Genomic DNA, 72,089 nt, shown 5'->3' with positions numbered 1-72,089 from the left:
TATAAAAATCTAGAAAACTACAATAAGACTAATAAATTAAAAATTACATAAAAACTTAATAAGTTAATTAAAAACTCATGAACTAAGCAACAATTAGCATGTAAAACATGGTAAAATAACTCTATTTTGTAGAGTTATCAATAAGGTGTAATCTACTACTACGGTACCCCTAGGACGGCCCATATCATGGCGTAATACTAGTTGATCTACACACTAGAGTTGGGTTATATTATGGTCCGAGTCGTCTTGGTGGCGGTGTACGAGCTGGTTTGGGTTAAACCTAACAAGCCTAAGGTCTGCGGCAGCCCTATCTAGGTCCCTAAAAGGGTATGGGTTACCTTGGCCGGAGGGGCCGGCTGCTGCCCCTGATTGAGCCCGTTCCACATCGGGGCCCCGAGCAGCCTTAGGAGCTCGCCTTTTCCGCACGAGCGGGGCTTCATTTTCTTCGTCCTGCTCATCGTCGTCACCTACTATGGCGTCTCCCTCGGGGATAGGCGCCAGCTCGCGAGCTATTAGGTAGTTAGCCCGCATCCTCCTCAAGGCTAGGGTCTGGCTCGTAGAAATTAACTTACACGCCAACATCGTCTCATCAGACACGAGCTGGCAGTAGTCCTTCTCACTAGGCGAAAGCCCCGTCAAAGTGTCGTATTGACCCCCGAGGGTCACTGATTTGGCCATCCTCGCAAAAATGGTTGCACGGTGACGCTCCAATCAGTATACACGCGAAAAGACAAATAATAATAATAATATAATGATATCGCGAACTGAGAATGGAAAGGAGACTTATGAGGATGGTTGAAATAATGGTGTTCGCAGTTGCGAAACCCATTCGACATAAAGAACTAGTCTTTGAAGTTGTTGGGATGGCTGGGCAGTTTGATGACTGCAGGTGAGTTCGGGAAGCGGGTCAGGTAGTAGAACTCGTCACCTCGTCCCCGTTGATCCGGGCTGGCCTTGAGGCAAAAGAAGTAGAGGATGTCTGCAGGGGTGGGGACCTCTCACATCTGCTTCAGGAAAATATACCTCAGCCCGGCCAGCAGATGATACGAATTCGGAGGAAGTTGGAATGGTGCTAACTTCACATAGTTGAGGAAGTCAGCAAAATACTGGTCGAGGGGGGGGGGGGGGGGGGGCGAAGGCCCCGGCCCTCAAGTGCTTGTCACTCCAGGCCACGAATTCTTCCTCGAGGGGTGCACAGCTCCTCTCCCCCTCAAAGGGAGGTCGGGCGATAAGAGTGCCAGTCCCAATCTCGATGTTATGGGACATCATAATCTTATTGACCCTCCCTTGGGTCGTGATCTTCGAGACTATCCTCTCCGCCTCAAAGTAAGCGTCAGGTCCCACCTCGATCTCCCTCTCCACCGTGGGACCGAAATGAGGGATGGGGGATTCAACCGTGACCTCCTTTCCCCTGCTGGATTGCTGGGACGACGAGCTGGCCGTGCTTTTCTTGGACACATTCTTTTTGGGCCCCATCTGATCGCCTAGCGAACAAGAACGAGAAAAAAAAACTTATTAGGCGACCTGAAAGCTAAGAAAGGACAAGTAGCGTGAGAAGAATGGTTTTTCATGCACGAGCTAAGGTAATCTCAGCCTGTGAGGAGTGACGCCACGCGCTGCCATAGCCATGCGCTCAAGTTTCCAACGGATCCCTTGTAACGCCCTGGGTAGCCAAGACCGCTACATTGTGTGTTTATAAAGGTGTGAGATTTGCTAATCAAGTCATTTATTCAAAGTGTGTCATTAGCTAAAGTGTTCTAGAGTTCAAAGACATTTTGGGCCTCAAAAGAAACATTTTATAAATTACAAACAATTTACAGAAGGGATCCCCAAAAAAATACAATGTTTAAAAGCTGGTTTACAAAATCCAACAGTTAAGAGTAAACATTAGCCATACTAAGGAAAAATACAAGGTTTTGGTCCTCTTGTCCCTGTAATCTCCTCAACCGTGGTGGCTGAGCGGCCTGACATGTACATTCACCCTGCAAAGCTCTCCAATCAGGGTTGATCAATCTTGCCCTTTCCTTTACCTGCACCACGCAGCACCTGTGAGCCAAGGCCCAGCAAGAAAACATCATATACAACACAATCAATGACAACAGTCAGTTAATTCATTAAGCATGTACTCTCATCCAATAATCCACATTAGTACCACTAAGCATATTTTTAGAATCATGGATGAAATCAAACACTTATAACATTCATATCGCATAATAGTCAATACAATATTCAATTCACACACCAACTAGGGCCGACACCTTAGGCCTCACCATCTGTTTAACCCACTGACTCCGGCCCGCTTAAACTGAGCTGAGTGCATAATAAGCTGTCCTCGGATACCAGTGTCTGAGCCGCGCCATTTGCGCAAGTTAATCGTGGCACGCTTACCGTTGGTTCACTAATTAGCTTGCATGGCATAATACCATCTATTCAAGCATACACAATAGGGAACCCTTAGTCACATCATATATGTTCAACCAGGTGCAGTTTTCTTACCTTTGGATTCTAGATGAACCAGTTACGGCCGATACTCCTTGAGCGCGATCTGATCCCCGAGCCCTAGCTTAGTACCTAGTCACAACCATGATGAAGGATACCATTAACAATCTTAAATGAGTTTCTAAACCAAATTCTAGTCCCCGGAACATTGAACTTCACCAATTATGGTAAAAGATTCAATCCCGAGCACCCTAGGTTAAATTCCCAAGCCTAAAATCTCAAAATCCCTTAAGGGCCCCGGCATAAACCATCCATGCCGCGGCATGGCCCCAAACAGAGCCCTCCTAAGGCACAAAAACAGGTAAGGGCCGCGGCCCTACATGGACCATGTCGCGGCCGACCCCCCTTCCTCAGCACATCTCAGCTTCCAAGGGCCGCGGCTCACCAAGAGCTATGCCGCGGCCCGACCCTTCGAACCCAGAAAAACCCACCATTTTCAACCTCTAAACCTCACTTTAGGCCATCCCAAAGCTCCCAACTCATAACCAATTAATAACAACATCACTAGAATGATTTAAACAACACAATTCCACCAAAAATCCAGCCTAACACTCACCAAGATCCCAATTCCAATTTCTGAGATTTCAAACCTAAAAACTCAAGACCAACCATGGAAATACTAAAATTCAACCATCAAACTTTGAATTGAAACTTACCTCAGCTGTAGAATCGTTCCTCCAAGAATCCCCTGACCTATCTTCAAAGTTTCAAGCCTCAAACTCCACCTTGAATATCAAAATCACAACTATTAAAATCTCAACCATTTTTCTTAAAGTTCCTAACCACAGAACGAAAATCAATGCTTACCTTGGCTCTAATTCAGTCCTTGATTGGTTTTTGAGTTAATCATCTAGCTTATCCCCTTCAATTCCCAGAAATTCTGCTGGTTTCTCTTGAAATTTCAGAGTTGTTCTTCTTCCTTAAGAGAGAGAGGAGAGAAAAGTCGGTTTAATTTTTGTGTCTAGTATTTTCTAAGTCTTTCCAAGCATATCCTTAGGTGATTAAACTAATCCCAAAGCTCGGGGTACCAGAAATGTCCCCGAGGGAAAAAATAGTAAAATTCCCCTGTATTCTCGCTTAAACATCATATCCTCAAATATATCTCCAATTATTTATTTTCATAACCCGATAGTCTAATTCACTACCCGAAACCTATAATACCCCTGACTTGTCCAAAGTCAATTATAATGCCCCGTTGTGACTTTTCCCGCTGTCTAGCCCTAGGATCGCCTCGAGTCACCGGCTGCAGATTTATCCACGTAATAATGTGGTTCTCACATATATCTCATATACATATATCATATCATCATATAATAGCATCAATTATCATATGCATACTATTAATCATATAATTACACATTTAAATCAACAAAATTCATTCCAATCCCAATTATGCCTTCCTGTCACACTAATCAAGGCCCTTAAGCCTTATTAGTGATTTTGGGTCGTTACAACTATCCCCTCCTACTGAGAATTTCGTCCTCGAAATTTACCTGAATAGCTCGGGATACTGATCCCGCATTGTTGTTTCTAACTCCCAGGTCGCTTCCTCGACCTTGCTATTCATCCACAACACTTTCACTAATGGAATCGTCTTATTCCGTAAGACTTTGTCCTTCCGATCCAAAATTTGAACTGGTCACTCCTCATAGGACAAGTCTGTCTGCAACTCCAAATCCTCATACCTCAACACATGTGTCGCATCAGAAACATAATTCCGCAACATGGAGAGATGGAACACATTATGAACCCCTGATAGCGACGGTGGCAAGGCCAGCCTATAAGCCACCTGTCCAATCCTCTGTAGGATCTCAAAAGGTCCAAAAAACCGAGGGCTCAACTTGCCCTTCACCCTAAACCTCCTCACCCCTCTCAGTGGTGAAACTCGCAGAAACACGTGGTCCCTAATCTGGAACTCCATGTTCCTATGCTTAGGATCAGCGTAGCTTTTCTGTCTACTCTGTGAAGCAAGCATTCTTGCTCGAATCTTTTCAATAGCCTCATTGGTCTTCTGAACCATGTCTGGCCCCAAATACCTTCTCTCACCCATCTCATCCCAGTGAATGGGCGATCTGCACTTCCTTCCATATAACATCTCATAAGGAGCCACTCCAATCGTGGACTGATAACTGTTATTATATGACAATTCAATCAATGGTAAATACTTACTCCAAGACCCCTCGAAATCAATCACACACGCCCTAAGCATGTCTTCTAACACCTAAATCGTCCTCTCAGACTGTCCATCAGTCTGAGGATGAAAAGTTGTGCTAAACTTCAGCTGAGTCCCCATAGTTCTCTACAAAGCTCCCCAAAACTTGGAGGTAAAGATAGGGTCTCAATCAGATACAATAGACTTTGGAACCCCATGGAGACGAACTATCTCCCTCACATACAGTTCTGCATACTGCTCCACTGTATAGGTCGACCTCACTGGTAGAAAATGGGCTGACTTGGTGTATCTATCCACTATCACCCACACCGAGTCATGAAGTCCAACTGTCCTGGGTAATCCTCCAACGAAATCCATCGTAATGTCCTCCCACTTCCACTCTGGGATACCCAAAGGCTGAAGCAAACCCGCTGGTCACTGATGCTCAGCCTTAACCTGCAGACATGTCAAACATCTAGCCACATACTCTACCACATATCTCTTCATCCCGGGCCACCAATATAACGCCCGTAGATCCTGATACATCTTCGTGGTACCCGGATGAAGCGAGTATGGCGTAGTGTGAGACTCATCCAGTATCTCTCGTCTGATCCCCTCATCAGCTGGAACACAAATCCGCCCCTGATATCGAAGCAAACCTGTCTCCGAAACAGAATAATCCTTAGCTGTCCCCGTTAAGATCTGCTGTCTAGTGTCCTGCAACTGCACATTTGCCAACTGACCTTCCTTGACCCGCTCTAACAGGTTCGACTGCAAAGTAATATTGGCTAACTGGCCTACCACCAGTTCTATCTTTGCCCTGACCATCTCATCAGCTAACTCTCTTGAGATCTGGGTGGAACTATACAACTGTCCTGAGCCCCTCCAGCTCAACGCATCTGCCACCACGTTGGCTTTCCCAGGATGGTAAAGGATGTCACAGTCATAATCCTTAACCAACTCCAACCAATGTCTCTGCCTCATATTAGAACCTTCTGGGTAAAGAAATATTTCAGACTCTTATGGTTAGTATATATTTTGCACTTCTCGCCATACAGATAATGACGCCACACCTTCAACGCGAATACCACTGCCGCTAATTCCAAATCATGAGTCGGATACCGCTGCTCATACTCCTTCAACTACCGAGATGCATAGGCTATAACCTTCTTATTCTGCATCAACACGCAGCCTAAACCCATCCTCGATGCATCACAATAGACCACAAAATTTCCTTCCTCCGAAGGAAGACTCAACACAGGTGCGGAAATAAGCCGTCGCTTCAACTCTTGAAAACTGTTTTCACACTTCTCAGTCCAAACAAACTTCTGATTCTTTCTCGTCAACTCTGTCATTGGTGAAGAAATCTTCGAGAACCCTTCTACGAACCGTCTGTAATAACCTGCCAACCCAAGGAAATTCCGCACCTCTGAGGCATTCCTTGGCCTCGGCCAATCCCTTACTGCTTCAACCTTGGACGGATCCACCTTAATCCCTTCTACCCCAACTATGTGTCCAAGGAAAGTCACCTCTGGCAACCAAAACTCACACTTCTTAAACTTGGCGTACAACTGATGCTCCCTTAACCTCTGTAGAACCTGTCGGAGATGCTGCTCATGCTCTGCCTCTGAACTGGAGTATACCAAAATGCCGTCGATGAAGACAATGACGAACTAATCCAAGAAGTCCTTGAACACCATGTTCATCAGATCCATAAAAGCTGCTGGGGCATTGGTCAGACCAAAAGACATGACCAAGAACTCATAATTCCCATACCGTATCCGGAAGGCCGTCTTCGGTATGTCCTCATCTTTGATCCTCAGCTGGTGATAACCAGATCGAAGATCAATCTTTGAGAACACTGTCTTTCCCTGCAGCTGATCGAACAAGTCATCAATCCTTGGTTAAAGGATACTTATTCTTGATAGTCAACTTGTTCAATTCTCTATAATCTATACACATCCTCAAAGTCCCATCATTCTTCTTAACAAACAACACTAGAGCGCCCCATGGAGAATATCTAGGCCTGATGAATCCCAAATCTAGAAGTTCTTGCAACTGTATCATCAATTCCTTCAACTCTGCTAGTGCCATCCTATATGGTGTCCTTGATACTGGTTCTTTCCCCGGTGCTAACTCAATCTCAAACTAAATCTCCCTGCGCGGCGGCAACCCTGGAAAATCCTCAGGAAATACATCTAAAAACTCACACACCAACCTGGTCTCTCCCGGCCCTGCCGGCATAACTCTAGTAGTATCCACTACACTAGCCAGAAAACCTATGCATGCCCCCTGCAACAAGTCTCTGGCTCTCAATGCTGAAATCATGGGTACGCGGGGTCCAGACACCGCACCCACAAAGACAAAAGGGCCCTCGCCCTTAGGCTCAAAAGTCACCATCTTCTTCCTGCAGTCAATAGTAGCACCATAGCTGACCAACCAATCCAAATATATATACCTCTCGGTAGTGGGAAATCTAGGCATCGGCGACTTCTCGGCAGTGAGCAGTTGTGGCACTGCTCCGGCATAGCGGTGGTGGCGGGGGCAACACAATACAATGAGAGTTAGAGGGATTATACATAAAAATTTAAATGGATAAAAAAATTAGAGAGTTAGAGGGACAATACATGTGGTTGTAGCGGCTGCGACGTGGTGATGGATTATTTTCGAAGGCGGAGGTGCTTTTGAAAAAAAAATGGGTTTTGAAATTTTTTTGGAGAGTGGGAGTTTTTTTCTTCATATTTTTCAAGAAGAAATGAGTCAGATAGGGACGGGGGTGGGGAAAATGGGGTGGTTGGGGTCGAATGGGGGTCGGAGGTGGGGTTTCAGGTGGAAATCTCTCAGATTTGCAGAGAGAACCGAAGAGGAGAGAGATAGTGGCGCAGAAATGTGGAAGAAGAAAGGCTTCTGGAACATATATTGAGCCTTTTATTTGCGGAGAAAATTTTTGCCGCAAATTCCTTAGGACTTCACTACATATGTGGGGCTGTGATAAGTAATCAACAAAATGACATCATTCCACTAAAACCCTAATATTATTTGCGGCAAATTTTTTTGCTGCAAATACTACCCAATGCGCTGCAAATAATTTAGTGAAAAATAAAGTGGGAAATTTTCCCACCATTTTTTTCGTGAAAATTTAAGTGCAGAACTATTTGTGGAGAAAGTTTTGCAGCAAATACTCTCAAAATTGCCACAGAAACCCCTGCATAAAAAGTTGACTTTAGTGTTCAAAATGCACAAATCGATCTCGATCGCCGTCGGTCACCCATATATGGTATTCTAAGGCATCATTGAATGATTATGGACTATTCTAGGCCTAGTCAATGGTCGGATTGTTATTCGGGGTGTTCTAAGAATAATAATCACACTAATTAAGAGTGTTGTTGTTGTTGACTTTAGTGTTCAAAATGCACAAATCGGTCTCGTTCGCCGTCGATCTCACCTATATGTGGTATTTTAAGGAATCCTTGAGTGATTATGGACTATTCCAGACCTAATCAACGGTTAGGTCACTATGCAGGGTCTTCTAATAATAATAATCGCACTAATCAAGAATGTTATTGTTGACTTTAGTGTTGAAAATGCACGGATCGGTATCGATCGACGTCGATCTCATCCATTTCTACTAGTCTAATTACACATCCTTGAGTGATTATGGACTATTCCGGACCAAATCAACGATTGTATCACTATTCGGGGGTAAGAATACTAATTGCACTAATCAAGAGTGTTCTTGTTGACTTTAATGTTCAAAATGCACAAAACGGTCTCGATTGCCATCTATCTCACCCATATGTGGTAGTCTAAGGCATCCTTGAATGGTTACATATTATTTTGGACCTAATCAATGGTCAGTTAGCTATTCGAGGTGTTCTAAGAATAATAATCGCACTAATCAAGAGTGTTCTTGTTGACTTTAGTGTTGAAAATGCACAGATGATTACGGACTATTCTGGACCTAATCAACAGTTGGTTCGCTATTCGAGGTGTTCTAAGAATAATAATTACACTAATCAAGAGTGTTCTTGTTCACTTTAGTGTTGAAAATGCACAGATCGGTCTCGATTGCCGTCGATGTCACTTGTATGTGGTATTCTAAGGCATCCTTGAGTGATTTTGGACTATTCCAGACCTAATCAACGGTCGGATCGCTATTTGGGGTGTTCTAAGAATAATAATCGCATTAATCAAGATTGTTTTTGTTGACTTTAGTGTTCAAAATGCATAGATCATTCTCGATCATCGTTGATCTCACCTATATCTCGTATTCTAAGGCATCATTGTAGTAGGACTTCTACTATTTCCAATGACAACATAAAATTTACACCGTATATGGGTTTTTCCTAGTGTTTTATTGTTAAGTAGAGTTATGATTTTTTCAACCTATCTATCTATTCAACAAACAAATAACCCTTCTATTTATCTATCTATATGGTCTTAGACTACCAATAATGACTTTTGAGTGATTATAGACTATTCCAAACCTAATCAACGGTTAGATCGCTATGCGGGGTGTTTTAAGAATAATAATCGTACTAATCAAGAGTGTTCTTGTTGATTTTAGTGTTCAAAATGCAGTGATCGTTTTCGATCGTCGTCGATCTCAGCCATATGTTGTAGTCTAAGGCATCCTTGAGTGATTACAGACTATTCTGTACTTAATCAACGATTGAATATATCGATATTCGGGGTGTTCTAAGAATAATAATCGGTATTAATCAAGAGTGTTCTTGTTGGCTTTAGTGTTCAAATGCATGACTCGGTCTCCATTGTCGCCAATCAAATCCCATTTATTTATTTTTTCAAAAAAATTATTTTATTTGTTTACAAGAAAGGAAAAGAGAAAAATGAAAGAAATAAAAATTGAAAGAAAAGTTAAAAAATCCCCGCAAAAAAATATACTATTAACACTGAGGTTAATTATTTTCTAATACTAAAATAATTTTTTATGAAAAAAATTATTTTGTGAAAGAGTAAAACAAAAGTCATATTTTTCTTTAAAATTATTAACTTCTTGAAACAAATAAATTTAATAAATTTTATTTTGTAGTTAAATAATGGAAAATTATTTTTTGTAAAAAATTATTAAAAATTCAAAAGTATTTGCGGCGAACATGTTGCTGCAAATACTTATGATTTCGCCGCAAATAACCGCCACCATTTCCCTCCAAAGTGGTTGACCAATTTTTTGACCTCATAAGTGGCAACCAATTTCACCGTAACTAACCCTAAATTTTGCCACAAATAATGCAAATACCCCCACGAATGAATCATATTGGCGGGAGTTTTTCTTGCCAAATCTGAACCATTCTTGAGGCGATATACTTGTCGCAAATAGTTCCATACATCTATAAAAACATTTATGAAGATTATTAGCGGCGAAATTCCAGTTTTACCGCAAATAGTGCCATTAGTTGCAGCGAAAAAAGACCTTTTTTTTGTAGTGCTTATTTCCACTTTCTTATTTCAACTTTCTTCTTACCGTTTTCTAGGTTTTTCTTTTCCGACCACTTCGAAGGCTCAAGATTGGTATCATTGCGTCCAACTATTCAAGGTGGTCATTTTGATTTGTGGGAAGCATATATTTATTTCGCTGTTGCCGGAGATAATGACCAGAATACAAAGCAACCTTTTAGTTTCTTTTTTATACTTTTTTAACCAAAAAGTAACAAAATTTTAAACTTAAACAAAATTTAATATACCAAAAATTATATTCTTATTTTACTTGATATTCTAAACAACTTTAAATCTATTTTATAAACATTTAAAGTAAATTTTTTAAAATAGATTCTTTAGGATATTGTTTGGTAAATTTTAAATAGAACATAAAAAGACTCTTTTTGGTATCTCACTAAGTTTGTTGGTTGCTTTAAATTTGTGGCATACCCACAAATTTATTCATATATCAAAAGGTAACCAATTGATATCTTAAATGGTTTTAAAAGCAACGAAAATGTAACTTTAAAAAGTAACTATGCAGTATACGAAGTAATATCATTTTCTAATAAGCTATTCATGGTAACTTGTAATTATATGAGTAATTTTTATACTATATGATAACTAATTAGTTTCTAAAATAAACTTGAAGATAACGTAAAAGTATCTTAAATAATAAGACATGTAAATTACACGAGTGACTAAAAAAGTCTATTTAAAATTTTCATTTAAATGTTACTGTGTAGTATACTAGATTAATTTTTATTAATAAACTATATGGTAACTTATGATACTATATGACAACTCATTAGTTTCTGAAATAATCTCGAAGGTTACCAAAATATATCTTAAATAATAAGATACTATAATATAACATAAAAATAATTAATTGGTATATTAAGATGTCTAAAAATGAGTTTTGGAGGTAACCAAAATGTACTAAAATAATATGATCTAAAAATAAAGCTTTTTTTTTTAAAAAAAAAAAAAAAAAGTGACCAATTGGTATCTTATCGCTATCGTAAGCAACCAAAATGTAACTTTTTACAACCCAAAATAAATAAAAAAATTTCGGGAAGCGAGATTTCCCAAAATTTAAAAAAATCTGATGCTATGCTGATGTGGCACCAATATTTGTGTAAATAATTTGGCTGAATGTATTTTTGTAAATACTTTAGATTCTAGGTAAAATTCTCAAATAAATATGATTTCTATTCTAGTTATTTGGTTGAGAGGAATGAAATAAAATAAAATTATATATATTTTTTTATATTTCTAAAATTGTTAATATGAAGTTAATAAAATAAGGGTGCATTAGTAATTTAATATTATCTTCTATTTAAAAAAAATTCCCTCACCATTCTTCCCAATGGAGAGGGAAAAAATGGTGGGACCTGGCCACTTCAATTTTTTCTTCTCATACCAAACATACATTTTTTTTATTTCTCTCCACTGTGTTGTCCAAAATTTTCTTTCATCTCTTTCTCTCCCTATACAAAAATGCGGGGTTAGGACTCCTCGGGAGTTTCCGTATTTATTCAAAATGAGTAATAATATGTGCACTCAAAATATGCACCAAAACATTATACATAGTGAGGTAACACTATTTTTTTAAATAGCGGGTCCTAATTTAAATAAATGCATACGATTATTTGAAAAACTAGTACGTCGTTATGTGTAATGTTTATGTATATATTTTGAGTGCACATATCATTACTCTATTTCAAAATATATTTATCTTTTCTTTATTATTTTTATTTTATATATCTTTGATATAAAAAATGTGTAGATAACAGAAATTCTTGGTTTTAACGATTTCTTTTGTTAACTTTAACAGAATATTCTAAATATTTAGTAGAATATTCTAAATATTTAACGGAATGTACTTTTAAAATCAATTAAAAATATTTAACAATTATATTAATAAAATTAAAATATTATAAAATATATTTTTTTTGACAAAAAATATTATAAAGTATCATTAGATATTTATTAATTATATTAATATAAATTTAAATGTTATAAAATATCATTATTATAATAATATATAATACAAGACTAGATACTTAATAATTATATCAATATAAATTCAAATGTTATGAAATATTATTATTATAATATATAATCCTAATTTTTATAAAATTGTGCCAGAATAAATATTTAGTAATTATATTATTATAAATTTAAATATTATAAATATTATTATTATGATAATATTTAATAAAAAACTAAATATTTAATAATTATATTAATATAAATTCACATGTTGTAAAATATTATTATTACAATAATATAAATACATAATAAATATATTATATATACGTGTGTACAAATAGTATGATTGTATAACTAAAAAAATTAGAATAACATTTATCTTCTATCAAGAATAAAGAAGTATAATTGATGTGTGATTTGAATAATATCATGAATGTTTTGTACTTTAAATATGGTAGTTTGTGATTTAAAAGATTATCGTATTATTTAAAAAAAAACTCATAAAAAATATTTTGGTTTAATTTTTCTTATAATATGTTTATGTCATTCTTTTACATATAATATTTTTTATTTATTTAAAATTTATATGATAACCATAAAAAATTAATAAAAATAATTAATAAATTTTCTAAATAAAACTTTTCTCCATATTATTTACATTCAAGGTCTGTGAACATAATTGTCTGAAAAAATTGCATAGTTTTATTATGGTGTCTGAGATCGATTTTGGTAGAAACTTGCGGATACCCACAGGAAGTAATCATTTCATTATCACATGACAATCGTGTGAATCAACCCAATGATATTTGAGTCGTTATCAGTCACTTTCTTCTTCAAGTTCAAACAAAAACCATCTGGCAATTTAACACATTTTAGAAATTAAAGATATTATTGCCTATCTTCAGGAGTCAACACGTAAGGAGCATGTGGTTTCATTAAATTTTTATTCTAATCTTCATATATCCACAATGTGTCCTTAACTCCCATATTATTTAGATTATGTGTTGCATTAGTAGTGTCTTTGGACTTATTGTTATCCAAGACAGTACCAAGGACACTGTCACATACATTCTTCTCAACATGCATAACATCTATGTTGTGTTTTAACTCGTTTGTACTTCAGTAGTCAAGTTCATAAAATATGCTTTTTTTTTCCAGTTATTATCCTTCGCACCTCTTTTTTGTTTCAAACCTCCAAACTTCTCATGTTTCCTCGGGACTTGAGGTGGTAGGGCATTAAGTTGATCTAAGATATCCTAACAAGTAAACTTTCTTGGAGGACGTCTTCACTCAATTTTTCCATCGAATTGAGTATCCTTTCTCCACCGATGATTACTGGCCAAGAATCGTCTATGACCAACATAAGATGTCTTAGCAATCACACGGATAAAGGATGTGTCTTCGTTGCATGTAGGACATGTTATGATTGGTTAAATACAAATGATAAGTGTTAAAATACAAGCAAGGTATAAACACTTAGTAAAATTCACATAATGAAGATGTGAAATTTGATCTTCAATTGTAGGCACTTATAAAATGCAATTTTGGGGCCAAAGTGATGCTTGAGAGTATCTAAGAGTTCCCAAACAGTTTGGTAGCATTTAGAGCATTTTTAGAACATTTGGAAGTGTCCAAAATCAGAGAGGGTTGCGATACGTCATCACCCAAGTGGCGAGGCATCGCCTAATGCCTAAGGTTTCAAGAAACCCTAACATGTGATGCATTGCCTACTGCAGTATGTGAAATTACGTAAAATGCTCATAATGACGTGTTTTTCAAGTCTAATACTATTGGTTAGACCTGATGACAGTGCCTACTTTATATGAGGGTCAAAATAGTGTTTTGGAAGACTTGATCACTCTCTCCAATCTCTCTCTTCCAACTCTTTCTCTCTAGCTCTAAGAATCTCAAGTTTGTCTCCAAGAACTCTCAAAGAAAGTGCTTAACTTTGAGAGTTGAAGGCTTCTTCAATCTCAATCCTTATTTCCTCAAGAGAATGCCTTAAGCATCCATGGTGGCTAGGAAATAGAGTATTAGGACAGCGTTTTGCAACATGTATAAGCCTTGGTGTTGTGTTTTTGGTTTTCTCTAAGGATTTGCTCAAAGTGGTGGTTTTTGCCTAGGGTTTTGTAAGCTTCATCAAAGTTGAAAACCATTAATCTACTTGGGTTTGCAAGTTATTTCTCAATCTTTTTTAAGTCTCTGTCAATCCAATTTTTGTGTAGATCTAATTATTGAGGTGGTGTTATCTCACTCTCCCACAACATTCTAATACTCTATAATCTGAGATAGCATATCATGGATGAATCTAACTCTCTTTCGGCATTGAAATTCATTACTCAAGACTTTGTTAGGTTGGATAGGTTTGATGGGACTAACTTTGTTCATTGGCAAGGCAAAATTACATTCTTGCTCACCACTTTGAAAGTGTTCTATGTCTTAGATTAAGACCTAACAGCCTTGGAAGAGCCGAAGGAAAATGATACTCAAGAAGTTTTCAAAGAAAGGAAGAAGTGCGATGAAGATGGATTGATATGTAGGGGTCACATCCTCAATGCCCTCTCAGATAGGCTCTATGATCTCTACACCAACACCAAGACCACCAAGGAGATTTGGGAGGCCTTGGAAAAGAAGTACAAAGTGGAAGAAGAAGGTACTAAGAAATTCCTTATGACTCAATATATGGAATTAAAATTTCATAATGATAAACCTCTTCTCCCTCAAATTCAAGAGTTGCAAATTATTGTGAATAAATTGTCTATACTTAAGATTGTATTTTCGGAACAATTCCTTGTTGGTGCCATTATAGCCAAGTTACATCCTTCTTGGAGAGGCTATAGAAAGAAAATTCTCCATAGAAATGAAGAGATTTCTTTGGAGGAAATTCTCAAACACTTGCGAATTGAGGAGGAATATCATTCTAGAGAGATGAATGATGAGGAGTCCAATGGAGAGACCTCTAAGGCCAATGTAGTGGCTAACCCTCCTAACAAGGGCAAAGGAATTGGTAAGAACAAGGGCAAGGGCCAAAAATCTTTGAGGCCCAAGAAGAATGAGGGACAATTCAAAAGTTCCAAGGGACCTTGCTTTGTGTGTGGCAAGCATGATCACTTTGCTAGAGATTGTAGGTTCAAGAGGAGCCAAAACAATGAGGAAAGAGTCAATTCAACCCAATAGGAGCTAGTGGAAACACTAAGCGAAGTGAATGCCATTCATGGAAATGTGAGTGGGTGGTGGTATGATACTTGTGCCACCATTCATGTTACCTATGATAGAAATCTATTCAAGACCTTTGAATCTTCAAAGGAAGGGCATGAGATCCAAATGGGCAATGAGAAAAGGTCCAAGGTTGAAGGAAATGGAACTATTGATTTGTTCTTCACATCCGACAAGAAGGTTCTGCTCACTAATGTCTTGTATGTACCAGAAATGAGTAGAAACCTTGTGGGTGGCAATTTACTTGGCAAACCAAGAATCAAGGTTGTGATAGATATGGCAAGCTCATTTTATCTAAATGCAATGTTTTTATGGGAAAGGGATATGCTTGTGATGACATGTTCAAACTTTGTACATCTATTGATCATGTCAACAAAAAAGTTTCTTCATTTTGTTATATGCTTGACTCAAATTCTATTACTTTGTGGCATATTAGACTTGCACATATATGATATAACACAATTAAAAGGGTTATCAAATGTGGATTAATTAGTTGTGATAATGTTGAGCATGAAAAATGTGAATTATGTGTTAAATCTAAAATGGCAAAGAAGCATTTTCCTAGTGTTGAAAGGAACTCTAAGTTGTTAGATTTGATACATAGTGATTTATGTGAACTTAATGAAATGTTAACTAGAGGAGGAAGTATATATTTATTAATTTCATTGATGATTTCTCTAGGTTCACATATGTATATTTACTAAAATATAAAGATGAAGCATCTGATGTATTTAAGGTGTATAAAGCAGAAGTTGAAAATCAACTTGAAAGGAAAATTAAAGTGCTTAGAAGTGATAGGGGTGGAGAATATTTTTCAAATGAATTTAACTTGTTTTGTGAAGAACATGGAATAATTCATGAATGTACAACCCCTTATACTCCCCAAAAAAATGGTATAGCAAAAAGAAAAAATAGAACATTTATTGAGATGATTAATGCTATGCTATTACACTCTTATTGAATTTTAGTTTGTAGGGTGAAGCCTTGCTATCCGCTTGTCATATTTTGAATCGTATTCCCATGAAGAAATATAATATATCTCCATACGAGTTATGGAAAGGAAAGAAACCAAACATTGGTTATCTTAAAGTGTGGGGGTGTCTTACTTATTGAAAGAACACTGATCTCGATATGACCAAGTTGGGTCCAAGGGCTATAAGATGTGCATTTGTAGGTTATGCCCAAAATAGAAAAGCTTATAGATTATTAGACTTGGAGTATAATGTAATAATTGAATCTAGAGAGGTTGAGTTTGTTGAGAACATGTCATGCGATGACAACAAACTAGAGAGCCTCAAGAGGAGACTCCTAGAATAATTGGTGAGCAACCTCAGTTGCCTAGAAGTAGCCAAAGGCTCAAAGATTTTGGATCAAGTGAGAAGTGTTCTCCAATAAAGACACTATACCTTGTTGAAGGGGATAATGAGGAAGTTACTTGGAAACATCCAATAGTACTTCAAATAGAAGATGATCCAAACACCTTCACAGAAGCAATGTCCTCAAGAGACTCTGACATTTGGAAGGAGGCAATTAATAATGAAATGGATCCAATTATGTCAAACCACACTTGAAAATTGGTTGACCTTCCAAAGGGGTCCAAACCAATTGGGTACAAATGGGTATTTAGAAAGAAATACCATATCGATGGCACCATACAAACCTTTAAAGCTAGGCTAGTAGCCAAATGATTCAAGCAAAGAGAGGGAATAGATTACTTTGACACATATGCACCAGTAGTAAGAACTACTTCTATAAGGTTGTTGTTTGCCTTATCATCTACATATAACCTTTATGTTCACCAAATAGATGTCAAAACAACATTTCTAAATGGGGATCTCGAGGAGGAGGTCTATATGGAACAACCGAAATGTTTTGTTCTTCAAGGAATGAACATAAAGTGTGAGACTTGTCAAATCATTATATGGTTTGAAACAAGCTTCAAAACAATGGCATGAGAAGTTTGATAAAGTCATTGTTTCTAATGGATTTAGACACAACAATGCGGACAAGTGCTTATACTATAAGACTTGTGGTGACTTAGTCATACTTGTGTATCTATATGTAGATGATATGTTAATTTTGAGTAATGACATGAAAGGAATAATAGAAACGAAGATGTTTATATCTTCTAACTTCAAAATAAAAGTCCTTGGAAATGTGGATAATATTATAGGTATCAAAATTAGAAGGAATAGTTAGGGGTTTTGTGTTTAGTCAAACCCACTATGTTGAGAAAGTGGTCAACAAATTCAGTCATCTAAAAATCAAAGAGGCGCATACACCATTTGATTCAAGCATGGAGTTTGAAAAGAGTGAAGGAAGAGCAATGGCTCAATTGGAATATGCAAGTGCAATAGGAAGCCTAATGCACACCGCTCATTGCACATGAGCGAATATTGTATATGCGGTTAGTAAACTTAGTAGGTTTACTAGCAATCCAAGTATCAAGCATTGGAAAGCTATTGAGAGAATTCTTATCTTAAGGGTACCAAAGAGTATAGTCTTCACTATACAAAATTTCCAAAGATACTTGAAGGATATTCCGATGCTAATTGGATATCGGAAGTTGGAGATAATCTCTCCACCACCGGTTGAGTGTTTACTCTTGGAGGAGGTGCAATCTCATAGGGCTCCAAGAAGCAAACTTGTATATCTCACTCAACCATGGAAGCAGAGTTTATAGCTTTAGCGACAACCGGCAAAGAGTCCGAGTGGCTTAGGAATCTCATGATGGATATTCCTTTAACCACATATATTGTATCAACAATTTCAATACATTGTGATAGCCAATCCGCACTTGCTAGATCATATAATAGTGTGTATAATGCAAAGTCTAGACACATTAGCCTAAGACATGAATATGCAAGACAATTAATTCAAGGTGGAATCATATCGATCTCATATGTTAAGACAAGTGAGAACTTAACGGATCCATTTTTAAAACTTCTTGTGAGAAGGTCAGTAAGTTTTACTTCAAAAGGGATAAGATTGAAACTCCTAGAATAATAGATTCACCAATGGTGGAAACCCAACTCTCAACTTGTACAAATGTAGGGAAGGAGTTTAATGGATAAGAACAAGTCCTTGATAAGTGAATAGTTTCAACACTAAAATTTATGATGAGTTCCATCCGAGATGGTTAGTGTTGGTTGCTATCGAGTTAGAGTTAAGCGTACAAAATATATGCTTATTCATAACTTTTTCAGTTTGATTTGGTAGTTTTTCTCAAGTGAAAGTTTGTATTTATCTGTTTGGTGAACTTGTGCAGTGTGTCGCTATAATTCTGATCAGTGCAAGAATTTGGATAAATATCTGTTTAATTAGTCGAATTTGGTTAATATTCAGAAATCTGGCACATGCGATATGTCGCCTGTCTTGGGCGATATATCGCCAATTGAGGAATATGGAATTTTGCTGAAGTAGTATCGACAACAGATATTATGCGTTTTCATTGAATATATTCGTCAAGCGATATATCGCAATATTGTAGGCGATATATCGGCACAAGGACATTTTTGGAATTTGATGGAATTTCGTAGGTTTTGTTTAGGTTGAAATAAAGGAAGATTGGATAGAGAGAGAAGGGAGTTATGGACGGCAGAGGAAAGAAACAAAGAAGAATTCATTAGTTTTATTTTCATTTCATTATGCTTTTGAATTTTAGATTATGTGATGATGTTTAATATTATGAACTAAATTATTATTTAGAGTATTTTAATGTAGTCACTAGATATTCTATTCATCTCTAATGCAATTTCTATGATTCTTTGAATTTATGTTTATCTATTGTTCTTATGTTTAATGCTTGTAATTTGTTGGCCATCTTTTGCATGATTATTGGTTTTAATTCAATATCTGAAAAGTGAGAATTGGAATAGCTTTAGGCAATAGACATAGATTTCAATTTAGAACGAAAGTATCAAATTGGTTTTTGTAGCAATTAGGTTTTTGTTCTTAATGCGGTTTAGGTGTAGAATTTATCATAGACATGTAGAGAATTCACAGGTAAACTAAATATTTTATATCTTGAGAAAGAATAGAATTGTCAATAGTAAACCTGCTATAATCATAAGTATAAGAATCATATTAGTAGTATTATTGCTTGAATAGAATTGAAGGTTGATGAAATTAAAATGCTCTAATATTTCTCTCATATTAAATTTCATTAATTAAACTTTGCTTTTCTAGTTTAGTGTTACTTGTTAATTTGTCATTCAATTTTCATTAGTCAAATAGAAATAAAAGTTTTCTTTTGGTAATTAGTGGATCAATTCTCTGACGGAATGATATTGTACTTCCACTACTATTACTTGTTCATTTGATTGCATATACTTGCACAGTAGAAAAATCGCAACAAGTTTTTGGCGCCATTGATGGGGAATTGATATTCTATTAATATCAAAATAGTTAATTTTTTATTCTAATTTGGCTATTTTTAGTTATTTGTACTAATCTAAGTTGTCGCACTTTGCTATTTTAGGTGAATCTTTTGTATGCGACGTGAAGGGTCTACAAACCTTTTGCCTGTTAATCCTGAAATTGAAAGATCTTGCAGATAGAACAGAAGGAATAAGAGGTTAGAAGCATCAATGGCTGCCAACCAAAGAGACAGGGCTAACAATAATGATGGTCAAAATCACATTGCTCAAGACTAAAATGTGCGAGCATTAAGAGATTATGTGCTCCCTACTGCCATAGGAGTGCACTCGTGCATTAGATCGCCGACTGTTACTGCCAATAGCTTTGAGATTAAGCCGGATATGATACAAATGGTCCAGACTTCTATCCATTTTGGTGGTCTCCCCAATGAGGATCCTAACTTGCACATAGTGAACTTCCTTGAGCTATATGCAACGTTCAAGTTTAATGGGGTGAGCGATGATGCAATAAGATTGAGACTATTCCCTTTCTCACTATGGGACAGGGAAAAAAGTTGGCTTATTTCTCTACAAGCCAGCTCAATTAATACATGGGAGGAACTAGCTCAGAAGTTTCTCTCCAAGTTCTTTCCTCCTACAAAAGCTGCCAAGTTGAGGGGGGAAATCAATAACTTCTATCAAAATGAGGGAGAGTCATTGTACGAATCTTGGGAAAGATTCAAAGATCTGCTCAGGAAATACCCTCTCCGCGGTATTGAGAAGTGGATGTTAGTCCACAATTTTTATAATGGGCTGTGCGGTTCTACTCGAACTATAATAGATGCAGCAGTAGGTGGTGCTTTCATGAGTAAAGGGGATGATGAGGCCTATGAATTGTTAGAGGAGATGGCTATGAACAATTATCAGTGGTCTGCTGAATGAGACACCTCACAGAGAAAATTAGCTGGGGTACATGAATTAGATGCTATTACCACTTTAACTGCTCAGGTTGCTTCATTGACAAAGCAGTTGCAACAAAATAAGATCTCAGCTCAAGCCCAGGCTATACAGATGCAATCAGGGTGTGAATTGTGTGGAGGGCCTCATTTGTATGAATAGTGTACAGTTGCCAGCATGTATGGTAATATGCCAGTTGATCAGGCCCAAGTACAAGCAGTTAGTAATTTTTAGAGGCCATATCACAACCCATTCTCCAACAATTACAATCCTGGGTGGAGAAATCACCCAAATTTCTCATGGAGAAACAATCAGGGCCAACAGTCATAGTTTCAAGGCCAATACCAGCAGAATATGTCACAACAACCTATGAATCAAGCCTCATCGTCACCCCAGCCAAGGCCACATGATCAACCAGAAAAGCCTAATGAATTGCAAGCAGCTTTGTTGACTCTCACTAATACTCAGACTCAATTCATGACTGAGACCAGATCCTCTATTCAAAACCTTAAGACACAAGTGGGTCAGTTGGCCAACATGCTTAATAATAGACCTCAAGGGAATTTTCCTAGCAACACTGTGGTAAATCCTAAGGAGAATTTTCAGGAAATTATGTTGAGGAGTGGTAGGCAAGTGGAGTAGCCCAGTGTACAACAGTCACCAGTTCAGAATGAAGAGTTGGGTGAGAAATCTGATAAAAATGAGAAAGGGGTTACTGAAGATCACCAGAGTTCAGAAAAAAGTCTTCCAGTTGTTGTTGACTAGCCAATTCATGTTCCATATCCCCAGAGGCTTAGAAAAACTACACTTGATAAACAATTTTCTAAGTTTCTAGAGGTATTCAAAAAGTTGCACATCAGTATCCCTTTTGCTGAGGCTTTAGAACAGATGCCCAACTATGTGAAGTTCATGAAAGGGATTCTGTCCAAGAAGAGGAGGATGGAGGACTATGAGATGGTGGCTCTCACTGAAGAATGCAGTGCAATATTTTAGAGGAAGTTGCCCCGAAAGTTGAGAGATCCGGGGAGCTTCGCTATACCTTGCATAATAGGGAAATTTGAGTGTAAGCATGCGTTGTGTGATTTGGGGGCGAGTATAAATTTGATGCATTTGTCTGTATTCAGAAGACTAGGTTCAGGGGAGGCTAGTCCTACTACAATTACATTACAGCTAACATATCGTTCAGTTAAACATCCCAGAGGAATCATAGAGGATGTTCTTGTTAAAGTGGAAAATTTTATTTTTCCAGCAGACTTCATAGTTTTGGATATGAAAGAAGATGAAAATGTCCCAATCATTCTGGGAAGGCCATTTTTAGCTACTGGACAGGCTCTAATTGATGTTCAGAAAGGTGAATTGACACTTCAAGTTCAGGGTGAAGAAGTTGTATTCAATGTGTTTAAGGCTTTAAAGTTTGCGAATGTAAATGACAGTTGTTTCAGAGTTGACATGGTAGAGAAAGCAGTGGCAGAAATTAACCTCACAAAGGATTCGCTTCAGAAAATTTTGGCGACCGATGATGTGGATGTGGAGTTAGACAGATAGTTCCAAGAGTGTGTACAGTGATTGAATTCTAAAGGGCCAATTTACAATCGGAAATATGAAAAATTGGGTCAGGAACCTGAAAGACCATTACCATCAGTTCATAAACCTCCAGAGTTGGAATTGAAATCATTGCTCGCACATCTTCAATATGCTTTTTTGGGTGAGAAGGAGACTTTACCAGTCATTGTGTCTTCTTCTCTTTCTACTGAGGAGATGGAAAAACTGTTAAGGGTTTTGAGAACTCATAAGTTGGCAATTGATTGGACATTGGCAGATATTCAAGGAATAAGTCCTTCAATAGTTATGCACAAGATCTTTATGGAAGATGATAGTAAGCCCTCCATTGAAGCACAACGTTGACTGAATCCAGTAATGAAAGAGGTAGTAAGAAAGGTGATCTTGAAGTGGTTAGATGCTGGGGTGATCTATCCCATTTCAGATAGTAGTTGGGTAAGTCCAGTTCAGGTAGTCCCTAAGAAAGGAGGGATTACAGTGATAAAGAATGAAAATAATGAACTTATCCCAACACGTATAGTAACTAGTTGGAGGATTTGTATTGATTATCGTAAATTGAACAAAGCAACCAGAAAAGATCACTTTCCACGGCCTATTATTGATTAGATGTTAGACAGGTTGGCTAGACACTAATATTACTATTTTCTGGATGGCTATTTAGGGTACAATGCCGTTGCTCCTGAGGATCAAGAGAAGATGACTTTCACTTGTCCATATGGTACATTTGCATTCCGTCGTATGCCTTTTGGTCTGTGTAATGCTTCAGAAACTTTTCAAAGGTGTATGATGGCTATTTTCTCTGATATGGTGGAACGAAGCATTGAGATCTTTATGGATGATTTTTCTGTTATGGGGTCTTCTTTTGACGATTGTTTATTGAATTTGGAGGCTATGCTGAGAAGATGTCAAGAGGCTAATTTAGTTATGAATTGGGAAAAAATCCATTTCCTGGTAAATGAAGGCATAGTGCTTGGGCACAAGGTGTCTAAGAATGGTATTGAGGTTGACAGGGCTAAAATTGCCACTATTGAAAACTTACCGCTTCTAGTTTTAGTGAAAGGGGTGAGAAGTTTCCTTGGTCATGCGGGGTTCTACAGAAGATTTATAAAGGACTTCTCCAATATCTCTAAGCCACTCTCAACATTGTTGACGAATGGGGTACCATTTGAGTTCGATGAGAAGTGTCTTGAAGCTTTCAGGATACTAAAGCAGAAATTGGTGTCAACACCTATTGTAATATCACCAGATTGGGAGCTTCCATTTGAGTTAATGTGTGATGCAAGTGATTTTGCAGTGGGTGCAGTTCTAGGGCAGCGTGTTAACAAAGTATTTCAGACTATTTATAACGCCAACAAAACACTCAATGGTCCTCAGTTGAATTATGCCACCACTGAGAAAGAACTTCTTGCCATTGTATATGCATTCGATAAATTCAGGCCTTATCTGATGGGAAATAAGGTTATTGTGTATACAGACCATTCAACAATCAAGCATCTTATTGCTAAGAAAGATGCTAAACCTAGACTCATTCGTTTGGTGCTTCTTTTATAAGAGTTTGATATGGAGGTTCGAGACAAGAAGGGCACAGAGAATTTGGTAGCGGATCACTTATCAAGACTTGAGTTGGGGGATGAGTTAGAACCTGCTGCAGGGGAGATTAATGAGAGTTTCCTAGATGAACAATTATTTGCAGTGGAAGATGAGTTGGTGCCATGGTTTGCCGATTATGTGAACCATCTGGCAGCCAACGTAGTGCCACCAGAATTTTCAAGGCAAGAATTAAAAAAGTTTTATCATGATGTGAAGCACTACTACTGGGATGATCCTTTCTTGTTCAAACAATGTCCAGATTTGATTGTCAGAAGATGTGTACCAGAAAGAGAAATGAAGGACATCTTGTTTCATTGCCATGCATCACCTACTTGTGGACATTTTGGGGGAGCAAGGACTGCTGCAAAGGTCCTTGAATGTGGATTTTATTGGCTTACTCTGAATAATGACAGTTATGACTATGTGAAACGTTGTGATCGTTGTCAAAGAGTAGGTAATATCTCAAGACGTCATGAAATGCCTCTCACTAACATATTGGAGGTTGAATTATTTGATGTTTGGGGTATTGACTTTATGGGACCCTACCCAGCGTCATTTGGTAATTTGTATATCTTGTTGGCGGTGGATTATGCAAGTAAGTGGGTTGAATCAGTAGCTACTTCAACTAATGATGCTAAGGTAGTAGTCAAGTTTCTGAAAAAGAACATTTTCTCTCGTTTTGGCACACCTTGAGCGATCATAAGTGATGAAGGGACTCATTTTGCCAATAAGATTTTTGATTCTGTAATAGAGAAGTATGGAATTAAACACAAGATGGCATTGGGATATCATCCACAGTCAAATGGGCAAGCAAAATTGTAACGCCCTGGATAGCCAAGACCGTTACACTGTGTACTTATCAAGGTGCAGGACTTGCTAATCAAGTCATTAATTTGAAAACGTGTCATTAAACATGTAAGATCTATGGTTAAAAAGGTTTTGGTCTCAAAATACTCATTTCATATATTTAAACTGTAGTAAACATGGGATCCCATACAAAACAAAGTTAAAACAAGTTTACAGACTCCCAAAAGTACAAGTGTATCCACTAGCCATACTAAGGCAAAATAGACATTCTTCAGGTTCCATGTCCTTGCCTAGACCTCAACCGTGGCGACCGAGCACCTGGCTATGTACATTCCGCTTGCTGAGCTCTCGAGTCAGGGCTGATCTAACTTGCCCTTTCCTTTACCTGCACCACGTAGCACCCGTGAGCTGAGGCCCAGCAAGAAAACATCATAGATAACTCAAACAATAACAACAGACAAATCACTCAGTGAGCATGCATACTCATCAGATAATCCACAACAGATATTTAGCATACACAATCCAATACAAGATACATTCTATCACATATAATATTCATATCACATAATATTCAGGGCCGACGACTTAGGCCGCACCCTTTGTTTAACCCATTGACTCTGGCCCGCTTAAACCAAGCTCAGTGCATAATAAGCTGTCCTCGGCTACCAGTGGCCGAGCCGCGCCCTATGCGCTAGTGAGACCCTTGGCACCCTTAGGCCGTTGGTTCACTAAATGGCTTGCATGGAATAATACCATCTTTTCAAGCTTCTACAATAGGGAGCCCTTAGTCCCGTCACATATATTCAACCAGGTGCAGTTTTCTTACCTTTAGTCTGTACGGTTATCGAGTTACGAGCAACACCCCTCAAGCACGATCCGTTCCCGAGCCTAAGCTTTTATCACCTAGCCACAACCAAAGTATAGTGTTCCATTAATACTCAATTATAGGTTTCCAGTTACAAAACTAACTCCCGGGACTCCTAATTCCACCAAGCACAGTGGTGAAACCAAACCCGAGCACACTAGACCACTTCCCTATGCTTAAAACCCTCAAAATCTCAAGTGTGCAACCAAGGGCTGTGGCCCCCAAAACCTAGCCGCGACCCTTCCCCAAAACAGAACCTATTACCTCACTGAACCACAAACGCGCCACGGCCCTTGCCTTGGGCGCCGTGGCGTGCCCCCTTGGCCGAGCCCCCTTGGCTTCTTTGCACGCTAGGGCTGCAGCGCTCTAGAACAGAGCCGCGGCCCTCCCCTTTGAACCCAGATTTTACACCATTTCAAAGCTCAAAACCTTACCTTAAACCATCCCAAAACTTCCCAACTCTTAACCAATTAATTCCTAACTTCTTTAGCATGATCTAAACAACATAATTCCCAAGAAAACACAACCTAACACACTCTAATCTTCTCCTTTCAATTTCTGAAACCCAAGTGCCATAAACACTCAAACCAGCCACTCAAACTCAATTTAAAACCTCTAAACCTGAAGTTGAGACTTACCTTTGCTTTTGAATCACTTCACCAAGCTGTGGCCAAGCTAAGCTCCCAAGTTTTCCCTCTTAATTATGCCTTAGAACATCAAAATCATACTTGTTTCAGCACTTAACTAAAACCCAGCTAGAATTCAGAATTCAACCACAGAAAAGATGTTTAGATGCTTACCTTAATCCCTGTTTAAGTGCTTGATAAATCCCTGAGCTAGACCTTCAATTCCTCACTACAAATCCCAGAATTTCCAGCTAGTTCCCCTTAGTTCTCTGTGTTTTCTTTTCCCTTTGTTTCCCTTGAGCGTGAGAGAGAGAGAGCTGAAGCTAAGTTAAAGTCGGTTTGTTTTTCTTCTAAAAGCTTCTCTATATCTTACTTATCTGTTAAGTTAATCCCGAGGCTCGAGGTGCCGGAACCGTCCCCGAGGCCAAAATGGTAAAATCCCCCATTATTCCCGCCTAGACATTCTAACCTCAAATATATCTCCATATATTTATTTTCATGACCCGATAGTCCAAATCACTGTAGGCTATCTAAAAATATCCCCGACTTATCCAAAGTCACATCTCAAACCCCGCTGTGACTTTCCCACTATCTGACCCTAGAATCGTCTTGAGTCGTGCTCAGCGAACCTGTCCACATAATAATATGGTTCTCACATATATCACATATCATATTACCACATATTATAATCAATTATCATATAAACATTATTAGACATAATTACTCATTAAATATCAATTATTCCATTAATGCCCTCTTGGCACACTAATCAAGGCTCTTAAGCCTTATTATCGAATTTGGGTTGTTACAGAAATTGTCAAATCGTGAGATTAAGCTGATTTTAGAGAAGACAGTCCAAGTTAATATAAAGGATTAATCTAATAAGCTTGATGATGCATTATGGGCTTATCGGATAGCTTTTAAAACGCCAATTGGTATTTCTCCTTACCGTCTTGTATATGGCAAAGCTTGTCACTTGCCATTTGAACTGGAGCATAGAGCGTAGTGGGCCTTAAAAAAGTTGAATTTTGATCTGATAGCTTCGAAAGCATTAAGGCTAGCTCAACTGAATGAGCTAGATGAATTGCGTCATGATTCCTATGAGAATGCAAGAATCTACAAGGAGAAGACAAAGAAATGGCACGACAACAATATTGTCAATCAGACTTTTCAGGTGGGCGATAAAGTACTGTTATTTAATTCCCATCTCAAGTTATTTTCGGGAAAATTAAAGTCTCGATGGTCGAGGCCATTCATTGTTACAAAAGTCTTTCCATACGGGGCTTTGGAGATTCAACAAGGTGATTCTTCGCCGTTTAAATGTAATGGACAACGGGTGAAGCACTACTATGGAGGTGAAGTTGAGAAAAAGGTCAATATTACATTGGTGGATACTTAAAGTCAAGATTGAGTTGCAACGTCTAGCTAGAGACGTTAAATGAAGCGCTTATGGGAGGCAACCCATAGTTTTTTGTTATTTATTTTATTTTACTTGCTTTATTTTAGTTTATTTTTATTATTATTGTTTGGTTAGACTATTTGAACTGTGAAAAATGTTAAAAAAAGAAAATATATATAAAGAAATATCTTTAAATTGTATTTTGGCGCTATATCGCCATCACCATGCGATATATCACAAGGATAATAAATTAAAAATGGAGTTTTTTTTTTTTTTCTAACAATTTTTTCAGGTGCCCAGGAGATATATGTTAGGAAAAATAGTTTTGCCTCAATGGAAATAGGTAAGAATATTACAACTCTATAAAAAATATTACAAATATATAACTGGAAATGTATGATTGATTCAATAAAGTTACAACTCTATAACTGAATATACAAATAAACAAAGAAAAGAAAAAGAAGAAGAAGATGATGATGATGATGATGAAGAGAATAGTAAAAGTACAATTCTATGCAAAAGATTACAAGTATAGTAAAGGTGTTTGAAACAAAAGAAAAGAAGATTACAACTCTAAACAAAAGTTACAAGTAAATAGAATAAGAAAATAAGAAGAAAAGCAATAGAGAAAAAGGTAAGAACAAAACAAAAGGAAACTCTCACTTACACAACCTAAGTGAAGAGTGTTGGGGATCACCAACTTGAACAAGGTTTAAAACCTTTGTCCAAAAGCTTATTTCCCCCTAACTCAAGCACTAAGGGATCTCTCTCAGATATTGGAAAAGCTTTCTGGAATTATCAAGCCTCGAGGTGTTTCTATCCAAGTGCTCTAATGGATAGAAATGTTGTGTCTTTCAAGTGAGTAATAGGCTCCTATTTATAGAGTTTAGAGACACCCTTTGAATTTCAAATTCCACCAATCCCCATGGTTGTTACCAATGATTAATTGGATTATTATGGAATTAAAAATGAGATTTGAGAGTTATTTGGGTTTTTTGAGCCGTTCAACAAAGATTGAAAAAACTGAAAAAATGGTCAGTTTTGGCCTGTGGCTGCGGCCACTACTCTCTGTCCCACAGGCCGCGACCACCAACATTCAGTGGCCACGGCCACTGACCATTTTCTGCACTTGAAAATGTGTTATTTTTCCAAACGGTTCCAAACCCTCCCAAATGATTTTGTAACCCCCAAAACACATTATTGGGGTTAAAATCATATCTCTAACAGTCATTTCACATATGACTTTACGAAATTCATCTCAATATTGTGTAACACCAAATTTACACAATAAAGGGTAATATTTGGAAGTTACAAATTTGTATGGATATATCTCATATATCTAAATATTGTAACTCTCTATTATATGTTGCAATATGTGACACTCTTTGTCACATTTATTTAATCTAAAACATTATATTATAATATAATATAATATTACATTATATTATAAAATAATATAACAATATATCGCCTACCAATGGCGATATATCAACACACGAGGATGGGCTTGCCATATATCGGTGGTGTTGGTGGCAAAATATCGCCACTTTAGGCAGAGACCAACGTCGTGGAATAGGCTTATGTCGATATATCATCATAAGTAGGCGATAAATCGGCTAAAGATTTTTTTTGAAATGATATGGTCATGTGGGGAGCACGTGATCTCCAAATATCAATTATTTTCTCCCAATATAACCCCAATTCGACCCAAACATTCCAGACCTGAAAAGTTCCTCATTTTCTTCCATTTGAACATTGTTTCTTCCATTGTTTTCTCAAAACACCTACATCAAGCATCAAGGTTCGGAATTTTTCTGTGACTCAAGAACTTGTGCTGCATACTCTTCAAAATTACTAAAGTTACATTGTTGATTTTCGATGTTTTTACATGTTTTTGAGGAAATTTGAAAAAATAAGTTTTTTTTATTTTAGAAATGGATGGATTTTGAGTTTTCTTGTGTGACTGGTTTCTGGTTTGTGCTATTGTCGTATTGTGAGAGTATTATGTATGTTTGGGAGAGATTATGGGGTCATTTGAGTATATTTGGAAACTTTTTCAAGATTGCACACTACGTGTTTGATAAAAGTACTCAGTGAACGGTTTTGACATATTTTGGGGATTCTTGTGTGTTTCTGAGTTGATTTGGGGTTGTGAGTGTGTTCAGAGACTTTTGTTTGAGTTTTTGTGATTGAAAAAACTCAATGGCACCTAAGAAAGCGAAGATTATGTCCACTGTCCAACGAGCGAATGTGAATATTCCTCATACGTTTATTAACCCCGCTGCCCAGAACTAGTTTGAGGAATGGATTGTTAAGAATAAGACAATGATTGTAGAGTCTCATTTTCACCCGAGTGAATTGAATGGCATCTTCCCGCAAATGATTATTAATAGGAACTAGAAGCAATTATGTGAGCCTAAACTTTTGGCCAATATCAGTTTGGTAAGGGAATTTTATGCAAATGCTTATGTGGATAGGGAGAATCATACTGTTTTAGTTCGTGGTAAAAAAGTTTGTTATTCTCCTGACATTATAAACATGTTCTATGGGCTTAATGATCCATGGGATGATGAGTATCGAGCAGGAATAAATGAAAATGATTATGATTTGCTTTTAAGGGAAATGACTAAACCATGTTCTACCTACAAAATGGGTAGTGACATGGTCACTCCACGATCTATCAAGGCCACATGTTTAAGTCCATATGGGCGGCTTTGGAACAGGTTTGTCATAAGTACTCTAATGGCTTCAACTCAAAAAATGGAGGTAATCGTTGAACATTTATATTTGTTATATTGTATATGTTCGGGGAAGTCTATCAATGTAGGGAGGCCTATCACTGAGAGTATTAGTTATATTGCTCGACGGGATACATTGATGGCCATGGCCATGGTTCGTTGATTACGAATTTATGTAAAGATCAAGGGGTGCCCATGAATATCAATGAAGTCTGTGAGCAATCTCCTATAATTAGTCATCAGTCAGTGTTGCATCAAGACGAAAATTTTGGGGGAGTTCCTAGGCCAACCGGTTTGGGATATGAGCTTGTAGACCTGAGTTTGTTGCGCTTGCCAACTACAGATGAACAACCTGATTCTACTAGGCCGAAGAGAAAGGGTAGAAAACCATATGCTTCTAGAGCTACTGAAGGCTCTAGTTCTAGGCAATATAGCACCATGCAGCAAGACATTGAAGATTTCAAGAGACAACAACAGCTGTTATTGCATGGTCAGGCTGATATTAGAGATCGTCAATTCCATAAGACCAACTACATGGCAGATTTTTGTGGGGCATTTGCACGCTACACGAGATTTCATGATTTTCCACAATGTCCTGCAGAATTGCACCAGCCATATCAACCGCCCAAGATTTAGAAGATGACGAATAACGTGTCTGTTGTTAGCTTTTTATTTTTCTTCTTTTAGTCACTTTCCTTGGGATTACATGCAACAGTGAGGACACTGTTTCTTTTAGTTTGGGGGACAATTTATTTTTCTTTTGATTTTTTTTATTATTTTATTTTTCTTGGGTTTATTTTAGTTTTAATGTTGGATGACTGTACGAAATTATAATTGACTAAGACAGGTGGGGCTTCGATGATGAATTATGCTAACTCTTTGATGTTGTTGGATTGATACTTTGGATTTGTAGACTATGTGCTTAACCTGTTGATAATTGATCTGAGTATTGTCATTTGTTGTATTATATGTATTTCATTTAATTTTTGCTTTACATGATATAAGTTTATAAGTATTGTGGGAATTGGTATGTTTGGTGGATATTGAAATAAGCTATAACTTGCTCAGTTAATTTGTTGAGACAAAATTCTAAATGAAGTATTAAGTAGAGATGATTTAGGCAATTTTTTTTGTAAATGTTTGAGCCTTTCTAGCTAATAGATAAAAAATTTATCCTTAGTTGCCCTTTTTGAGCCTAAAACTTTGGTTTTTGTTCTTGATTGTACTATTTGAGCCTAAATTTCCTAACTTTATTATTTTTCCTTTTCCGATGATATCATGAGCATATAAATTTTGGGAAAGAAAAATGGAAAATGGTGAAGATTTGATGTTATTTGGATGTAGTATGACTGTATAAAAAGAAGAGAGAGAAGTTTATGAGTTTATATAAAAAAAAATTATGCTTATGACTGTCACGCTCCTTGAACAAAAAAAACAAAACAAAACAATATATATGAAAAATATGAAGTTTGGGGGAGTATGATTTAAAAAAATTGATAAGCTTGAAAAAAAAAATGGCGCAAGTGTTGTAATCTCTCTTTAATTGTATAAAAAGGTGATTTTTGGTGTGATGAATAGAAATTTGGCTGCTTTTGGGGTTTATATGCTTATGGTATTTATGAGCCTAAATGACTATTTATCTACCTTTACCTAAGCCTAACGTTATGAGCCTATCAAAGTCCTTTTGATCTACTTGATACATATTTTATATTAGTGGAGACAAGTTAATTGAGCAAGCTTATGGTGAATTTTGATTGGTTTGTGGTATGAATGAATGTTGATACTTGTAAAATTATGTTTTGTACGGTATTTTTTAAATGAAATGTGTATGTTGACCCTCGATTTGGCCAACGACACGGAGTCAAAATAACGACAAAAAAATAAGAAGGCAAGCAAGAATGGAATCAAATGGTAAATAAGTGTCACAGATGATTTATAGTGGTTCGGCCCCAATAGTGTGGTAATGACCTATGTCCACTTAGTGTTATTATTGATGTTGAATCCTAATATCGTGATCAAAGAACTAGGGTTATTGAGTTTCACCAGCCTTAAGAGAATTACAACTTTTCGGTGGATAATCACACTATGCTTTTTCTATGAGTATTCAGATTTTTTATTCAAAAGTCCCTTCCTTGAGCCTTCTCATTTATATTTATAGATTCAAGGGGGTTACATGGGCCGATGGGCCTTAATTTTTCTTAATATCATCGTATTAAGGCAATAAAGAGAATATAATAAATGTAGTTATTACAAGATTACATATCTTTAAAGGAAATAAACTGAAGCATGCGACCAGACTAGTCGCATCTAAAAGCAAGATTTGATGAAGCAATAAAGATCTGGTTGATAGTCGAACAGCACCCCTTCACTTTGACGTTGCCACGTACCAACCACGTATAATAAATTCTTGCCACATCAACATGAGCCATTTTTGGGTAAACATTTTCCCCCCAAATTTATTTTACTGCGACCAGCATAAAGTCAACTTAGGAAACTGACCCTTCGCGTACCCCACCAAATCTGTCAGAGCCACCCATGCCTTTTCGAAAAAGGAAACCAATCATGTCTTTTCAGTATCCCAAAATTTGTCTGACGGCTATTACGTTTCCCCATGCCTTGAAAAAGCTAATCTCATTATCACCTCTTTTACAATGCCACAATCAATATAAATAATCCCTCAGGATCATTTTTCACTTTTTACATTTCACATTCTCCTCAAGAACATTGAAGAACAAGGCGTAGAAAACTCAGAAACCTAGTTGACCTTGACGATCCACGGAGTTTCTGCCCAGCCAACCGACTTAGTGTCTCAAAAACTTGCTTCAATCTTTATCCAAGTAAGTTTATCGACCTTTTCAGTCATTGAAATGCCATACAATATTTATTTTATATCTGTTTCATATCCTGAGCTCTTGAATGTTCTTGAATGAAACTGTTTTGGGGTAAATGAGCATATTGATTTGCACTAAGTTTGGTAGGAAAAAAACATTTTGCTAGGATGATGAAATAGTTGGGTAGTTAGGATTATAACTTTAGGGCGTGAAATCAAAGTAAAAATTCGATTTCTAAGCTTGTAGAAAAAACCGGGTTTTTCCCGCTTTTTCAGAGTCGAAATTTTTTTTTTCTAAAAAACTTTTCACTTATGTTTTTTAATCCATTTTTGAAGCTGTTCGCTTGAAATGTAGTGTTTTTTGTCAGAATGCTGCTGGTCGTATAAAAGCTTAACTTTTATACACGAGCAATGTTATTCCAACTTTTAAACATCTTGATCCTTTTGGCCATTAGATTCTCATCTCCCCTTTTCTGTTCACAGATTTACATGCAAGATCCGTGGGGAGGTGAGAGGCCAATTGATGATGATTTGTTGGCCCAACTACTCGAGGACGAAGAACAACCGTCACGGCTAATTCCGGAGATCCCTTTTTCTCAAAACACTCCAAATAATCCTTCGACCTGACCTCAAAACATGGGTCAAGTAAAGTCTACAGCCCAGAAAAAGAAATCATCCAACCCTTCTTCAAATCAGCCTGCTCCTCGGGCTGAAATTCCTTCGACCAGTGGTCGAGATGAAAATACCCCTGATCTAGAAATCCAAAATCAGGCCCAACTTCAAAATGTCCTCCGACCAACTGTCAAATGGTACGTTGCTCCTCCTAGCCGAATCATGGTTAGGATGATAGCCAATTATATCAGGAAGTACGGACTTCCTGGGGTAACCTTAGTCCAACCCACCAGAGACCAGCGGGAAAACCTGCCTGGAGGAGCCTTCAGCGCCTGGTCGAGGTATCATATTGAGGTAGGAGCGATCCTGCCTCTCCATCCTTTTTTTCCAAGGAGTGGCCAACTATTTTGGGGTCGCTCCTTTCCAAATAACCCCAAATGGGTATAGAATGCTCTCCACACTCTATATCCTTTACATTCATAAAAAGTGGCCTTTTCCTATGCCACACGAGGTCAACTACCTGTTCGACCTCAAATCCAACCCCAACCAAGAAAATACGGGGTTTTTTCATTTTTGCCACCAGGAAACAACCTGCACCTTTCTGAGTGAGACCTCCTTCATCTCCAATGTGGGGAAGTACCACCTGGAGTACTTTTTGACTATTGACATGGTTGCCAACAACCTAGCCTTCACCCAAGGAGGTAACATCTTCGTTTCCCTGGTCGTTTATTTTCCTTGTATTTTATCCGCATTCCCATTAGAGAATTAGGATATTTCAGGTCCATGGCTGCGACCGACTCCTACTCCAGAAATGGAGGTCCGAGCGACACTACTGGCTAGCATGACTGACTTAGAGAAGAGCATCAAACAACTGGTCACTAAAGCCAACATAAGACTGGTCGGGCTTCTGGCACCTCACCAAGACGTGAGGGAGTCAACAACGGGGAGTGCCACCGGCGAGGAAATTCCCGAGCAGCACCCAAATGTGTCGTAACCTCAAAGGAGGAGACCAACTGGAGTGATAATCAGGGAATCCTCCATCGCCCCGCGAGCAGCCACGCCCCCTGCCCCTTCGGGAAAGGAAAAAAAAAAGCTTCAGAATCCTTCGCACCTATCGACGAGTCTTTGGATGAGAACGGTACTGATCTCTCGCTTTTAGATAGCTTGCCTATTCCCTATCACTTATTTGATGGGGACGGAAACTTTAAGTACACTCCTACTTTAGATTCAAACTTCTTCATGCCAAAGAGTGAGTGTAACACTAGTAAAGTATATAATGTAGCGACCAGTAATTATAGCTCGGGTATTTTACTTAAAATTGCCTTTGTTTCCTCTTTTGACACAGCACACACTTATTTATACGGTCTAACTGTTCGTGTATTTTCCTTCTTGCAGACATGCCATCCGAAGAGATGTTCGACCTCTACAGTGCACCTGATGCTCCTGCGAGCAAGAAGAAGGCGAGCAGGCGGCATTGCGAGAAGTGCAGCAAAGAGCCTCCGGCCAAGAAAACTCACACTGAGGACCCTCCAGCAGCTGGTCCTTCAAAAAATACAACACCACCTCCATATCCCCTCAAGAAAAAAACTCTGCCTGCACCGGTCGAGTCGACCCCTTCCCCACTGGCTCCTGTTGATCAGACACAGTCGGCAGCCCCTGTTCAAACAGGGGATGACATATCGAGACGTGCACTAAGATTGGCCAAGGATAGGATGACTAGGATCCTGAGGCACGAGTGCAGTCGAAAAGCCATGGCTGGGACAGATTCGATGGAGGTTGACCAGATCCTGAATTGCGTACTAAATGAGCTTGCCAATGTAAGTTGTCTTTTTTATGTTGAGACAATCTTTTTATCTGTTATAGTCATTTTAACTTTCATTCTGATCGCTGGCAATGCTGACCGTGACTGCCAGCCGACTACTCTCTGGGGTCATCACTGAGCAATTCAAGTCGTCCGAGCAACATCACGTTGAGGAGCTTAAGGTCGTTGAAGCGAAATATGTCGAGCAGCTTGAGGTGTCTCAGAAGGCAAATGCAGCATTGCTCGAGGAGAACAGTAAACTGGCTGAGGAGATGAAAGAAAAGTAGGTTGCCCTGGACAAAGCCCTCGAAGCCAAGGAGAAGTACAAAGAGTCTCACCTTATCAATTTTCGCGAAGCGAAAAAGCTCGAGGCAGACTTGCTCGAGAGCAGGCAAGAGGCTGATAAGCTGGAGGCTCGCATCAAGGATCTCGAAAAAGCCAATGCCAACAATCTAGAGAAGTACAAGGGTGCCATGTCCAAGTGTTTCTATGATTTCTGGAAACACAATCAAGGGGCCAATTTCAGCTATCTCCCCGAGCGCATGAGGCAAACTGAAATAGCCCGATGCATTGCTCGCTTGGCGGAAGAAGAAAAAGCAAAGATCCCAGCCTCGTCAGAAATCTCTTTGGCCACTGGCGTTGAAGGCGTGGATAATGAAGTCGAAGCTGCAGTCGACCAGGAAAATCCACAAGACCATCCTGCCTCAGGATTATAATGTTTTTATATTTTTTTGCTTTTGTTTTTTTTATTATTTCTCTGTACTTAAAAATAATTATTTTTATTGCTTCGTGGGCAGCTTTAACTTTTAACAGACAATTACATCCGAGCAGTAACTGCTCGCGGTGTAAAAGGTTTCCTTTTTGATATTATAATACTTGCATTTTATTATAACATCTGTTCACATGATCGAATTTAGCATAGTACTTTGGTTTGATTTAACAAAATACAAAATTTTGAAAAATACTCTAAGTACCGTAGCATGCTTTCACTTATTTTGCTCGTGTGTTTACATACCTGTCGATATGCTTTTCTTACTAGATGCCTTATATGCCCCCCAAGTGATTGAGGAGATTTAAGTCCTCGGTCACTTGCCTTGACTAAAACCTGTTCGAACATTTCTGCTCGAAATAAAGACTTGTAAAAATACAGCAAAATAACACACGTAATAAGCAAATACTTGTAATAAATACAATAGTTGGCAAGAATGATTGGTTGCGCATAGTCCCTTTTAATTCTCATAATAAATGGACAAACATGTCTGTACGAGTGATCAACAAAATGATCTTACACTTATAAGCGATCAGTCACATAAAATGACCAACCCTTTTTCATAACTTGTAAAAAGTAAAATTAATACAGGCCAATTATTTAAGAAGAATTGTTTATTGATAGTACTTGCGCAGGTGTTCTCCATTCCAATAGCGAGGAATGAGATCTCCATTTAATCGAGCAAGAATGTAAGTGCCTGGATGGAGGACTTCTTCAATTTGGTACGGTCCTTCCCAATTAGGTTCGAGTACTCCAGCAGCTTGGTCGCGGGTGTTGAGGAAAACCCTTCAAAGTACTAGATCTCTGACATTGAATTTCCTTTCGCGTACTTTAGAATTGAAATATCAAGCGACCTTTTGCTGGTAAGCTGCTACTCGGAGTTGGGCTTGCTCACGCTTTTCATCGACCAAATCTAGAGATTCCATCAGTAGCTGGCTATTGGAGCCTTGATCGTACGTCATTCTCTGATGTGATGGCAGATCTAATTTGACAGGCAACATAGCCTCATATCCATAAACCAAGGAAAATGGAGTATGGCCTGTTGCTGTTCGATGGGAAGTTCTGTACGACCAAAGGACTTCAGGCAATTTCTCTGGCCATGCCCCTTTTGCTTCTTCAAGTTTTTTCTTCAGAGTATCCTTTAGCATTTTATTGACTGCCTCGACTTGTCTATTTTCTTGAGGGTGAGCAACTGAAGAAAATCTCTTGATAATTCCATGGCGCTCGCAAAAATCTATGAACATATCACTATAAAACTGGGTGCCGTTGTCTGAGACAATTTTTCTTGGCAATCGATATCGACACACGATGTTTTTGACTATGAAATCCAGCACTTTCTTGGTCGTTGTGGTTGCGAGTGGCTCAGCTTCAGCCCATTTAGTGAAGTAATCAATGACCACTACGACGTACTTGATGCCGCCTTTTCTTGTGGGCAGAGATCCAATTAGATCTATACCCCAAATTGTGAACAGCCACAGACTTTGCATCTGTTTTAGCTCATTAGGAGTTGCTCGTGGAATTTTTGAGAACCTCTAGCATTTGTCACACCTCCGCACAAATTCCATCGAGTCTTCATTCATTGTTGGCCAAAAGTATCCTCGCCTTAAGATATTTTTTGATAAACTCTGCCCCCCAGCATGATCCTCACAAAAACCTCTGTGTACCTCTCTCATAAATTCTTTGGCCTTCTCTTTCGAAATACACCTGAGGAGTGGCATTGAGTATTCCCTTCGGTACAAAAGTCCATCGACCAGGATATACTTCGTAGCCTACCGCTAAAGGGTCCTGGCTTTGTTTCTGTCTGTTGGCAACATACCCTTCGTCAGATACTCTATGTAAGGTGCCATCCATGTATCTTCCGCCTGAATCACCAAGGAAGTCTCTTTTGCTCGGATGCTTGGTACAGATAGTCGTTCAACTGGCACTATGTTTAGGGTGTTAGCATCCTTGGCACTTACTAACTTGGCCAAAGCCTCAGCGTTTGAATTTTGGTCGCGAGGTACTTACTGGAGGGTGTACTTATCAAACTATGCCAATAGATCCTTTGCTTTATTCAAGTAAGCGATCATTTTTAAACCTCGAGCCTGGTATTCTCCAATGATTTGATTGACAACCAGCTGAGAGTCACTGTAGATATCGAGCAACTTTATGTTCATGTCTCTGTCCAATCGTAATCCTGCGAGCAATGCCTCTTATTCTGCTTTGTTGTTGGACGCCATGAAGTCAAATATGATTGCGCAGTGAAATTGATGCCCCTCAGGCATTATCAAAATCACTCCGGCTCTATGCTCATTAGAAGAACCGTCCGTGAACAACTTCCATGAGGGAGTTTGGTTTTGAGGCTCAGGCTCTTCAGGTGCTTCGGGCTGCTCACTATTTGGAAGCCCAGTGAGTTCTGCGACGAAGTCTGCCAGGGCTTGTCCTTTTATCACTGCTCGCGGCAAATAAGAGATATCAAACTGCCCCAGTTTGACCGCCCATTTTAACAATCTGCCTGCGGCTTCTGGCTTCTGCAGAACTTGTCGTAGAGGTTGGTCGGTCAAAACTGTGATTGGGTGAGCTTGGAAGTACGGACACAATTTTCTGGAGGACAAGATCAGGCAATAGGCTAACTTTTGAATAGGTAGATATCACAGCTCCGCTCCTATTAGCCTCTTGCTTGCATAATAAGCAACCTTCTGCACGCCTTCCTCTTCTCTTACTAGGTTAACACTAGCAGCGTATTCTTTGATCGCCAAGTAGATGAACAAAGTTTCTTTATCAACCGGATTTGATAGAATCAGTGGTTGCAACATGTACGTCTTTGAAGCTTGAAAAGCCTGCTCGCACTCCTCCGTCCATTCGAACTTCTTGTTGCCTCTAAGTAGATTAAAGAATGGGACACACTTGTCCGTAGATTTGGAAATAAATCTACTAAGAGCAGTAATTCTTCCGGTCAAGCTTTGAACATCCTTGATCTTCACTGGAGATTTCATATCAACCAGGGATTTAATCTTCTCGGGATTGGCTTCAATTCCTTGTGAGTTTACTATAAATCCCAATAATTTCCCTGATCCAACTCCGAAGGAACAGTTAAGGGGATTCAACTTCATCTGATATTTGTTCAAGACGTTGAAGCATTCTTGCAAGTCCCCTATATGCCCTTCTGCCTTTTTTGACTTAACCAGCATGTCATCGACATATACTTCCATGTTTGTGCTGATCAGCTCCTTGAACATGTGGTTGACCAGTCGCTGGTAAGTCGCACCAGCGTTTTTCAAACCGAAAGGCATTACTTTGTAACAGTATAGCTCTATATCAGTCTGAAAGATAGTGTGATCCTCATCAGGTGGATGCATACTGATCTGATTGTACCCAGAGTATGCATCCATGCATGAGAGAATCTAGTGCCCTGCAGTGGCATCGACCAGCTGGTCGATTTTAGGGAGTGGAGAACAATCTTTAGGGCAGGCTTTATTAAAGGTCTGTGAAATCCACGCATGTTCGCCAATTTCCATTCAGCTTGGGAATGAGCATGGGATTAGAGACCCATGATCGATAAAACGCTACCCTGATGAATCCATTCTCCTTTAGCTTCTCGAACCCTTCCTTTAGAGCTTTTGATCTGTTTTTTGTCGAGCAGCCTCCTTTTCTGTCGTACTGGTGGAAAACTCTTGTCTACATTCAGGACATGGCTAATAACCACAGGGTTTATTCCAACCATGTCTTTATGCGACCAGGCAAAGACTTCCTGCTTAATCCTCAAAAATTCCACTAGTGCTTACTTTGTTGTTGTCTCTAAGTTTTTACCGACTTTCACAACCCTGGTCGGATCTTCCTCATTGAGTTGGACCTCCTCAAGGTCCTCGATGGGTCCTATCTCTTCATCAAAATCCCTAAAGCGAGGATCAAAATCTCTGCTCTCACTTTGGGCAACGCCCTATTTGGTGAGATTATCACCTGATTGGGCTTGTACATCAATAGCCGTTTGCAACTCTTTTCCAGCAACTTCCCTCGATACACCTTTCTTCACCTTAGATATCAAGGCGTTGTAGCACTCCCTCGCTTCTCGCTGATTTCCCAACACGCATTCTACCCCTGTGTCGGTTGGGAATTTCATGGCAAGGTGCCGTATCGAGGTAACGGCTCACAGGTCGACCAAAATTGGCCTTCCAATTACAGCATTATACGTTGAAGGACAATCAACTACTATGAATGTAGTGAGTAATGTCCCGTTTATAGGTGCAGTTCCTGCTATAACTGGGAGCCTAATCGACCCAGTTGGGGAGAGCCCTTCGCCAGAAAAACCATAAATGGTTTGGTTGCATGGCTCCAAGTCCTTGACGGACAATTTCATTCTTTCCAGTGAAGACTTGTATAAGATGTTGACTGAGCTTCCTGTGTCAACCAACACCCTCTTAACCATAATGTTGGCGATTTGAACGTCAACGACCAGCGGATCAGAGTGTGGGAATCGTACGTGTTGGGCATCATCCTTAGAGAAGGTTATCAATTCCTCCTCTGTTCGAGCCTTCTTTGGTGCTCGATCCTCCACACTCATCATCTTGATGTCCTGGTCGTGGCGTAAGGTTCGAGCATATCGCTCCCTTTCCTTCGCACTGTCCCCTACAAGGTGTGGGCCACCACAGCTGGTGAGTGATGTACCTGCCATATGAGCTGGCTGTAAGGGTGGCGAGCGTTGGCATGCAGGTGCCTGCTCGTTGCCACCTTGAGCCTCTCACTGAGACCCTCCTGCGGCTCGCACATATCTCTTTAGATGTCCCTGCCTGATCAGGAACTCAATTTCTTCCTTCAATTGGTTACACTCATTGGTGTCATGTCCCTATTCGTTGTGAAAACGACAGAATTTTGTGGTATCCCTCTTGGAGATATCCTTCCTTATAGGCACTGGTCGCTTATAAGAGACATTGGCATTGATCGCCTGGTACACCTCTGCTCGTCTTTCAACAAGGGCCGTATAGTTGGTGAATCTCGGCTCATATCTATTGCCTTTGGGGCATTTATTCTCAGACGATGATGACTCATTGCCCGCCTTTTTCCCAACATTTCTGCCATTTCTGTTCCTGTTGCCTTTACCGTTGCCATTGGGTTTTTCTAACCTGTTGGCGGCCTTGGCGGGTTCTTCCTTCGGTCCCTTATCTTTTGTAGGCGATTTCCCCTCGTTGGCAATCGTGTCCTCGAGCTTGATGTATCAATTAGCTTGATCCAAAAATCCTGGGCACTCTTTACCCCGTTCTTCCTTAGGCTGTTCCAGAGGGGAGATGGCGTCTAACCCTGGCAGTTAGGGCCATCATCTTTCCCTCGTCGCCCACTGTTTTGGCCCAGCTGCTGCTCGCATAAAGCGCTGGACATACTCCTTAAGGGGCTCTTCCTCCGTTTGGTATATCTCGACCAGCTGGTTAGCCTCAGTGGGGTGTACGTGACCAGCATAGAATTGTCCGTAAAATTCCTTCATGAACATTTCCCAGGATACTATACTAGCAGGAGGGAACTTAAAGAACCACTCCTGAGCAGTGTCAGATAGTGTGGCAGGGAAGATTCTGCAGCAAGCATCATCCGACACCTTTTGAATATCCATTTGTATCTCAAATTTGTTGACATGAGATACTGGGTCTCCGTACCCATCAAAGTTTGGCAGTACTGGCATTTTGAACTTGCTGGGAGTTTCTACCACATCAATTCTCTCTACAAACGGAGTGCCTCTCCTTTGGTCGTACTCTATGTGGGATGTCCGACCCCCGGCTAGCTGTTGTACTGCGTGGTTCAGAGCGTCAATTTGAGCCTGAACCGCTTCGGGGATCGCTGGGGCGACTGGTGCTGGAGGAGCGTACTAATTGTGCCTTTTACGTCGGTCATTGAGTACGTCCATCAAGTCATCATCCCTGTGCCTTTGCTTGCTAGCGCCCAGCCGATCAAAGAGGTTGTGCTATCGGGGTTGCCCCCCAGCGTTATGGCTCATAGGCCTATTTTCTATAGGTGGGGGGTTTCTGTCTCCAGCTCTTTCTTCATTCCCCCGACCAGTGTTCCTCCTGCCAGAATCAGCTTCATTATAGTCATGGCCATCTCTAAATTGTGGCCGACTATGGCGCAATTGGCTGGTCACGCTATTTCCTCCTCGGGCTGGCATCTCCCGAGCGTCAGGGGGAGGCATGCACTGGTCATTGGGTCCCCGTGCATTATTATGTCGTGGGGGGCCCCTAACCACAGAGCTTGACTCATAATGCCTTCTGTTGGCAGAAGGATGTTGCCCCCCGCTCGATGGATTTGGCTCTTCGTCCCCTGGGCGTCTACGGCTACAGGGCAGCTGCCCTATTCTGCCTCTGGTGCTGGGGATTGCCGCGACCAGCTTGAGATGGAGAATGTTGCTCAGGATCCCAAATTGGTATATCATCCTGAGCGACAGGTGGCTGCTCTGGCCATTGAGGGCACGCTAGCTGAATTGGAGGACTCGGATTTTGGGCCCGTTGTGGTGATGCATTAGGTGGCTGATCTGGTTGCGAGGCCAGCGCAGCTTGTCCTTGAGCCAATTGAATGGTTGCTTTAAGAGCGGCTGCGATCTCTCTCTGCCGACGGTCCATGTCTGTCTGCCGCTCGTTCAGCTCATGCCGCTGACTCTCAATCTCCCTTTGTTGTAGCGCCAAGGTCTCTGCTGCATTCTCCTGATTGGCCAACTCATCCTGCATAACCCTCAATGTTGCCCTCAGTGTTTCCGAATCCATTTCCTCCTCTTCAATGTCTAAATGTGGTTCATTCTCAGCCACACTTGGAGGAGGAGGTTGAGATGTCACAGCGCCAGCAGCCTGTCCGGCTCTCTTCGATGTCTTTGCCATTTGATTTTCTTAAAGCTTCTTGATCAATCTCTTAATGAAAGCACCAAAATGTTGACCCTCGATTTGGCCAACGACACATAGTCAGAATAACGACAAAGAAATAAGAAGGCAATCAAGAATGGAATCAAATGGTAAAGAAGTGACACAGATGATTTATAGAGGTTCAACCCCAACAGTGTGGTAATGACCTACGTCCACTTAGTGTTATTATTGATGTTGAATCCTAATGCCATGATCAAAGAACTAGGATTCTTGAGTTTCACCAGCCTTAAGAGAATTACAACTTTTCGGTGGATAATCACAGTATGCTCTTTCTATGAGTATTCAGATTTTTTATTCAAAAGTCCCTTACCTAAGCCTCCTCATTCATATTTATAGGTTCAAGGGGGTTACATGGGCCAATGGGCCTTAATTATTCTTAATATCAGCGTATTAGGGCAATAAAGAGAATATAATAAATGTAGTTATTACAAGATTACATATCTTTAAAGGAAATAAATAGAAGCATGAGACCGGACTGGTCGCATCTAAAAGTGAGATCTGATGAAGCAATAAAGATTTGGTCGATAGTCGAACAACACCCCTTCACTTTGATGCTAACACGTACCAACCACATATAATAAATTCTTGCCACATCATCAAGAGCCATTTTTGGGTAAATAGTGTATTTGCATGAATGATGGTATTTAGAGAAATTGTTGAGATGTTGAAATTCTAGTCACATGGTCTGAAGCATTGGTTGAATGATTGAAAAAAAATTGGAATTTTTTGAGAAAAATTATTCCCCTAGTCTAAGTTTAAATTTTTCTGTGAAGTTAAGTCATCCAATAGTTTTTTTTTTTTTAGTTTTGGATTGTATCTTTGTTCTTTTTTTTGTTTGCGTGAGGACAAGCAACCAGTCAAGTTTAGGGGTGACCTAGGGCATTTAATGAAGTTCAGTTGAGTGTAACAAGATCTATAAAGGTAGCAAAGATGTTGTAAGAAATTCACCTATGTGGACTTAGAGGTGGTGCCACCTCTCATGGGAGTTGGAGTTTATCCCTAGAAAGTTCATGAAGAGATGAACACATGACCATGATAGTGCTAAGCGAGAAAGTGGGAAAAACAAAAGATTTGGTCGAGGTGTGTGAGGAATCACCGATTTTATCATATGAAATACTTGGTTCAAGTTTTAAGCAACTAATGATTTCGATAAGACCTTGTGGTATTTTCACTAAGGTAAAGTTCAAACCGAAAGACACTTTATTTTATGCACCAAAACTATTTTAAGCTAGAGAATGAGGCTTGTATTTAACCAAGTGGGGGATTGTTATTATTAGTTAAATACAACTTATAAGTGTTCAAATACAAGCAAGGTATAAACACTTAGTAAAATTCACACAATGAAGATGTGAAATTTGATCTTAAATTGTAGGCACTTATAAAATGCAATTTGGGGTCCAAAGTGTTGCATGAGAGTATCTAAGGGTTCCCAAAAAGCTTGGTATCATTTAGAGCATTTTTTGGACATTTGGAAGTGTCCAAAACCAGAGAGGTTGGCGATATGTCGACACCCAAGTAGCGAGGCATCGTCTTATGCCTAGGGTTTCAAGAAACCCTAACAGGCGATGCATTGCCTGCTTTTACGCGACGCATCGCCTACTAAAGTACGTGAAATTACGTAAAATGCTCATAATGACGTGTTTTTCAAGTCTAATCCTATTAGTTAGACCTAAGGACAGTGTCTGCTCTATATAAGGAACAAAATAGTGTTTTGGAAGATTTGATCACTCTCTCCAATCTCTCGCTACCCCCCCCCCCCCCCCCCCTCTCTCTCTCTAGCTCCAAGAATCTCTAGTTTTTCTCCAAGAACTCTCAATCCTCATTCCCTTAAGAGAATGCCTCAAGCATCCTTGGTGACTAGGAAATAGAGTATTAGGACAGCGTTTTGCAACGTATATAAGCCTTGGTGTTGTGTTTTTGGTTTGCTCAAAGAATTTTCTCAAAGTGGTGGTTTTTGCCTAGGGCTTTTGAAGCTTCATCAAAGTTGAAGAACATCATTGATCTACTTGAGTTTGCAAGTTCTTTCTCAATCTTTTTTAAGTCTCAGTCAATCCAATTTTTATGTAGATTCTAATTATTTAGGTGGTGTTATCTCACTCTCCCCCAGCATGAAATAATAGTCCTTCATACAAAGTTAGGGTGGCAGATTATAGTTCGTTAACACAAAAGACCACATGATGTACGATAAACTCATGTTGCCAAATGGATTAAACTCATTGGCAATCAAGCCCAAATGAACATTTCTTGGATCTCTTGCAAAATCAGGATGTCTGACATCAAAATCCTTCCATGCTAACCCATCAACGGGATGATGCATCACCCCCTCTTCTTTCGATCTCCCGGTATGATGTCATAGCATTTCTTCTGTTGTATGCCTTGAAATATACAATCTTTTTAATCAGGGAATCAACGGAAAATAACACATCACCTTATGCGGAACCTTTTTCCCTTTATTCTTCTAATTTATCCACCTGCTACTCCCGCACACCGGACATGAATCTTTAGATGCATGCTCATTATAAAACAAGCAGTAATCATATCTACACACATGTATTGATTGGTATCCCAACCCTAATTTACTTAGTTTTTTTTAGCCTCGTAGTGGGATGTTGGAATTTTTTTTCCTTCAAAAATGCAAACTTTAATAACTTCAACAATTCATCAAATGTGTTGTTCGATATATTTCCCCTCACTTTCAAGTGCATCAACTTAGCTAAAAGGTTAAGCGATGATATACAATCTCAACCTAGATACAACTCAGATTCAATATCGTCGAATAACTCGTCATAGTACTGACCCATTCCACTGTTAGCTTCTTTAGCATTGTTTGGTAAAAGGAAATCATCAACGACGTTTCACATCTCATCTACGGGCTCATTCTAATCCACCCCTTCATCAAAAACATCTTCCTCGACTTCCCCATGGTAAATCCACTATTCATAACTCTATTGGAAACCCTAATCGAATATATGTGCCTAAACAACATCCAAAGTTTGCAGTCTAAGATTCATGCATCTGATGCATGGACATCTTGTTCTCCTGTCATAATCTTTGTGTTGTGTCGCCACATTCATGAAATTTTAGAGACCATTCTAATAAGCATCACTAGCACGATTTCTCAATTTCGTCCAACTCTTATCAATCGCCATCTATTGTAAATATAAGAACATAAAATTTTAAAATATTAATTATGTCAATTAGTTGACTTGGTCGGTGAGCATGTTTAATAATTTTATAAAAAAGTTAAAATGAAATAAAATAAAATTTTCAACAAAATTATATCTAATACTCCTATCCCGACCTAGTGGATCCCTTGGAGAGAGTAAGCAGATATCTTGAAAAAATGAGGAATACTAGATTAATACATTGATTCAGATTACTATCCCCAAGCCATCCACTATGTCTATGTCTATGACTTTTTGTTATTAGAAATAATAATATATTTTTTTGTTATTAGAAATAATAACAATTTTTTTCCTATCCCGACTCTATGAACCCTATCCCAACCCTATAAAGACCCTATCCCAACACGACCCTATAAAGACCATATTCCGACCCCTGACCCTATGAAAACCCTATCTTGACCCTATAAAGACCTCCGTCCCTATAAAGACCATATCCTGACCCCCGACCCTATAGAGACCCTATCCCGACCCCGACCTTATCATGACCCTATAAAGACCCTATCCCGACCCCCGACCCTATAAAGACCCTTTCCCGACCTCTGACTCTATCTCGACATTATAAAGATCTTATCCCAACCCTATGAAAACCCTATCCCGACCCTATAAAGACACCAGACCCTATAAAAACCTTATCTCGATCCCTGAACCTATAGAGACCATATCCCGGCCCTCGACCCTACAAAGACCCTATCTCGACCCCCGACCCTATCCTGACACTATAAAGACCCTATCCCAACCCCCGACCCTATAAAGACCCTATCCCGACCTCCGACCCTATAAAGACCCTATCCCGACCCTATAAAGACTCTATCCGACCCCTGACCCTATATAAGACCTTATCCTGGCCCTGACCCTATAATTCTACAAAAAATTGGGAAGCATCTCCCCTATACTAATCACCTAGCCATCTGTAAATAATTAAAACAACACACAATAAGTTTCTTCCTTATATCTCCACAGCACACAAATATTTCACAGAATCTACTTCACTAATACATACAAGTTCATAACCTTCTGATATCATCGCATCGCACAATATGTATCTCAGAACCTACTTCAATATGAATGAATATTTAGGAAATTCAAACTCCTCTAATAATAATAATAATAATAATAATAATACAAGAAATAAGAGACACATATCAATTAATAAAAGGATTTACAAGAAAACATTCTAAATGAAAAAGCTCCAAAATTTACTCCTATTTATTTTCTCCAAAAAAAGAAAACAAAGTTAGTAAAACAAAAAAAATTTATAACACATATAACATATATATATACACCTCACACACATATACATACTATAACGCCTTGGTTACCCTAGAACAGTTACGGTGAACGATAAACGATAAACGATGAACCGTGAATTTAACTCGCTGCCCGAGTTCTTTGGTTAAAAACGTGCTTCTAGGCATTATTAATAGGTTAAGGTGGAAAACCAATCAAAAGGGAAGGATATATTTTATTTAAAACATAAAACTGTTCATGGGCCCATAAAAACGTTTACAAGTTATTTACAACTCAAAATGGTCATTACTGTTTAAATTTACAACCCGCCAACCTAAGCGGAAAAAATAGGGTAAACCCCCTAGTTCATCTGAGAACTCCTTGGCTGTGGTGGTAAAAAACAACCGCATATGTACACAGCACCACCTAAGCTCTCCACTCAAGGCTGGGTGAGCTTTTCTTTCCCTTTACCTGCACCACATAGCACCCATGAGCCAAAGCCCAGCAAGAAAACACAATATTGCATGAATATAATATCAACAATAATCATAATAATCATTCAGGACTCTTAGTCCAAAAATAAAGGAGTGACAGTTGAAAAGTCACTAAGGTGGGTTCCGTTCCCTTTAGCCATGTGACGATAGGGTCACCTGGGCTTTACAGATAAGTGATCCTTTCACTAGCTTATCAAGATAGGTGCCCGATGAAGTAGTTACCAATATAACCTATCACATGACCATAGAGTCATAACCATGGGATTCCGCTCCCTAGCCACGTGACAAGAAGTCACCTAGGCTTTAGGCCCTGGCTCTGAGTAACTAGTCCTAGACTAGTCAAGCGTTTATAGTTTTCATCGACCTTAAGGTTGGTCCAGCATTAATGTTCCTAGTGTCATTCAACACTGATATCGATTAGATCTAATCTTTTATCGGCCCTGCGTTCAGGACGCTTATGCCGTTTCTGACTCTTAAGTCAGTAATACGCGACCAATGTCGATTCTGAATAGTCAGTACCAAACACAAGTAAAAAACATCTGCTAGCATTTAATATGCAATCCATGTCCACATTTAAACACTCAACATGCCTCAATGATAGCCATGCGTGTTATATATATAGGGTGCAGTTTTCTTACCTCTGGTTCGAGCGAGAAATAGAACAAGAACGACCCCTGAGAACGATCGACATTTTGATTCCTTAGCAGTTACCTAATCATAACCAATTATAACCTCCATTAATGAAAATCAACAATGAAAGGGTCTTGACCTAAACCCCACTCTCGGGACCTTGAAACGTACCCACACGGTGAGTAGATTCGATCCCGAGCCAAAAACCCTTAAAAACACTCAAAACATGATTCTGAAGAAACAGAGTAGCGCTACTCACTAGCGCCCCAGCGCTATTCTCAGAACCTCAAACCGTCCAAGCCTCCCCTGGGTAGTGCTATAGCGCCCCATTGTGGGCACTGTAGCGCTACACCTGAAACCTCTTCCTTCGACTCCTTCAATTCCAACTCGATTCCAATGCTTCCAAACCTCATTTGTGGTGCCAAGTGAACCCAAAAACCATCCCCACAAGCCCCTAGCATTGCAACCACAAGAACCCTAACCAAAAACTCCCAACAAAACCAATCATCCAACCTAAAAATCTCAACTGAAAACCAAAGCTAAAACTGAGCAAACCAGGAATTTTAATGGCTAGAAACTTACGTCAAGCTCAGATTATGATGCTCTTCAATTATGGAACACACTCATAAGCTCTCAAGACTTACTTCCCAAGCTTGATTCCTCAAATTAGGCTCAAAAATCCAAAAAGAGAATGAGAGAAAATAGGTACGGGAGAAGGCTTTTCATAACTTTGTTTTCCCCTTCCTTCTACAACCTTCAGTGGCTTAATACTATCCTAGGGGTGGAAAGACCAAAATACCCCTAGGTCAAATAAGGATTTCTAAAGGCTCCCAAGGGAAAAATTGACATTTTCCACCTACTTCGTTAATCATAGTTAACGCTCTAATTGTTAAAATCACCCCGAGACTCACCCCGAGCCCCGAGCTTAAACCTGTTATGACTAAACCACTAATTTATATTCAAAGATCGTCTCATGCCGAATAGCTCGAACACATCCAAATTATAATGCGGTCTCAAAAATATATCACCGATATGCATTCAAATAAACAATTACGCCCTCAACGGGCCAAATTACCAAAACACCCCGGTAATGAAATGTGGACTCACATGCATGCATTTAACATCACATTATAATATAATTCACATAGACATGCATATAATCATTTAATGGCATAATTAAACAATTATGACCATCCCGGCCTTCCAATCCAACCATTAAACCGCTTTAGGGATTTCAGGGCATTATAACTATCCCCTCCTTACTGAAATTTCCTCCTCAAAATTTACCTGAACAACTCGGGATACTGACCCAACATATCTGATTCCAGCTCCTGGTCGCTTCCTCGACCTTACTGTTCCTCAAAGGACCTTATCCTTTCTGTCAAGTATCTGGACTGGCTGCTCCTCAAAGGAGAGATCTGCCTCAAGCTCTAGATCTTCATAGCTCAAGATATGAGCCACATCAGATACATACCTTCGAAGAGCTGAAACATGAAACACATTATGCACGGCTGACAACGCTGGTGGCAAGGCCAACCTTTAAGCCACTTAACCAACTCTCTCCATGATCTTAAATGGACTTACAAATCTAGAGCTCAGCTTGCCCTTCTTCCCAAACCTTCTCACTCCTTTCCATGGCGAGACTTTAAGGAAGACATAGTCTCCCACTTGGAACTCCACATTCCTGCGCTTGGGATCTGCATAGCTCTTCTGTCTATTCTGAGAGGCGAGCATCCGAGCTCTAATCTTCTCAATGGCCTCATTGGTCCTCTGAACTGCCTCAGGACCTAAGTTTCTCCTTTCACCTATCTCATCCCAATGAATGGGAGACCTACACTTCCTACCATACAACATCTCATAAGGTGTAACTCCAATGGTAGACTGATAACTGTTGTTGTAGGAGAACTCTATCAAAGGTAGATACTTACTCCAAGATCCATCAAAGTCCAGCACACATGCCCGCAGCATGTCTTCCAATATCTAGATCATCCTCTCAGATTGACCATCTGTCTGAGGATGATAAGCAGTACTGAACTTCAATTGCGTTCCCATGGCCTTCTGTAAACTCCCCCAGAACTTGGAAGTAAAAGTGGAGTCCTGATCTGACATGATCGATCTCGACGCTCCATGGAGGCGCACGATCTCCCTCACACAGAGATTTGCATACTGATCAAGTGTATAAGTAGTCCATACTGGCAAGAAGTGAGCTGACTTGGTGTAGCGATCCACTATCACCCAAATAGAATCATGCTGACCAACAGTCCTGGGTAACCCCCCACGAAATCCATCGTGATGTCCTCCCACTTCCACTCTGGGATATCCAGAGGTTGCAGTCACCCTGCTGGCCTCTGATGCTCAGCCTTGACATGTTGACATGTCAAGCACTTAGCCACATACTCTACTACGTCTCTCTTCATCCCCGGCCACCAATACAACGATCTCACATCCTGATACATCTTCATGGTGGCTGGATGCAAAGAGTAAGGTGTAATATGAGATTCATCCAGAATCTCTCGCCTTAAAGCAGTGTCTAACGGAACACATATCTGCCCCTTGTATCTCAAAAAATCCATATCAGACACTGTATAATCTCTGGATGCTCTAGCCAAAACATCCTCTCTAATCTTGATCAGCTGTGGATCACTCAACTGACCCTCCTTGATTCTCTCCAACAGTGTAGATTGTAGTGTAATATTAGCCAACTGGCCCACCAGTAACTCTATACCAGCTCTGGTCATGTCATCAGCTAACTCTCTGGCTATCAACCTTATACCATAAATCTGCCTCGGACCCTTCCGGCTTAAAGCATCAGCTGCCACGTTGGCTTTTCCTGGATGATACAGAATCTCACAGTCATAATCTTTTAATAATTCCAGCCAACGCCTTTGTCTCATATTCAAATCTTTCTGGGTGAAGAAGTATTTCAGACTCTTGTGGTCTGTATAGATCTCACACTTCTCTCCATAAAGATAATGCCTCCATATCTTTAAAGTAAAGACCACAGCCGCCAACTCCAAATCATGAGTGGGATATCTCTTTTCATACTCCTTCAACTGACGAGAGGCATAAGCAATTACCTTCTCTGACTGCATCAGAACACAACCCAAATCCTGATGAGAAGCATCGCAATAAATCACAAACTTCTCCTGATCTGTTGGAAGAATTAGAATTGGAGCTGTAATCAATCTCTGCTTCAGTTCCTGGAAGTTGTTCTCACATTTATCTGACCACACAAATTTCTGATTCTTGCGTGTCAGCTCAGTCAACGAAGTAGCAATCTTTGAGAACCCTTCCACGAAACGCCTATAATAACCTGCCAATCCAAGGAAAATTCTAACCTCAGAAGCATTCTTTGGCCTTGGCCAATCTCTGACCGCCTCAATCTTCGCTGAATTTACTTTAATCCCCTCCTTACTGACACTGTGCCCAAGAAAGGACACCTGAGATAACCAAAATTCACATTTCTTAAATTTTGCAAATAATCTGTGTTCCCTCAGTCTATGTAGAACCAACCTCATATGTTGCTCATGCTCTCACTTAGACTAAGAATATACCAGGATATCATCGATGAAGATGATCACAAACAGGTCTAGATAATCCATGAACACTCTGTTCATCATATCCATAAAAGCAGCAGGGGCATTAGTCAATCCAAAAGACATGACTAAGAACTCATAATGCCCATACCTGGTTCGAAAAGCAGTCTTTGGTATATCTCCCTCCTTGACCCTCAACTGATGATAACCAGAACGAAGGTCGATCTTTGAGAATACCGTCTTACCTTGCAACTGATCAAACAGATCATCTATCCTTGGCAAAGGATACTTATTCTTAATTGTCAGATTGTTCAGTTCTCTATAATCAATACACATCCTCATAGAACCATCCTTCTTCTTTACAAACAGAACTGGCGCACCCCAAGGTAAGAAACTAGGTCTAATAAAACCCCAATCTAACAGCTCTTGCAACTGTACCTTTAATTCCTTTAACTCAGCTGGGGTAATTTTGTAAGGTGCTCTGGACAATGGCTTCGTCCCTGGTGCCAATTCTATCACGAGCTCTATTTCTCTGTGCGGTGGAAACCCTGACAAATCTTATAGAAACACATCCAGAAATTCACAAACAAGTCTGGTCTCCTCTGGTCTCACTAGAACGACCTGAGTGGTATAAACCACACTGGCTAAGAATCCAATACAACCTCCTTGCAATAGATCCCTAGCCCTCGAAACATAAATCATAGGTATGCGAGGTCCATGCACAGTACCAACAAACACAAAAGGATCCTCACCTTCAGGCTCAAAGGTGACCATCTTCCTTCTGCAATCAATAGTTTCCCCATACTTTGCCAACCAATCCATACCCAATATCATGTCGAAGTTAGTCATAACTAACTCTATCAAATCCACTGATAACTCTCTTCCCTCCACTGTAATTGGAAAAGTTCTGACCCATCTCCTGGATACCACTAACTCCCCAGTGGGTAACAAAGTTCCAAACCCCACAGCATAAAAATCACAGGATCTACACATTCTATCAATAATACTACTAGCAACAAAAGAATGTGTAGCACCAAAATCAATCAAAACATTATAAGGGGTTCCAACACTAAGAAGCTGACCTGTAACTACTGAGGGAGAAGCCTCAGCTTATGCTTGTGTCAATGCGAACACTCGAGTTGGGGCCAAGCTGTTCGCTTTCCTGGGTTCTTCTTTTCTGGCCTTAGGTAAATCCTTCTTAAGATGACCCACTACTCCACAAGAGAATAAAGCCCTTGCCCTACACTCTCCCAAATGATGCCTCTTGCATCTAGGACATTCAGGGTAAGACTTCCAGGCTTCATTACCACCTAGAAGACCCATTGAAACACCACGGGGCCGCCTATCAGGACCTGGAACTGGGAAGGTATCAGGAACCTTCCTCTTCTGATCAATGGGGCCTACACCCCTACAAGAACCCACAAATGGAGGACATGTCCTCCTAAACTCCTTTCTGGCTGCACTGTCTCGCCAGATCTTGTTCTCTGCACTCTCAGCTGTGAGTGCCTTCTCAACCACCTGTGCATAGGTAGTAACCCCAGCCACAGTGGTAATTCGAACATCAAGGACTAATCTGGGCTGTAGCCCCTGGAGAAATCTCTCCCTCCTGGTCCCATCAGTGGGTACCAGCTCCATGGCAAACTTTGGCAAACGATCAAACTTTAAGGCATACTCAGTGACTGATAAACCTCCCTAAAGTAGCCTGATAAATTCCTCAGCTTTTGCCGCCCTGATGGCATTATTATAATATTTCTCATTAAATAGAGTCTGAAACTCTTCCCAACTTAGGGCATTAACATTTCTGGTCTGGGTAATAACCTCCCACCAAATTCGGGCATCCTCCCGAAACCTATAAGTGGCACAAGCCACCCTCTCATTACCAGTCACCCTCATGAAATCCGGGATGATGGTCATCATACTCATCCATTGCTCTGCCTTGGCAGGAACTACAATGCCTTCAAAAACTGGAGGTTGCTGCTTCCTGAACCTTTCATAGATAGGCTCCCATTGATTACCAACCTTAGGCAGCTGCCCAGCTGCTAGCACCGACATAGGAGGTGCCTCTGATACATTAGCTATTGTAGGAGCTTGCTGTTGTCTCAGGAGACGAAGGTCTTCTCCCTGTCTCAAATTTGTACCCTGCAGATCGTTAAATAACTGCTGCCAGTTTGCAGGAGCTGGCTGTGGAATCTATCCTTGGTCATTCTCTTGACCCTGATTATTATTATTATCCTGGCCTTGATCACTCTAGCTAGTTGATGCATCTGTCTGCCCTAGATTCATTCTTATCACTGATACCTTGCTGAAACAATAGTCAATACGACCAATCAGGTAGTAACAACTAAACCTCTTGCCGCCTTACGGTCCAAGAACAAGCAGATAATCAACATATTCCACAGTCATACAAATATACAATTCGATACATGATTATAGCATTACTAATAAGAGGTTTCACAATCAACAATACTAATAAGTATGTTCCAGCAATTTCAGTACTCTTTAGCACACGGTTGCTGAGGACATAATATTCAGGGCACAAGTTTAACATGGTGTCTCATGTATACAAGTAAAGCATTTATACTATATTTAAGCAGTTATACATATAACTACATAAATAGTTACCAAACCATGAGTCAAGCTTGTCTTCAGTGGTGAGTGTACATGCCCAGCTAGTCTACAAGAACCCTAACCTTGGCACGCTCTAATACCAAGTTGTAATGCCCTAGTTACCCCAGAACAGTTACGGTGAATGATGAACTGTGAATTTAACTCGCTACCCGAGTTCTTTGGTTAAAAACGTGCTTCTAGGCATTATTAATAGGTTAAGGTGGAAAACCAATCAAAAGGGAAGGATATATTTTATTTAAAACATAAAACTGTTCATGGGCCCATAAAAACGTTTACAAGTTATTTACAACTCAAAATGGTCATTACTGTTTAAATTTACAACCCGCCGACCTAAGCGGAAAAAATAGGGTAAACCCCCTAGTTCATCTGAGAACTCCTTGGCTGTGGTGGTAAAAAACAACCGCATATGTACACAGCACCACCTAAGCTCTCCACTCAAGGCTGGGTGAGCTTTTCTTTGCCTTTACCTGAACCACATAGCACCCATGAGCCAAAGCCCAGCAAGAAAACACAATATTGCATGAATATAATATCAACAATGATCATAATAATCATTCAGGACTCTCTGTCCATAAATAAAGGAGTGACCGTTGAAAAGTCACTAAGGTGGGTTCCGTTCCCTTTAGCCATGTGACGATAGGGTCACCTGGGCTTTACAGATAAGTGATCATTTCACTAGCTTATCAAGATAGGTGCTCGATGAACTAGTTACCAATATAACCTATCACATGACCATAGAGTCATAACCACTACAAGAAAAAATAGTATTCATAACACTTAAAAACTGCTAACCGGGAGTATTGATAACACTTCTGAAACGCTAACATAGCCCCTGTTATTAAAAGTCCTGTCTTTTCTATAACAGTATTTGAATGTTATGTTCGATGTTATCTTAAACTATTCAATAACACATTTTGAGTTGCTATAATATTTAAATAATAACATTTAGTTAGAGTATTTGGTTATAAATTTGACATTTAATCTTATACTTTTTGCATAACACTTTTCAACCGTTACATTTGATTATTTTGATAGCATTTTTAGTTTGTTATATTATATAAATCATAACGATTTGTTACGCTTATAATATGTTTCTAAATCATAACATATTAAAAGTCTAGTAATAAAATTTTGTTACTTTAGCATGGATAATATATTTTAAATTTTATTTTAATAAGTATACTTGTAAGGTTTTTTTTAATTAAAAGATTTTCATTATTGTATTTTGATAAAAAAAAAAATTAAAATTAATCATAAAATGTAATTCTCAATAGATTGATAAGCCATAAGTATTACATTAAACAATAACTAATTCAAACCATGAATGTGTCTACTTCATGAGATCTTAGTTCTAACTTAAGTTTGAAAGCATAACATAATAAAGTTTTATAATCTTGAACATTTTTTACTTCAAAATTGAAAAACAGAAACATTACAAGATACACAAAAATAAACCATGCATGAAACTTGCTCCATTCTTCAATTCATCATCCTTTGTGCACTTGTCTTTGTTGTGAGTCCATTTGCTTAACTACAACAAAATTTAAATAATTAATACTTCAACTTTTTGGAGGGTTAGTTTTACTCTAATGAATTATGAGAATGAGAAAATAGAGTCAGTCTGGACACAAAAAAAAGTTAAGAAATCCCTTTACTGAAAACTACATAGAGAGGGAGAAGGATGGGGTACTTGCTTCACAGAGACATGAAAATTACAAGAAAATGCAAAACTAAAGACACTTGAAAACAAAAAAGGAAATTCAATTTTTCTTATTTTACAGTACCGAAAAGATTAATCTAAACAAGATAATCAAGGCACTAATTCTGCCATAGGAAGATAATAAAAATACCAATGTTCAATCCAGTATCAAGTCAAAATACTAATTCAACCACTGTCATATTTTTTCATTAATCCAATCACAATACTTTCAGCCACTATGACACCAAAATACACCAGTAAAAATAAATCTCATTTTTTTAAACACTTTTATACAAAATAAATCTCATTTTTTATTAGTATTAGTTTTATAACATTTACATTATATATAGTAATGTTTATTTATTTAGATTCTAAAGGGTTTAATTTACATGTGCCAACTCAATTAAGCTTAAGTATACCATTAAACATGGTGCAACATGACTGCAATCAATGCACGAAATCAATAAGTATTAACAATTGAGTTAGAGATATATAGTAAGAAGAGGGAAAGATACAGTCTATATGCACAGATATAATCAATCATATAAAATAAATAAATAAGAAAAGATAAAGTGCTCGAGTTATCACTCTAAATCATCTTGAAGCTAACAAAAGACAGAGTCTACTAATACTCACAACCTCCTTATAAGGAGATTAAGTCGCAACCTTCTTATCACTATCAAATTTTGTTTTTAAAACTACAAACTCTCACAAAAATACCTTCTTCTACTTCTAGACTTGCCAGGTGACGGGGAGCATGACATGTTGCGTCTTGTGTGCACCTTTCTGCAACAAGGGCTGCCAAACTGCCATTTGCACCAACATCATGCTTGTCTTCTGAAGATTTTTCAAAATTTGAATGCTGAAGCTTTTTATTCCTAGAATTTGGCAAGCTAGAGATATGAATTTGATCATCATCATCATCATCATCATCATCATCAGTGGCATAATTTCCAAGACCCAGCACATTTGTTACTTATAAATAAAAGTACAAATTCAAACTGTAACAGAGTGAGGTTGGTTAACAAATCATAGCTTGGTCAGAGTTGCAAGATTCTTACTCTGTCAAAATTGCTCACCCATAGAGAATTGTTGGGATTAGGCCATGATTTGAAGCAGAATCAGTTATGGGAGCAAAATCAAGTCTACAACAGAAATGAAAAAGCAAAGCAAATGAGTGCATTATAAATGGAAGAAAATCTCTGAGCATTATATATAAAACAATAAAATGAGCATCTGTAATACTAAAATGCCTGGTTGAAGCTGTAACAAATGTTAAATTAGATAAGAATTGACAGCTTAACATTTGAGAGCACCATGATCCAACCAATAAACACTCACATGGAGCTCTCCATTCAACCATTAATTTATTTATACAAGTAATAGAAGCATTTTCAATACAACTCCGAGTCGTTTCAGCTTTCTTACCTCCAACATTCAAATTTTTGACCTATCCATAAGGCATTGAGGATTTCTTGGACTTTCCAATGGATGGAACATTTTGTCCACTACTACAGCTGAGAATGCCACCCATCACTAGCTAGTCCTTTTGCCATCAATATACAATCAAAATTATACACAACTCATAATATACACCAAGTAAAAACAGAATTTGAATTAGGAAAAAAAAAATCATAAACCCGATTATAACCCAAGTATTATTATTATTATATATATAATGTATACACTAAAAAAATAGGAAGTTAGCTAATATCTCATACAACAAAAAGGTTAATGGGTTACTGTGACAACATTAATACATGCTTCAGAATCTAGTAACATATCCATTAGATAACAATGACAAAATCTCATTTTCTCATCAAACAAACACTTATTTCAGATGAAGTTTACTAGAGCATACCAAAGCTAAAATAATATTGATCAAAAGGACCACTTGTTTCAGTTTAAGATGTGAAAATTCAACCCATATTATTATTCCATGGTTAAGCTTTTTTGGCTATGAAAAATTGTAATCATATAGAACCTTCTGGTGTGATTAATGGCACCGAAATATTCAACATCTGCCAAGTGGGAATAACTTGAGTTATGTATTGTCAACTAGGCTGTTATACATGGTGGAAATGCCTAAAACTATATAGCTTAAGAGGCTAAGCTATATATTAATATTTGGTTTGAAAATTTTGCAAAAGAATGTCAATTTTCTGTTTTTGAAGAGAAAAAATATGACTGTAATATAAACAGGTAATATACTTTTGTTGATTCTAATTTTCTCTCTATGAAACTATTGATATAACTTCCTTGAGCAATGATTGTATTACATGAGAAAGAGGCCAAAGCCAATTTTCGGAATTCTAAACAAAAAACTTAATATTAAATGATGAGTAACTATCCCAACTCTTACTTGAAGAATCTCATTTCACATATATAAACAACACCCGAAATCTCCAAATCTGGCATGAGATATGAACATATATGAGAAAGGGATGAGCTCCATACCTGGGGAATATGTAGTGCGCCTGAGGTGTTGTTTTCAAGATTTTTTTGTGCCTAGTAATAAGAAATAAACTAGTCACTGGAGAAGAGAGGAAGACTCCAGTTGCACGGGTTGTTGTGGTCGAACGATGGCCTCTCTTGATTGCATTCCATTATCCCCAACCAAATGGAGCCTAAGTTATCAGCTAACTTCCGTTACCACTCTGAGAGTGCTTGCTTCTGTTTTTCTAGCAAGAACGAGTATCTTATTTCTCTTTAAGAAGTTCCCCAGCAGCACTCTTAACAGACAAGACATAAATTCACTTTCACAAGTGGAAATTATTATTGTTGTATTTCTTTATTTAAACAGGGAAAATAAATAAAGGGTAAAATTTTCAGGTGTAATAACTTCATCACTGTCTGATTACAAAGGAAGCGGGAGAATATAAAATATAAATGAAAATGAAAAAAGCTCCCAGTTAGACATTGTCATTTCAAAATGTAAATCAGAATCTCCAACATGGAAAAATAATGTCATCAAACTATAGAAAAGCTACCTGAATCTCTACAAGAAATCTTTGAGATCCATCCATAGTAACTGCAACAACCACCTCGAAAACATATGAGCCTGAATACTCCTCACTTAAAAACATCTCACTGGGATTTAAAACTGCTTGCATTCCTAATTGTGACATTTCAAATACTCCAAGCTGGCAGCACAGAAACAAAATTAATGTAAGTTGTCCAAACAATAATTTTCTACCTTCACAAAAATGGAAAAGAAGTAAAATCTAACGAGTCCATGTATCAAAAGTGTAATTTTTTTCTTAGAGGACCCGCATAGGTCAATTTGTGCCTTCAATATTCGCTTGCCTAAATATAGATGACTTAATTACCAATACTGTAGGAGGGAAATCATACTTGTTGTAAGCCTAATCGATACCACGAATTTAGCTTCGTTTACTATGGACATTAGATATTAAAAAATGCGAGAAAGAAAAATGAAGATATGTCTATAGTTGGATTTCTTTTAATAAAAACTTCATTGCAAAACTGCATTAAATTTCTTGGTGGGAGGGCCTAAGCTCATAACGCAACAACTAAAAAAGCTTCAGTCTTGCAAGTTAAATGGCCAGATATTCACCATAACGTCGAGTAACATGAGAGTAACACATTCAGATCAAAAACATCTATCATATAAATAAATATACTATACTAAGAGGAGCAAGATCAATAGAGACTAAATAGATCAGACATACAGAACAGAAAAGAATAAAAACACTAATGAATAATTCGGAGTAAAAAAATACTATCACTAATAAGTACATGAACAGCAATTAAGACTCATTCACCTCGTTAAAATTTCCATATTAGATCAATCACACACCAAAACAGAAAAGGAGCAACTCAAAACGCAAAGAAGAAAAATTACACATACGGAATTGAAATTAACAAACAAGTCGTGCAATGCAAATCAATAACACAACGATTCGACGAGAAATTGGAAACGAATTCCATAATAGCAGAAAACCCAGATAAAAAAAATCACAAAAACATGAAGAACCTAGACACACAAAATGCAAAAACAAAGCAAACCCAGATCACAAAAATCATCAAAAAACTTGAGAGAAAAGAAGAATTGACGAGAGAAAGAGTCGAGAGAAGGAACATACTCGTGTGGAGGCAGAGAGAGATGGTAGTAGCTTCGCTCAAGAGCTTATTACAAAGAGGGCATGTCATGCATGCCTCCAGCTTTTCCCTCCTCGCTTTAACAATCTGACCCGCCATCTCTGTGTGCGACTCCCTCTCTCGCTCTCTCTCTCTCTAGGCTGAGAAATTGGTATCTATTGAAACGGCATTCGACTGAAATAAATTGAACATATATATATATATATATATATACATTGATTATATGATATTAATTGAAATCTAAATGCTAAAAAAAACAAAATACCTCACAGAAAAACAGAGGTCCAGCGGGAGAGATATCAGAGAGAAAGAATGACGGGGAGGCTGGCACAGTCATGGTGTGTTTCAGCGACTCGCATGAGAGAGAGAGGGCTGAGGAAACTAAGTGAGAGAGAGAGGAAGAGGAGGCGACACTGATTTAGGGAGCTGGTTTGGGTAGTTTAGGTTTAGGGATTCAATGAGAGCATATGAGGGATTAAAGAAATTTCTGTGGTTGTTCACTTTTTTTCTTTTCTTCTCGGATTAGACCAAGTTTCATATGGCGCCTTATTTCTTTTTTATTTGGCGCCTAACACATACAGGACTTGTTAAAAAATAATTAATTCTCCTTTTTTTTTCATTTGCCCATTAATAACGCTTCTTCATTTATGTAATATTTTACAGTAACATATAGCAAAATTGTTGTGGTGAACCATGGGATTCTACTCCCTAGCCACGTGATTAGTAGTCACCTAGGCTTTAGGCCCTGGCTCTGAGTAACTAGTCCTAGACTAGTCAAGCGCTTATAGTTTTCATCGAACTTAGGGTCGGTCCAGCATTAATGCTCCGAGCTTCATTCAACACTGATATCGATTAGATCTAATCTTTTATCGGCCTTGCGTTCAGGACGCTTATGCCATTTCTGACTCTTAGGTAAGTAATACGCGACCAATGCTGATTCTGAATAGTCAGTACCATACACAAGTAAACAACATCTGCTAGAATTTAATATGCAATCCATGTCCACATTTAAACACTCAACATACCTCAACGATAGCCATGCATGCTATACATATAGGGTGCAGTTTTCTTACCTCTGGTTCGAGCGAGAAATAGAACAAGAATGACCCCTCAGAACGATTGACCTTTTGATTCCTTAGCGGTTACCTAATCATAACCAATTATAACCTCCATTAATGAAAATCAACAATGAAAGGGTCTTGACCTAAACCCCACTCTCGGGACCTCGAAACGTACCCACACGGTGAGTAGATTCGATCCCAGGCCTTAAGGATTGAAACCCCGAGCCAAAAACCCTTAAAAACACTCAAAACGGGATTCTGAAGGAATAGAGTAGCGCTACTCACTAGTGCCCCAGTGCTATTCTCAGAACCCCAAACTACCCAAGCCTCCCCTGGGTAGCGCTATAGCGCCCCCTTGTGGGCGCTGTAGCGCTACACCCAACCAGATCCACCCCTAAAACCTCTTCCTTCGACTCCTTCAATTCCAACTCGATTCCAATGCTTCCAAACCTCATTTTTGGTGCCAAGTGAACCCAAAAACCATCCCCATAAGCCCCTAGCATCACAACCACAAGAACTGTAGAGACCCAAATTCGCTAATAAGGCTTGGGGCCTTTATTAGCGTGCCTGGAGGGGAATAATTGTTATATTGTATTAATATATGTGAATTTAATGAATATGTGACTAGAGTGCATGTTTAGGCGATTAAATATGCATGTGGGCCATGTTTGGCTGTTAGGGGCATATTTGTAATTTTAGCCTGTTGAGGGCATAAATGTGATATATGTGATATAATGGTGATATATTTGTGAAGCACGGTCCGAGACGGTCCTAGGGAGCTATTTCGCTAAAAGTCACAATGGGGTTAAATACCCGGTCCTAGGGAGCCTAGGAGTATTTTGGGTATATTATAAAATGTTTTGGGAATTATTGAGTGGCGGTTAGTAATTTAGTATTGGTTTAGACGCGTCAGAATTTAAATGTGGATTTATAGGAATACTTGAGGATTTAGAGGGATTTGGGGTGAAGTGACTAAATTGCCCTTGGAGGCACTTAAGGATTTAAATTAGCACAAGGGTATTTTGGACCTTTTGGTAGCTGATTCTAGGGGCATATGGAAGGGAATTAGAAGGAAATAATTAGAAGAAAACTCTCAGCTCTTCTCCCTTCCTCTCCCAAGCGGTTCACTCTCCCTTTCTCTCTAGGGTGCTAGTTTTGGAGGATGCTAGAGTAGAAACTCAGTAGCATAAAGGGTTTAGCTAGAATCAAAGGTAAGTCTTAATCCAATTTTGTTGAATTCTTGCTGAAAGTATTGAATTTGTGAGCTGAGTTGTATTTTATCTTGTGGGTCATTGAAATGAAGATTTGGTTAGGCTCAACTTGGGAATCAAAAGAATTAAGTTTGGAATTTGGTTGGGGAGCAGCTGAAGGTCGAAATTCAAATTGAGGTAAGGGTTTCATGCATCTCTGAAGTTTAATTTCTGGTATGGTTTAAATTTTTTGAAGGGAGGTTTTAGGTTTTATTAATGGTGGTTTAAGTTTTATGAAATTGAAGCCACTAGGTGAATTTTGGGGTTTAATGTGTATCTAGGCTTGTTGTTGATGTTTCTGAGTTGTTAGATGGTCTATTTGGGGTTTTTGATTGAATTTGGGACTTAGGTATGTCTAGGTATTGATTTGGGAGTGTTTTGGCTCGGGAAAAATGTTGGGAAAAACCCAGAATTCTGGGTTCGCGTATGGGCGTCGCGGCGCTAGGATGCAGCAGGGAAAGATACCATTCTGGGAGACGCGGCCCCTATAGGGTGGTGCCGCGGCACTAGGCCATTTTTGGGCAGGGATAAATTTTCAGTTTTTAGGCTTTTCCCCAGGGGGCTCGGGGGATGCTTCCGCTACCTTGTGGGGGAAAACGGGAGGTTTCGAGAGAGCGAGATTGTTTCCGGGAGATGATTATAAATTGGTTAGTAATGAAAGTGCCATGTTTGTGTTGTGACTAGGTTTTCAGTGAGGCTCGGGTTAGAGGACCGTGCTCGAGATTTCGGTGCTCAAGAAGCTCGGGACATAGGTAATAATACTACTGCTCCTGTAGAGCTTGTATGCAGGGCAGGACCTTATATGATTGTGTTGCAGGGCGTAGCCCTTTGATTGAGTTTATTCATGCTTGGTATTTGCTTTATTATGTTATGTATGCATATGTGTGAATGTTCAACAAGGCCGAGAACGGCAAGGGGCCGAGAACGGCGCTAAGCACATGGAGTGGAAGGCCGAGTGCGGCAAGGGGCCAGGAGCAGTGTTTAGCACGCGGAGTGCGAGTTGCCACGGCGAGACCCTAAAGGATACCTGGGATATCTTTACGGTGTGGACCGCGAACCCAAGGCCTGGTAAAGCGCCTGGGACGACATGGTTGTATGTGTATAGCCTATTGATGACCTGTTTATATGCTAAGTGTTTAATATGCATATGTTATCTGCTTGTGAGGGTTTTCTTGCTGGGCTTTGGCTCACAGATGCTCTGTGGTGTAGGTAAGGGCAAGGGAAAAGTCGACCAACCATGAGTACAGAGAGCATGAAGCGGCGCGTACATGTTTGGCCTGCCTGGCTGCCACGGCCAGGGGTATTTTGGGAGATGGTTGTATGAAACCCAGATTTTGTCGTTTAGTCGACTTTAGTTATTCTTTTGAACTGTAGATATTTCTAAATAGTATTTTGGGATCTCAAATGTTAAACGCTTTATGATTTTTAGTAAATGGAATTATTTTCAAAGTTTATCACCCTGTTTATGGTTTAATTACACGTTTGTCTTAAAACTTCGATTAGCGAGTTAGATGCACGTTTTAAACTCACTTAGTAACGACTCTAAGGAAGTAGGGCGTTACAAGAACCCTAGCCAAAAGCTCCCAATAAAACCAATCATCCAACCTAAAAATCTCAACTGAAAACCAAAGCTAAAACTGAGCAAACCAGGAATTTTAATGGCTAGAAACTTACCTCAAGCTCAGATTATGATGCTCTTCAGTGATGGAACACAATCACAAGCTCTCAAGACTTACTTCCCAAGCTTGATTCCTCAAATTAGGCTCAAAAATCCAAAGAGAAAATGAGAGAAAATAGGTACGGGAGAAGGCTTTTCAATACTCTGTTTTTCCCTTCCTTCTAAAGCCTTCAATGGCTTAATACTATCCTAAGGGTGAAAAGACCAAAATACCCCTAGGTCAAATAAGGATTTCTAAAGGCTCCCAAGGGAACCTTTAGAAATCCTATCCCAAGGATTTCCACCTACTTCATTAATCGTAGTTAACACTCTAATCGTTAAAATCACCCCGAGACTCACCCCAAGCCCTAAGCTTAAACCTGTTATGACTAAACTGCTATTGTATATTCAAAGATCGTCTCATGCCGAATAGCTCGAACACATCCACATTATAAAGTGGTCTCAACAATATGTCACCGATATGCATACAAATAAACAATTACGCCCTCAATGGGCCAAATTACCAAAACACTCCTGTAATGAAATGTTGACTCACATGCATTTAACATCACATTATAATATAATTCACTTAGACATAAATATAATAATTTAATGGCATAATTAAACAATTATGACCCTCCAGGCCTTCTAATCCAGCCATTAAACCGCATTAAGGATTTCAGGGCATTACACATATACACCACACACAATATATATTTATACATACTCACACACACATATATTTATATACTTATATATATAAATACACATATACATATATATACACACATACACATATATAAACATAAACATACACAAATATATAAATATATATCTATACATAAATATTTATATATAAACACACGGCCATATATATATTTATACATACACATATACACATATATATATTTATACACACATATACACATATACACACACATATACACGACAATATTAAAATATAAATACAAAAATGAAATAAATAAAAACAAACATATATATATATATATACAGCAGGCAAGGTGTGGTGGCGACGGGGTGGCTCTGGTGTGGCTTCGGGGTGGTGCAACGACAGAGTGGCTCCGGGGTGGTGTCGTGACGGGGTAGGCGGCCTCGGAGAGAGAGATAGATAGAGAGAGATTTTGTTGCAAATGACCAAGATATTGAGGAATTTTCCATACGTAAAATCATAATTATTGATACGGGCCAGACCGGGTCATTTCTCAAGAACAATAGCTAAGGGGCCTGATACTACCATTCCCTTTCCCATTCCCCTTTTGGGTGGAACATATCTACTAATTCTTTGATTCCAATTAGTAAGAGGGATCTTGAACAAAGAAATAGGTACTAAAGTACTAGCTCGCGAACTGCCGGAATTCGGTTTTCCCTAATGGATTCACAAGTCTTGCGGACTCCCTTCATCTTACTCATAAATCAAATACAAAAAATTCCAAAAGACAACAAAAAAATATTTATAACCAGCGGTCTGCTCAGGGTTCCAAACTCAACGGTGGCAACTAAACACGAGGGTTGCGATCATTGCTGGACTTAACCCAACACCTTACGTGTAACGCCCCACGTCACTATGGTTTCTTCCTGGAATGACGAGGCTAAGGGGCCTGATACTACCACTCCCTAGCCCTGCAAACCAACACGAGTTTTTCCAGCGTGCTTTGTCCTCATTCGCATGCTTATTGGGAAAACTTCCCAATAGGTCACCCATCATGAGACTACTCCAGGTCAAGCATGCTTAACTTTGGAGTTCTCAAGTGATGAGCTACCGAAAAGAAGATGCATCTTGTTGGCATATGTAGTACCCATCAATCCATTTAAGCCTTTTTCAACTGTGTAATTCCATACCTACACAGTCTTAGAATCATCACACTTGACCTTCCCCAGGCGATGTGGGATTACAGCTTTTTACCCAGTCTTTCCCCCTGCAGATCACGAGATTCTGACTATCACAATGACCCTCCCTTAGGGGTCTGACGTCCCTGTTGGCCACACTTCTGGCTGGGTCAAGGCTCTGATACAATTTGTAACGCCCTACGTCATTATGGTTACTTCCTAGAATGACGACTGGCCCTACAAACCAACACGGGTCTTTCCAGCATGCTTTGTCCTCACTCACACACTTCCTGGGAAAACTTCACAGGAAGCGTGCGAGTGAGGACAAAGCACGCTAGAAAGACTCGTGTTGGTTTGCAGGGCCAGTCATCATTCCAGGAAGCAACCATAGTGACGTGGGGTGTTACATCACGGCACGAGTTGAAATCGCATGATATACATAGAAATAAAATAATATAAATAAAAAAGAATACACAAATGAAATTTATTTTACCTATTTCTCTCGGTAATCTATTATTACAACGTCTTCCCAACTCTTTTCACTTTAAATGCCAATACATTATCCTCATTTTGTTCTGAATTGTAATCTTTAATAAAAAAATAAATGAATCCATTTACATACTATTAAGTAAGTGAAAGATATAAAACATAATCTAATCAAAATTATGCTACATGTGAATTTGTATAATATATACTTCAATTTATTTTATTTTTATATCAATAGAAAATATGAACTTTTTACTTATGATCGTCACGAATTGAATTATAATCAAATTGCTCTGGGTCGTTTACCAATATCAGTACTTGACGATTATCATTCGATGGAAATTATTGTTTGATATTCCCCAAATAAAAGCCAAAATATGGTTCTTGTTAGACCACCTACACGCTGGTAAATGAAAACCACCTTGATCGGATCAGAGTAAAAAACAATGTCATCCTATTCTATTATTTTAAATAATTGGAAGTCCTTATGAGCTAATAGATGAAGATGAGTAACGTGCATGAAGAAATTAATGATACTTCTTTATCTTTTGAGTTGTTCTGCCGGATCAGTAGAAAGGCTGATGGATGGATCCTTCCACTGTCTTTGAACCGAGACTAGGTCTTTCACAATGAGACCCACTCATACAGTAACAATATGTAATTATATTATGAAGATTAGCTGAGTAGCTGACCCTATTAGTTCGTTCTTGCAAGAGTCAAGAGTAAAGAAAATATCATCCGTCTCCTCTCAAGACCCCAACATCACAATGCCTTTTTTTTGTCTAAATTTAAGAGTAAATGAGCTTCTAGATGTGGTATTTCCTGGATTGGATTTCACTTGCCTGTCTACGACTCATTTGTGTGTGCTCGGGGTAGAAGTTTAGTCAAAATAACCATTACTTTGAATCAAGCAAGTCTCAAGAGTGAGTTGGACTTGCTTATAGTCAAGTTGCTCTGCTTTTCGTATGCCGACATTGTATGAGATAGGTGCCTATTAGCCTACTACCTGCTAAAACCGCAGGACTGCAAGAGCGATTGACTATTAACACTAGTAGTACACAAAGATTTAAGGTCATTTCTTCCTATTTTCTATTATTGCAATCAAATCAATTAGAAATAAAAAAATAAAAAAAGTAAGTGGACCTAACCCATTGAATCATAAATATATCCACAGACTGTGGCAACATCCAAGGGATTTTTGCGAGTCTCTGAATAATCCCCCTTTTGCCGGATTATTGCCGATGTAGGCATAAAAGGTAATTTTTTTCTGGAATTTTAGACTAAGCTTCAGATAATAATAACAGATTCGAAATTGTAACCAAGCATCCCCCATTGGTTCTACTCCCGATTCATAACTAGAAAGTTTTTCTAGTCCTTTTCTAATAAAAAAAATGATTTGGCAATTTTATTTGAGAGTGATTCAAAGAAGGTTTACTTTTTGAATGAAGTTATAAAACAACTATTTTAACTTTTTTTTTTCAAATTATTTAAAATTTATTAAAAGTATTCTATCATAATAAAATGTACAGTCTACAATACATAGTTTTATGATTTCATTCTTTCAATGATTTTTTTTTTCTTTTGGTAACAAATATTCAACCGAATCCAATTAAATTGTTTAGTTATTTTTTATTCAATTTCAATGAGTGAATTTTCAAGTTCAACCAAAATCCATTAAACCTCAGTCAATTTCTTTGATTTCACATTACCAACTATGTAAAGTAAAAACTATGTAAAAAATAAAAATCAAACATATGATGAAATCCAATCCTGGAAATATAACATCCCCTTTTTTTACTACTCACGACTTCGATGCATTTCGAAATCGAGAAATTTCTGATGAAAGATTGAAATTACCAAAAAGATTTTTGTAGACATTAAAATAAAAAAGACTAAAGGCTCTACTAATCCGTAAATTCTTTTTTTTTTTAACTTTTAATTCAAAGGATATCTATAAATATCTTTTTTTTTAAACAGTAATATTCCCTCAATTGAAAAGGCAAAAATCTTTTGAGTAAGAAATCAAACCCTGCATCCCACGAGCCTTTTATCCATTCTCATTCAATCACGATCTTCCAAAAAGAAAAACAAATCTCTGAGAGTTGTAAAAGTTTTTTTTATACGCCAAATAAATAATGCAAATTTAGAATCATCTTTATTGTTCTGACTCGAAAAAAAATTAGTCTAATAACTTTGAAATACATTAGAATTTTTTTATTAGAATTATAATAATTATAATAATACTTCACTTTATTTGTGAATAATTTTTAAAAAAATTTAAACTTGATTTTACAGTAAATTCATTAATTAAGTGCAATAAAAAAAGAGTTTCTTTTTTCAATGATTTTTTATCACTTTTTTTCTAATTTTTTTTTTGTTCAAATTCTAAATAATTTATAATAAGAAAGAGACTATGAATTTTACTGAACATTTAAATGGCCCTCAAAAGTTAGTAAATAAATTTGAAACATATAAAATGCGGCTAATCCTGCTGTGGAAATGAAATATACAACTTGAAAGAGACTATGATTTAATAAATATTCATTAGTTTTTTCTTAAAACAACAAATACGTCCTTTTTTGTTTGAGAATTCACCCAAAATATTCATTTTTTTACGATGGGTTTCATACGAGGTGGCTCCGGGGAGGTGGGTGGCTGGGGAGGTGTGGCTGGTGGGTGGAAGATAATGGGGATTTTGAGAAATGAAGAAGGGTTGGCTGAGAAAGGGTTATGGTAGGGACTATTAGCGGCAACATGTTTTTTTTAAAACATGTGGTGACCATTAGCGGCGACATTACTAATAATCCATTGAAAAATTTTGGTGGGGAAATTCCCACGTTTTTTGAGTATTTTTTAATTTATTATAAAAAATGTCGCCTCTAAAAAAATTGTAAAATTAAAAAAAATATATCCAATGTGATATCAGCAGCGAACATGTGTTGTCATTGCTAATATTGACATTGTTAGCGGCAATTTGTGGTCACAGCTAATATTGTCGCCGCTAAAAATTATTTTTCTTGTAGTGTGTTGTTAGTTTTTGTTTTAAATAATTTTATTTAAATTTTTTCTTATATAACTCCGACGGAGATTCCGTGCCCTCGTCCCATTACCATTCCTAGGTAGAACATTTTAAGCTTATTAGGATTTTTCCCCCCGAACTATTACCAATCCAAATCGTGCCCCTTGAATTTTTCAACTTGTTAAAAATTCCTTATGAATTATTCGCGTTACTAAAATGTAGGACTTCCGTCCAATTTTGCTAACGAAATGGTGATGTGGCAGTTTGGTAGTCAATGTGGTATTGCCATGTCAATGTCTCGTTTATAATATAAAGAATAAATAAAAAATTTTCCCGTGAATTATTACATTTACCAAATTGTGCCCACAAAATTTTAAAAATTTAAAATCAAATAATCTTTTGAATATTAAAAAAAAAAGGAAAAAAACCATTAAAATTAAAAAAAAAAAAATTGATAGTGACAAAAAATTGGCTTGGGTGTTGGATATGCGTCAGAATGAGCTCAAAGTTGGTTGGGTAGCGACATCGTCGACACACTGGGCTCATGTGGGTCTCTGGCGACATTCAGCTTTGGTGTCACCTATGTCGTCTTAAGTTTTTTATTTTGTATGATTTAATTTAATTTAAATGAATTTTTAGTTTAATGATTTTTATATTTTCTTTTTAATATTCAAAATATTGTTTAAATTTTAAATTTTAGAATTCGATGGGCATAATTTGGTAACGACAAAATTTTGGGAGGTAAAATCCTATCTATTTCTTAAATTATATACGTGGCAATCCACATCAGCACTCCAGTGTAGCCATATCACCATTCTGTTAGCAAAATTGAACAGAAGTCATACATTTCAGTAACGTGAATAGTTCAGGAGGAATTTTTAACAAGCTAAAAGATTAAGGGGACACAATTTGATAATGACAATAGTTCAGGAGAAAAAATTATAATAAGCCAACATTTTAATACCCTTGCTCGTTGCCATTTTAATTCACATATAAAATTTTATAATTTAGTGAGAATTGAGGAACAATTTTTGTTTTTAACATGTATTTTCCTGGAAAAATGTATAAAAATTTGAAAAAATTACAAATGGCACGTTATTTGAGAAAAAAAATCTAAATATATGATTATATAAAACAATTACAAATTTATGGTATAAAGTTTAATTTTTATATAAACTATTCACTCTCTCTCATTTGACACATAATTATGACTTCTATTTTTGTCTCCACCCACAAATTGATTGTTTATCTTTTGCTGAATCACCCATATAATGATTTCAAACCGTAGTGTAAATGTTTTTTATTTTTTATTTTTATAATATGCTATTTTTATATGTAAATATATATCAACTAAATCTATTTTATCTTTTTGCTAATATTCTCCATTTTTTTTTGTTTTCGTAGTCTTCAATTTATTTTATTTTATTTTATTTCCTCTATTTCCTTTTTATTTTTTATTTTGTTTTTTTAATATTTTACTTTTTACCTGATATTTAAATAGTTTAACAAAGCATTATATAATAAAATAATTATGATATTGCTTTAAGAAAACATATAATATTACTATTAAAAATAAATTTATTTTAAATTAGTCAATCAAGAGATAAAAACAACAAAGGATAAATAATTAAAAAAAATTGATCAAACTAAATAAATTTATGTTTTATTTATTGTGTTCAAATTCAATATCCATGCTTACTCAAAAAAAAAATCAATATACATGAGTTACATTAGTTCACTACAAAAAACTTATCTTTTAGTCACAACCATTTAGTGACAACAAAAATAATATGTGACTAAATATATTTTTTAGTCATAATTTGTAGCAAAAAATATTTTAGTGACAACAAATTTTTTGTGACAATATTTAATTTTTTAATTTTATAAATTTTAGAAGGCCACAATAAACTATTGAGACTAATAGTACATTTAGTGACAACTAGTAAATGTTAATCACTAAAATATGTCACTAATTTATATTTAGTTATAACCATAATTTGACTGCGACCAATAATTGATTTTTAGTCACAACTATACCTTTAATTGTGACTAAAATATCCAAAAATAAAATAAAAAAGTATTTCTAAATTATTAATTAAAACAGTAATCACACAGAACACGCATCTTCTCCTCTCCTTCTCGCTCTCTCTCTTCTTCACTCT

General features: G+C 38.2%; 1 long non-coding RNA gene across 9 annotated transcripts; it reads right to left on the bottom strand.

Moving 5' to 3' along the window:
* Positions 1-56,130: 56,130 nt before the first annotated feature.
* Positions 56,131-61,151, bottom strand: LOC133822446 (uncharacterized). 9 transcript variants are annotated; one of them, XR_009887873.1, is made up of 7 exons: positions 60,872-61,150; positions 60,591-60,780; positions 58,942-59,627; positions 57,913-58,030; positions 57,546-57,629; positions 57,205-57,377; positions 56,131-56,316 (listed from the first exon to the last, which is right to left on the bottom strand). It is a non-coding gene; the product is annotated as an uncharacterized LOC133822446 (long non-coding RNA). The 9 variants fall into 9 exon arrangements; XR_009887876.1 differs by having other exon boundaries at positions 57,205-57,362; XR_009887877.1 differs by having other exon boundaries at positions 57,205-57,629; positions 58,942-59,240; positions 59,475-59,627.
* Between the last annotated feature and the right edge of the window lie 10,938 nt (positions 61,152-72,089).

This window comes from Humulus lupulus, chromosome 3, assembly GCF_963169125.1.
Source record: "Humulus lupulus chromosome 3, drHumLupu1.1, whole genome shotgun sequence".
Classification (NCBI taxonomy): domain Eukaryota; kingdom Viridiplantae; phylum Streptophyta; class Magnoliopsida; order Rosales; family Cannabaceae; genus Humulus; species Humulus lupulus.
This window is presented reverse-complemented; position numbering and strand designations above follow the sequence as displayed.